Here is a 72,089-nt window from a genome sequence, read left to right as displayed (position 1 = left end):
TTCTTGCCTTTGTTTGAAATCTACTGACTTTCCAGGTCCTTATGAGCTCCATCCCACAAAGGAAGCACACTTTTCAGTTTCTCCTCTCCATATTCTAAACTTACATATGACTGTGAGTTTTGGGGACTCTCAGCACGTAGGGCTTTGAGTAGCTGCTCCCCTAGTCACTTCTGGGCAGATCCATGCCCTACGTCCCCAGTGAGGAAAAGGGAGCATGACAGAGAGCAGGGCCGCCTCTGAGGAAGGACCAGACTTTAGGCAAGGGTGCTAGCCCAGGAGCATTCTAAGTACTTTGTATGTCTTTTTTGATTGTGGGGGAGCAGTGGGCTCTGAAGAGCAAAGCTGGAACTGTTTCTGTTGACTGCCCTTCCTTTCATCCTGGATTTGATTCTCCATGATGGACTTGTGGGGTAGCCCAGTCCCAGCCCAAGAGCCCCAGATTCAGGTATCATAAGGGTATGCCATGAAATGTAACCAGTTGACTGTCCAGTTGCTGGGCAGTCAAGCTTTTATGGGGGAGCCACTAGGTATTTCGAACTTTTGATGCTTTGAATTTCATTTGATACTGCAGCTTTCCCCTGTCCCAACTCAAGAGTACCTCAGGCAGGAAAGCCCGCAGCTCAGGGTGGGGGACTCTGGTGGTCTTCTCTGTTTCCCATCTACACTGTTTGTCCTTCCCCAATACCTGCCTTTAGCCTGCTCTAGATCATCTAGGGGTTTGTGGGGGAGAGTTAGGGAGTGAGAAAGGTACTGCTTGATGGGGCCTGTCATGATCCAATATTGTTGCCGTCTGGGTTTGGTGGACGCTTGTTACTCATACTGAGTGTCAACTGCTTCCCTTAACAAGGTTGCTGCCTCTTCAAATTGGCTACTTACGACTCTGGATATCAATGTCCAGCCTTTCTTGGGGTTGTCTTGCTATGCGGTTCCCACAAGGACTTCCTGGGCAGAGCTTTTCATACCGTGATATATTCTGGTATCTTTCTACAGGGTCCATATGGAACCAGGGGAAACCCAAAACCCAGGCATCTCTCCTGCTTCTACTCTCAGGGTCACTGGCCCTTCACTGCCTCTCTCGTGAGTTTCTCCAGGCTTGGAACCAGTCCCAGTCTCTGGCCTTTAGACAACCGATCGAGCTCTCCAACCTGTCATTCTAAAGCCCCCCACAGGTAAAGGGATGCATCTCCTTTCCTTCCTTCATGGAATGTGTGTAGGGATGGTGGTAATGCTTAGCATTCTTGCCAAAGACATCCTTTCTTCAAGGTCTCTACAACCCCAAAGTTTCTCACAGTAGATGTTGGACTAAGGATTGCAAATATGATTTCTGAAACATTTCCTTTGCAAATCCTGCACCAGTGGGCTATCATTTCATTTTATAATGTGTTATTTCAGCAGGATCCCGTTTTAACTCCTGTTACCCTTCCATTTGAGATGCAGGCAAATCACATTGGAACTTGCCTCGTATGCCTTGCAGGATAGAGGTAGATTTCAAAAGGGGTCATGGAAGGAAAGAGGCTTCTCAAACTCTAACATCCTCTTGAATTGTTGGGCATTATTCTTAACATCATCCTTTTTAATGTAAGTCAGAAAATCTGCATGTAGAAATAAATCATAGTTCTATCCTTTAAAATACATTTACTGTATTTTTAGTGCTGTATCTTTATCATTGAGGCAATTCATTAGCAAATGGTCATTTCCAAGATCGACCAGGTTCAAATCACACGTGTCTTTCTCTTTAAAATGTTCTCTTTCTGCTTTTATTAATGCCTGCTTGTCTTCTTGTCAGTGGAGTGGTGGCCTTCAGTTGCCCATAGGCACAGACCAAAGACTTTGGTGTAAACTGTGAGTACCCTACAAAGAGGAAATCTGTTTTTGCTGTTTGCAAAGGAATTCAAGACCTTTATAGTCACCAAGAACTCATAAAACCAATGAGCCATATATATGAAAATGATCCCTGGGTCTAGTCTTCAACAAGCCAGTGTTTGCGAATCAGTTTGGGAAATAAATATGAGCAACTAGGGCTTTGGGTTTGAGAGTGTGTAGTGTCTGTTTGTGAGTGGGATTTCTTCTGAAGTCATCTTGCTGTTCTGTATGGAAAAATCGGGAGAGTTTAAACAGGGTTGTCTTATGTTTTAATATGCTAAACAACAGCAGCAGCAACAACAACAACAACAAAGTTAACAAAAAATAGGTAGAGCACAAGCAGAGAATTTTTTTAAAAATGTTTTAATTGTTATGTTAATCACCATACATTACATCATTAGTTTTTGATGGAGTGTTCCATGATTCATTGTGTGTGCATAACACCCAGTGCTCCATGCAGAACGTGCCCTCCTCAATACCCATCACCAGGCTAACCCATCCTCCTACCCCCCTCCCCTCTAGAACCCTCAGTTTGTTTTTCAGAGTCCATCGTCTCTCATGGTTCGTCTCCCCCTCCGATTCTCCCCTTCATTCTTCCCCTCCTGCTATCTTCTTCTTCTTTTTTTTTTCTTAACATATGTTGTATTATTTGTTTCAGAGGTACAGATCTGAGATTCAACAGTCTTGCACAATTCACAGCGCTTACCAGAGCACATACCCTCCCCAGTGTCTATCACCCAGTCACCCCATCCGTCCCACCCCAACCCCACTCCAGCAACCCTCAGTTTGTTTCCTGCGATTAAGAATTCCTCATATCAGTGAGGTCATATGATACATGTCTTTCTCTGTTTGACTTATTTCGCTCAGCATAATACCCTCCAGTTCCATCCACGTCATTGCAAATGGCAAGATCTCATTCCTTTTGATGGCTGCATAATATTCCATTGTATATATATATACCACATCTTCTTTATCCATTCATCTGTCGATGGACATCTTGGCTCTTTTCACAGTTTGGCTATTGTGGACATTGCTGCTATAAACATCGGGGTGCACATACCCCCTTCGGATCCCTACATTTGTATCTTTGGGGTAAATACCCAGTAGACAAGCAGAGAATTTAATGTAGGTTTCCAATCCCCAATTTTTAAAGTTTATTTGAAGTTTTAAATTGTAACCAAAGGATGCTTCATAGAACTGTGTACTTTTACTTTTACCTACTCCGGATATGTAATCTCTTAGGATGTGTGGCTACCAGAATGCGAATGTTGGGTTTTTCCTGACCTTTTTAAATTGTAATAATGCTGTATCTTTTATTTTGTTTTCTTTGCATGTAACAGCCTAAATTAGCTGATCATGTGTGTGTATAAGAATATGTATATGGATGCATGTTTTGAGAGGAGGGGAGAGAGTGGGGCAAGGGGGTTGATTATGCTCAAAGCAGGCACACAGGATTTATTATGTGTCCCCCGATGTGGTTAAGTCTGACATTTAGTCTTTCAACAAATATTTATAGTCTCCCATGTTCCAGGAACCTTCATATTTTGGGGGGCAATGCGGTTAATTAAGCCCTGGTCCCTCAAGGTGCTTACATTGGAGTTGGATCTCTTTCACCGTTGTAAATGGAGCACAGAGCTTGAAAATTATTTGCTCTGATACACATTTATTCTTTATTTGGTACCCAAACAATGAGACAATCCTTGCTTAAGTATTTTTTTTTTGAGAACTTTCATTTAAAAGTACTTTTTCCAATAAAACATTCCTATGTGTAGAGATCTTAGTTTTATGAGGAGTGGGAATTTTTCTTATGCAGATTTTCTTTATAAATGTGGAGTCACTGATGAAGTGGCAAGGGTGGGAGATTTAGAGGGTGGCAGGAAGATATACACAACATCTTTGGAAGTTGCCAAAATCAACACTAATAAGGTATTCACTATCATAGTTTTCAGAATGTGGATCCATAAAAGTATTGTGGTTATGTCTAGGACCAAGAGGCATTGATTTTTATTTTACTATGGTATTGCAGACTGTGCCATTGGCAACAGAACTTATCATACCATTCTTTTGGCAAGTTAAACTAAGTCTGGTTCTACTTCATTCTGCAGTTGGGTTGTCCATGGATCTGGGGTAGATTAACTCAGTTGGTGGGAGTCTAGGGCCAATAAAACTTAGTTGCAGATCTGATTCCCAATTAGACATCAGTCACTTTCACATGGAAGAAAAGGAGATTCTTCTTTGCCTCTGGTTGCCACATAATGGTGGCTGCCATAGCTAAATCATATGGTCATCAGAAGACATGGATAGAGAGGGTGTGAAGACTTGGTTTCTCCAGTCACTTCTCCCAAGGGAATAATTCAACATACTTTATACAATGACTTTATCAGTCAAGTTGCCAAAGTTTTTGTGAAGCAAACCTTGGAAGCATCACAGAGTAATACCTACCAAAATGGAGCCCAGGTCCACTGGCAACTTCCATCAACAAAGGTGAGCAAGTCTGGCCCCAGGACCTAATTCTGCCTTGACTTTTGCTGAGATAAGGAGCCCAGGGCTCATACTGTCAGAAGTAGTTCACTCTTCAGTAGGATAGGGTGCTAGTTAGTGCTTGATTCTCTCATCCTACATATCCTGGGTGAATTAGACCCCTATATATGGAGGACAGAATGGAAGTCTGCCTAAGAAGTAGGCCTTTCATGTCTGCTTTCCCAAACGTTACCCAGGGTTGTGGACATGCCCTCAGGCATCATTTTTCTCAAGACCTCACAGTTTCTGCAGTTGTCTTGGGTTGAGAAAATGACATTACTCAGCCACAACCAGTTTCTTGACATGATCTTCCATAAAATGAATAATAAAGCCGGATTTTAAAGATGAAACATGTTTATTTGGTCTCTCGTGTTGATGGAGTAGTCACTGAAGTTTCAATTTTCCCAGGAAGATAGACAAGAGGTTGGTGGTCTAACGGCTGCCCTGAATGGAGACAGATGGAAAGCGTGAATAGATCTAGATGTTTGAGGTTTGCAGAAGGATGCAGGTGGTTGACACTGGAGACAAGAATAGGAGACAGATGAGGAGTTGCTGGGGCGTGTGTATCCAGTCAGTACAATTCTACAGTCCAGGTCTGGGCGCCCTGGAGAAAGAGGCTGGAGAGTGGCTCTTGGCAATGGAATGCCCACTGATTAGCATGGGCTAAGTTTTCTAGGGTTACAGTAGAGGATGGACTCTTTTCAATCATGCTTCTCTGAACACACACACACATACATAAAACCTTTCCTCATTTTCCCAAACTAAACCATATGCTGTGCACTAAGGACAGAGTAAAGGTCCCTAACTTAGACCTTTCCAGAATGAATTACTTTGCAGTCATTCCTCTGTGACTGAGCATCAATTTTTATCATCTTCCAAAAACTAGCAATCATGCCCATATCCTTCTAAGACCAGGCTGCATCCAGGGGTATCCTCTACTATCCTCCAGCCTGGGCTGGATCCAAGGGTGCAGGCCACCTCCACAGTGGCACAGCCTAAGAATTCCATTTGTCACCTGGAAGATCCCTCACTCATAGGGCTCCCATTGCCTAGAATCTCCGCACAGAAGGCAGAAGAGAACTCCAAGTGGTGTCTCTGACTTGAGATTATGGGTTCTCAGAAGCAGTAGAAGCTTGCAGTGGCCCACTGATTCCTTTGGGGGAATCCCCTGAGGCCTTGGGCCTATTCTTTCTGGTCAGACCTCATAGTATCACGAGTATCACCTCTATGAATTCACTGCCTTCTCTTCCCCATCTGCCCCACGGACAGACCCATAAATCACACACTTTCAGAATGGAGGCTATCAGGATTTGCCTATACTAGATGTATATTTGTTTCTACTTTTGCTCTTGCTCTTTTGGTGTCTGTATGAGTGTGAGTATGAGTGTGTGAGTGTGTGTGTGTGTGTTTGTTAAGTAGCTTATGACGTGACTTAGCTGAGGTCACAGAAGGAAAGAATTTTATGAGGAAGTGGAGATAATGCATTGTCTAGAAGGGTGTGGGCTCACAGTCAAGGCAAACCCAATTTGTCTCCCGGGCATCGATGCACATACTCATGCATGATGTTGTCAGTCTGTACTCTTGTGGCATCCATCTCTAGGTGCCCCAACAACAAAGTCTGAAAGTTTCTTGTCACCCTGAGGGCAAATTTTGCCTTGAGTTTTAAGTGCCCATGAATCTGTCTCACTAGTACAGTTATGTTCACGTGGGGTCCAATGGGCCACTTAGCTCCTCAGGTGAGACTCAACAGGCAGTCCTAGCTAGACAGGAAATCTCTGAAAAAGCATGGCTGAACCAGGGTGATGCATCCTTGCCCAGAGGATATGGCTCTGAGTGCACATCCCAAAGACAATGGGAAGGGTAGGGTTATCTTACTATCAGGAGGCCTGGGCTTCTTGAATTTATGTCCATGGTCCTTTGTTACTCCACCTGGGAGAGTGAGAAGGGACCAGTGGCTACTAGTCCACTAGTCCATTCTTCTATCCTGACCCTGCCTGTGATCTTCTTGGGCACATTACCTGGGAAGACTGAGGAAGGTGAAGCAGAAAGTCTGGGCTTCGGGTTTAACTACAGCCCAGGGACGTCTTCATTCTGGTTTTGCTATCACTAGAGACTGCCAGAGGCCCAGTGTTTAGCTCACACTTCATTTTTGGAAAGAATCTTTATGCAAATATATCAGGGAACACCTCTCAGAGTGTGGTTGACTCATTTATCGTTCAATTGTTCCTTCCCTGGTGAACAGACACTGCCTGAAATACAGGCCAAGCTTCAGGATGGAGACTGCCAAATCATAGGACAATTTCTTCTTTGAACAAAGCTGGACTTAGGAGAAGCACCATCCTTCCCCGTGTTCTACCCAGGCAGCTGTGGGAAGAAAAGGGGCCCAGTTCTCTTGGGGCCCAAACCAGCCTTATCCATCCCAAAGCTGGGTCTACAGTATGCCCTGGATGGAAGGGTAGTCAAGAGGGAAGGCTGTGGCCCATCTCAGTTTTATCTCACATACACACACACACACACACACACACACGATACTTCTGGGGACTCCTGTTCCAATAACTGGGCCCTTCCTCACTCTTTACTCAGGAGTTTTGTGAAAGTGCTTCTCCACTTCCAGCTGGTGCCTCCTTAGAATAGTACGTGTGGATGCAGAAAGAGCCCTATCCGGACAGTTGATCTCATGATTGGAGTCGCTGGTGTTGTGTGGGGACCACTCAGAGCTGTGGATGTGTAGGCGTGGAGGAACAATCCATCGACCTCAGTTATTAAGCACCCACAGTGCACAGAGCAGTGTGGGAAACACTGTGGGGAGTGCACAGGTATGGGGCATGGGCCTGGCTTCCAATGGATCATTGTGGAAGAGAGACAAGTGAAACCACAGTACACGCGGAAAGGACAGGATGGATCAATGGGGACCGCAGCTGCAGATTTCAGGGAAAAATTGGGACTGGGGGTGACAAAGTTACAGAAAAAGAGAGGAGGGTCCTGACTTCTTATGTGGACAAGTGGTGATGGGACATGGTGTGCTGGGATGCTCACCCAAAATCCCCACAGGCACCCACGTTTTCCAGGGAGTGTGTTCACCTGAAGGTTGCCTTCCCTGCAGTGGGAGGAGAATGGCTTTTAAAATAAAGGTCAGCTGCAGCAGCCTCAATGGGCTAGAGAATGTCAGACATCTGGTTAGGCTAGGCCTCTGGTTGGCTTACCCTCCATTGCTGCTTTTTGAGCTCTGCAGGTTTTTCTCTGACCATTTAAATGACAAAGGGGAACTTCTTGCAGGGGTCATGGGGAGAATACTTTTAGAACGAAGGACCTTTTTTAAAAATAAGACAATTACTGCAATATTTTGAAATCTGACAAGCAGACATTTTCCATCGCCATCAGGAAACTGCCCAATTTCTCGGACCTTTAAATACCACAGATAAGCTCCAGTATCTGGCTAGCGGCGAAAGGGGCTCAAGCAGAGCTCTATGCGGGGGCTGCCAGCGAGTCTGGCGTTTCGGACCCAGCTCCCCCTCTGTTACCCCCATTAGCTGGACGCTACTCCTCTAAGGATTTGGCTTCTGAACACCCAGTTGTAAATTCCGGCTCCAACCTGTAACTAGCTGTGTGACCTTAGGTAAGTGAGTTCACCTCTCTGAGCCGTTGCTTCCTCCTTTGTAAAATCAGGATACATACCATTCTGAACTCACACGGTCTGGGGAGGATGATTTGGTTTGGTGCAGTGTGTTTCGGGCCCAGAGCAGTGAGAGGAAGAGGGCCTTGCAGCTTCCGCGGAAGACAGGTGATCAGAGCAATCACCTAGTACAATGGACGCAGTGCCACAGGTGACTGCATGGATGTGAACGTGGGCCGGCCTCCGCGAAGGCTGAGACGAGCGCGCAGTCAGGCTAGGTGAGGTGTGGAGGCAGCCACGGGCTCACAGAGCCGCGTGACTGAGTGTGACCCGCATGCGGTGTGCCCGGGCAGGGGCTGGGTGACGGGGCAGAGTGCCGACGGGCTTCTCATCGCGGGCGGAGGCACGACGTGGGGCCGGTGACAGGTTTCTTCCCTGTGGCTTCTCTCATGACCTGCTTTCCTGAGGTAGCCCCGTTCTCCTGCCCTCAGGCACCCACAGGCCCATTCCTCTGCTTGCTTTCCTTCAGAGCCGTTCTCACTAGCTGAAATTATTTGTCCACCTTAAGTATAACTCTTTTTTTTTATTCTTATGTTAATCCCCATACATTACATCATTAGTTTTAGATGAAGTGTTCCATGATTCATTGTTTGTGCACAACACCCAGTGCTCCATGCAGAATGTGCCCTCCTCAATACCCATCACCAGGCTAACCCATCCTCCCACCCTCCTCCCCTCTAGAACCCTGTTTGTTTTTCAGAGTCCATCGTCTCTCATGGTTCGTCTACCCCTCCGATTTCCCCCGCTTCATTCTTCCCCTCCTGCTACCTTCTTCTTTTTTTTTTTCCTTAACATATATTGCATTATTTGTTTCAGAGGTACAGATCTGAGATTCAACAGTCTTGCACAATTCACAGCGCTTACCAGAGCACATACCCTCCCCAGTGTCTATCATCCAGTCAGCCCATCCCTCCCCGCCCCCCACTCCAACAACACTCAGTTTGTTTCCTTAAGTGTAACTCTTAATGTAAGTTAAATGTCTTAATTACTGTCTCCTCGGTGTTTATGCATGTCGTTGGCGTGAAGTAGACACGATCAATATTTGTTCAGTGGATGAATAAACAGCAAGTGATTATACTCAGATGAAGACCACATTGTCAGCAGCCTGTATCACAGACTCTAAGAGATGCCCTAAGAGATGTGGTCAGCATCCCTGAGTCTGTGGAGGATGGGAAAGGAAGAGTTTGCCTTCTTTGCTATGAAGTCCTCTGAGGTTGGGAAAGCGGACATGTTTCCCATGTATTTGGGAATGAGGGAATGAATGTCTATGCCCTTCTGGTTTCTGCCAAGAGGGAGGCAGAAAGAGGTAGTGGTCAACTCAGAGAACCTCAAGGGTAGAAAGAAGGGGTGTATCCCCTCTATGTTTTTGCCACAGACCCAGAAGTCTTTGTGATCTTGGTGATAAGAGAGATGTCTGCTTGGAGCCCTGGTATGTTCCAAGGTTTGACACCCCTTGGTTCCTCGGCCACACGTGAACAACCACGATGTGTGGAGTTAATGCGGCTTCCTAAAATGCATCACAGTCACACTCGTTTCCATAATCGTTCACAGTAGCTGCTCCTGTCTCTTTTGTGTTTTGTTTGAGAGAAGATTTCCTGATGAACTCACAAGTTCATTTATGTTCTCTGACTCCTCCTAATTGCCAAGTAGTAATGGGTTAAGAGAGAAAGCATTTGGCATCTCAACTGCCCTTGGAAAATTGGTCGCACATTCTCTTGTTGAGAGCACTGGATTCAGACTCTACCTGCCTTTTGTAACAACCATCTTCCTACAAAACCTGTTAACTGAATCTTAGTTTCTCCACTGATTTTTACTCAAATGCTAGAGAAGCCTTTCTGGGGCTCTAATGACTCTTTAATGCAACTAGGGGAGCCTCGTGTTGACTCCACCTCAGCTGATGGCTTGTGTGGATCAGTCCCAGCAGAACTTATTTATTTATTTTTTATTTAAATTCAATTAGCCAAGGTGTAGTAACATCATTAGTTTTTGGTATAATGTTCAATAATTCATCAGCTGAATATAACATCCAGTGCTCATCATATCACATGCCCTCCCTAATTCCTATCACCCAGTTACCTCATCCCCCCACTCACCTCCCTTCCTGCAACCCTCAGTTCATTTCCTGGAGTCAAGAGTCTCATATGGTTTGTCTCCGTCTCTGATTTCTTCCCATTCATTAAGCTTCTGCACAGCAAAGGAAACAATCAACAAAACTAAAAGGCAACCTACAGAATGGGAGAAGATGTTTGCAAATGATATTACAGACAAAGGGCTGGTATCCAAGATCTTTATTTTTATTTTTTAAAGATTTTATTTATTTATTAGAGGGAGAGAGACAGAGTGCATGAGCAGGGGGAAGGGCAGAGGGAAAAGGACAAGCAGACTCCTTGCTGAGCAGGAAGCCTGATGCGGGGCTCGATCCCAGGATCCCGGGATCATGACCTGAGTCGAAGGCAGATGCTTAATGGACTGAGTCCCCCAGGCGTCCCCCAGCAGAGAGTTTAATGAAGAAGTTGTAGTCAGAGCAGGGGCAAGGTGAAGGGAACTGACGGGGACCAGTCACCTAGGGACCAACAACCATGGGGAGCCATTAGGCCTGAGGGGCAAGGCGAGGGTCCAGGAGTGGTTACCCATGCTGTCCTCACAGGCATTGAGGCTTTCCTCTGCCTGTACCCTTCTCTGTGACTACTCAAGAAGAACGGAAATTTTCTGTCGTACAGTTTAAAATTGGTGTTGGGGAAATGGAATATTTTTAAACTCTGAAACTGTCAACCGTGTGCAGAAGTTGTGAAGGAGGGCTTGAGATTCATGTCTAGTGAGTCAAGCTGCAGGATTTATAAACTCTGCCACCAACCCAGCACTTTTTGCCTGTAGTCATGGGATAAGAGCTGACAGTGGGTATTTACCATGCATTAGTCCTTGTTTTAAGCAATTTACATTATTAACTAATTTAGTTTTTAGGAACACCCCATGAGAGACTATTTTTACTCCAATTTTAGAGATGATAAACCTGAGCTCAGAGGTCATGTGACCTGACCATGACCACACAGTTAATAAGTAGCCATGTTAGAGTCCGCAACTCAGTGTTTTGGCGGCTCTGCCCAAGTTCTTGATCAGGGAGCCCAGTGTCTCTCTTTTGTTTTATTGTCACTGCTGTATCAGTGAGATGTAGTTTGTCTTCTGAGGACCCTTGAGTGCACAGCCACCGATATTTCTGCCCGCTTCAGAAACCCTCAGGGATAAGTTTTTGAGTTATCTGTCGCTGAGATTCTCTCTGCCACAGTTGTCTGCACCTAAAAAGATATAGCTTCAAATCCAGTCTGCAGCTGGTCTATACAGGCTTTCCTTGGCCCTTTCAATGGCCAGCTTAGTGCAGTGTACAATTTGTATGTCTGAACAGCCCAGTTCAAGTGTTCTGGTGAGTGGCACAAGTCAAGCTTACTCTGTGTCCTTAGGTTTCCAAGAATCTTCCCATGAGTTTTTAGGAAGAACATTATTGAGTTATTATTAAAGTTTTGAAAACCATATGCAATAATGATATAAAGTTTCTTCTTATACAATGTTTATACAAGGAAGAACATTATTTATTATTAAAGTTTTGAAAACCATATGTAATAATTATACAAGTTTTTTCTTGTATAATGTTGTAAAACCACAATATTATTACTTCCATTTTACTGCGGGAGAAACTGAGACCCAGGCTCATGATATAGAATGATATGGACAGCAATGGACTGTGAACCCTGAGGTCATTTTCTGGCTCTTCCTTCAACCAGATGTGTGACTTTGGACATGCTTTCTCTCTCTCTCTCTCTCTCTCTCTTTCTCTCTGGGTCTCTGTCTTACCACTTACAACATTTGAGTCTCAATTTGATTTCTGAGCTCTTTTCCAGCTCTGCAATTCTATGACTTACTAGGATCAAAGCAAGTTGCTTGTTAACTGATGTGTTTTATAGATGACATGGTTCAAAAAAGGATTTGAGGTGGCTTATAGGATTAAAATGCACTTAAGTCAAGATGGTTAGAAATAACAACAGAATTGAAAATAATAAAACACAATGCGAAAGAGATGCTTCAAGCACGGAGACTGAATGGTCACTGATGGCCAATAGTATGTCTAGAGTCCCAGAATCCCAGGATGTTGCAGCTGAAATTAGCCAGAGCTATCATGGCTTATCCACATACATCCCAGGCTCTTAAGCTTCTCCTCTGGAGTATTCTGCTAGTAAGAGTATGTTATTTCTGGGTGAAGCCATCTTGGAAATGTATCTTTCTGACCCACAGGATCTGTGAGTCTAGAGCATCTTGGCTGTTACGACATGAAGAGATTTAGCAGCTCAGCCATGAGTGGATCCCAGGTCTCCTGACTTTTTCCCAGTGCTTTGTCCATGGAAGCATGCCACCTCCTATAATGACAGTGACTTTTCACCATATAGTATACAGGCAAGGATTTGTGGTTCTACAGTCTTTCCGTAAATAGCATCTCTCTGATTCTCTTAACCTCCTGAAGGTAGGCAGGAGAAGTGCTATTATTCCCATAGTATCTCTGAGTGAACAGGCTCAGAAATGTTGAGAATTTTCCCAAAAGCACGCTGCTAGTTAATGGAGAACTGTACCTGGAACCCGGTTCATTGACTCTGGAGTGTTCAGTGCTTGCCTAGGCCATCACTGTGTCCCTGCATTCCACTGTGTCAACAGTCCACTTCTCAGGAGGTGAAGCCAAAGCAGCTGGTCTGAGACAGCCTGACCCACACATGGCCCAGTGCCTACCAGAGAGAACCTTGGGAAGCTGAGTGTTGGTAGACTCCCTGGCATTGAACCTTTGCCCCAGATGCCAGGCTTTGAGCTTGAACTCTGTCCTCTCAGACTGCGTTTAAGCTCTGTGAGTCTATAAAAGTTCCTGCTATGTATTGCACGGATCTTGAGACTGAGACTGATGATATTGAGGGAAAGCCAGAGTTTGAAGCAGGTTAAATATCTCTGAGCACAGCAGGGGCTTTTCATCAAATTCAGCTGTGGGAAACCCTTGAACTGGACCACATTGCTACTGAACGTGTCATCAATCAATCAACAAGTATTTCTTGAGACAGCAGTGTGGGAATTCAGTGAGATCACCTAAGTGACAAGTTAGGAAGGCATTGTGGTACAGAGCAAAGACATGGGCTTTAGAGGTATTCGGAAGTAGATTCGAAGGCTGGTCCTATTACTTATGAGCTGTATAAGCCCAACCAGACCACCTAATCTCACTAAGCCTCAGTCTATCTATCTATGGAATGGGGGAAAATATCTCTCCTTTGTCCAACATTTAAAAACTTATAAAGTAATATATCATTGATAGTTGTCAGTTAATTATTCCTATGTTCTTGATGTTGCACAAGACAATGGCAACGAAAAGGAAGGGGAAGACATGATCCCCTTTCTCCTTATAAAGACAAGACCATCCAACAAACAAGGCAGAATGTGGGGGAAAGGGAGGTGACTGAGAGTTTCTGGGCTAAGCAAGATATTCCTGGAAGAAACAGAGATGGGTCTTGTTGGGTGGATGGGGGCATGCAATAATGCCAGAGACGGGTCCCAGGTGAGAGGGCCAGTAAAAGTAATGATAAACAATGCTCTCTGGGTGAGGCAGAAAGAGGAGTCTTCAAAGGTGGGTTTATGCTTTTAGATTCATTACACTCCCTGGTACAGAATGCATTAAGCTTTTTCAGTAGAAGAGTGATAAGGCCGGGGGCTAGAACTGTGTCTTCTTTTGTGTATCAAATTTCCATAAAATTTGTAGCTTGATGTTTAAGGATGCTTAGTAGTTATGTATGAAGTAATAACCAGGTGTTTCTACAGAGCCAGTCTGGCGATGGTATGTGTGATGTTGACACCCTTCTGAATATAGAGCCTCACACCAGGTACCAAATGACTAAACTCAGCCAATGGAAGCAATGAATGAGGTCAAGCTGGAGGTGGGTTTCCATGTGGATTCAGGCTCACTGCAGATGACTCTGATTATTTCATTTAGATTCCTGACTTAAGAATACAAGAAGTGTACATGCTTTTTGGAAAATTACTAACACTGTAGAAAGTCCCCATTCCCAATCTCCTCTCCTAGGCTTCTGCCACTTTTAAACGTTTGTTTTATTTCCTTACAGACCATTTTGTAGGCCCCAAAATACATAGTAACATCCACTAACATATATACATATTTTCCTTTTGATAAACTTTATTGAGGTATAATTTCCATAAAATAGAATGCACCAATTTTAAATTTAGCGTCTCATGAATTTTAACAAATATATACCCCTATGTCCTATCGAGTTTTAAAATATGGGAATGAGGTCACACTGTATGTACTATTCTGCAACTGGTTTAGGCATTCGATGTCATGGACATTTTTTTTTTCATGACACTGACCTCCTTTTAAATTATTGCATAGTTCCTTGGTATGGATACCAGTAATGTATTGAACTATTTCCTTATAGACGGTTGTTTAGAATCCCTATACATTTCAGGGTGCCTGGGTGGCTCAGTTGGTTAAACGACTGCCTTCGGCTCAGGTCATGATCCTGGAGTCCCGGGATCAAGTCCCGCATCGGGCTCCCTGCTCAGCGGGGAGTCTGCTTCTCCCTCTCCCGCTCCCCCCTCTTGTGCACACTCTCTCTCTCTCATTCTTTCTCTCAAATAAATAAATAAAATCTTTAAAAAAAAAAGAGAGTCCTTATACATTTCACAATTCAAATTGAGTAATGGAGATCCTTTTCTACTTTGACATTTTAACAGGTATTTCAATAGATTAGAGTCCTAGAAGTGGAATTTTTTGGTCAAAATTTTTAAAATTAAAAAAAGAGATTATAGCCATTTAAGCTCCCACTCATAAGAAAATGCCCTTTTCCTAAAGTATTTTCTATTTGAAATTATTAGACTTTACAAGATTTCCCAATCTGATAAGGTGAAAAGCGGTATCATGTTGTCGCTTTAGTTTGTATTTCCCAAACTGCTGGAGAGGATGAACACTTTATGTTTATGTTTATTTTCTATTTACATTTCTTCTGTGAATAAACTGTTCTTATATTTTGTCAATTTCTATCTGTTTTCCTTTCTTTTTGTTTTTAAGATTTTATTTTTATGTAATCTCTACACCCAATGTGGGTCTCAAACCTACAACCCTGAGATCAAGAGTTGCAAGCTCTACTGACTGAGCCAGCCAGGTGCCCCTATCTGTTTTTCTTATTGATTTGTAGGAACTCTTTTTATATTAGGTCATTTTTTCCTCTACTAACCATCCAAGTCAATGCTGCTCAAACTTTAATGTGCTTTCATATCACTTGGGTATCTTGTTTAAACAGAGAATCTGATTTATTGGGTGAGGGAATGGGCCTGAGAATATGCATTTCTAACAATCTCCCAGGGGCTTCCAATGCTACCGGTCCACAAACCATACTCTGGGCAACAAAGTCTTAGGGTTTATGGGTTTTATCTGGCAGAATGCCATCATATTCCAGGGACAATGTGTGGTAGATGTTTCTTTTGTTAAATAAAAGCATTAGGAATGATCTGGAAAAATAATCTGTGTGGAAAAAAGAAGCCATCTGTAATTGTTGAAATGACAGCAAGTGGGTGCTGGTCTGAGTTTTGAGTTTTGTCCCACCTCTACTTACTTTTAGATCACTAGGCTTTCTGTTTCCACCTTGAGAATTTTTAAAACGAAGACAGTAATTTCTGCTCTATTTTACAAAGTTTTGTTGAAGATCAAAGGAGAATTACTGGTATGCTTTGTGACCTGTAAGAAGCTGGAGCACAATGGGTATTGTCCCTGTCCATGCAAAGCCCCCAGGAGTCTGAACTGCAGGCCAGGAGCCCATGAGCATCCAGTCTGGCCAGCGTCTCCAGTGAAGGCAAAGTGCTTGGAAAATTTTTGTATCAATCCCCAGATTCTTACTTAGACAAACTCTCTGCCTCAGAGTTTGGATTATCCTAAGTATATCTGAATCACTTTGGACTTCAATTTCATAGTAGGGAACCGCCTCAGGATTCCCTGGGTATTTATCTGTGGCAAGTATCAGGTGTTGAACTCTGCATGATTCTGGAGCTAGGTCATTATAGTCCAGTTATCTGGGTAACACACAGACACCGACACACCCTGAACCAAAATGTGATTCCTAAATTACCATGGTAATAACAAAGTCAGTACTCTAAAGTATGGCTTATTAGAGTATGGATGATTCCAGTTGGCTGTCTGTGGCGGACAGTGGCTAGCTTTTTGTTAAATATGTTTCCTCTTCTGGAACACACAGCTAGACAATACGCCTCAGCTTTCTCTGCAGTTAGGTGATTGATGGGTTGTGGGTGGGAGTCATGTGTGTCATTCTGGGCTGAGGTTTTTAAGAAGTTGATTGCAGTCTTCCAATCTCTGATCCCCTGTCTGCTGGCAGAACACAGAGGACTCCACGGTCCTAGCAGAGAACTGAGAATATGATGGAAAGATCATGGGTCCCGAACCTCATGTGAAATCAGCCTGCCACCAATCTGTACCACCTATTTTGGACTTCATGGGAACAAGTTATTTATGCTTATTGAGTTTGACACATTATATATTTTGGGGCTTGTTCATTATAGTAGTTAGAGTTACCTTTACTAGTGCATTCTAATATGCATAGATCATTGAGATACTTTTTAATTGATATCTGGCATAAACATTACAGTTCCCTGAGTAATCTATTGAATGATGACACAGGACAGATGAGTAAAAAAGAAAAGGTGGATATGATAACCTGATGGATGTGGTTGGAGAGTCTTTGAGAGGTGGAGCATTTAACATATGGGGAAACTTCTGATTGTCCTTTATTTCAAAACCTCAACTTTTTAGGAATAATTGTCGCGAAGCTCAGAAATCAGACAGTGAGAAACAGTTAAATGCCCCATGTGACTACTGCACACCCCATCTCCCTTTAATTCCTTTCTTACTGCTCAGGCCTGGAACAAGCTGGCTATTCTTTGGAGAGTGAAAAGCGAGCAAAAGTCCTGTAATGTTTCTGTTTGATGTTTTTGGCAGTGGCGATGAAAATTCTAGACTGAAATGATATTGTATGAAGTCTGGACCAATTGCCTTGTTAAAGTCGAATGGATTTCCTCTCTTTTAGCTGTCTGGATCAATTCTTGGAGGAGTTAGTCAGAGAATTTGCTTTCTCAGTTGAAGCAACGTATTGTACTGATAACACGTGAAACTACAGTCTGATTGGACTCCCCAGGCCTTTCCAACCCACTGCTCATGTGAGCATTAGGAGGGCTTTTGCAAAATAAATAGAGCTCGCTGAGGTCTGTTAAGAAGGGTTCCAGATTCCGTTGACCAAAAGTGGAATGTTTAATACTCCACACTTAAAAAAAAAAAAAAAAAAAAGAAAACGAAAAAGAAAAAAAAAAAGAACCATGGAATTCTGAGTCCCACCTGTTAAATTATTTGTCCTTCTAATAGAAGCAGGAATGAAAGGCGTATGTTCAACATCATTTTGGACCCATTTTCTGTGGCGGGAAACCAAGGTAAACACATTTTTTCTGATGTAATTGTTGATATTAGTTCAGCTCATATGATGCAGGCATAGCTGTGTGAACCATTTTACTTGGACCTGTCCTCGGCTGGAGTTGGACATGCTAGTGGGAAAGCCTGGAGCCTCCAGAGCCAGCAGTCTGGGGGCCCCAGATCTTTTAGGGAGCACCCGGGCCCAGATGTTGCTGCTGTAAAGGTACCCTTTGGTTCCTGGCCTTGGGGCTCATTCTTTTGCTTGTGTGCCTGGCGGACATTCACCTCATCTCCTCTCTTGGGTTGTCCTCATTACTTACTTGGTTTGTCTCAGAGAATTAGCATTCCCCTTTCCTAATTTTACTTAGATACATATAGGTGCTTCTACTATAAATCCTGGAGTTTTTTCCTTTCAATTCTCTCTTTTCATCTGTGGTTCTCGCTCTCTTTCTTCTCTCCGCCCCTCACCCTTGGCCGCCCCCAGCTATGTTAACCCAGAGCGTTTTCTTTCCCACGTTTCCGCACGCTCTTGTATTTATGTGCAAACACAAATGTGCATATCTATTTTCACTTTTTTTGTGTCATTTTTAACAAGAGTTCCCGGGGGAGCATTGGTTCTCAGGCTAGCCTCCCCAAACACAGTTAGCCCATGATATGGTTGCTTCGTCATTCGTTTTTCCCACTAATATCTGTTTTGGGTAGCTTTGTGTCAAGTCCTGTGCTAGGGATTGTGGGTACCAAGATGAATTGGATACAGACTCCGATCTCAGGGAGTTAAAAGAGTGCGTGCTTAGTGTAATGAGGGAGAGGGCTCCCAGGAGCGCAGACAAGGGGTATCTAGACCAGGCTGCAAGGGAGCAGACCTGGCTAATACCATGGGGCCCATCGCTTCTTGGAAGAACATGTTCCTAGTCCCATTTTGGGATGATTCTAAACCCACATGCTACTACAGGTTTGGGGTGGGAAGGGGCTTTGGCATGGAGGCAGGAGGAGCGGGGCTCTGCTGCAGGGGTGGGGCAATGGTGGGGGACCCTGCCCCAGGGGCCCTGGACAACTGCGATTGTGGCAGAGGTCAGATGGGCAACACTGCTGAGTGTGAATTGTCCACGAATCTGTCTTCATGCACAAGGCCCCAGCAACGAGGATGTCTGTCTTGCATTGCTTATATAGTTATTTCCCACGTGTGACCAGGCCTTCTGACCAGGCTGTAAATGTGTGGAGGGTAGGACCATGTCTCACGTTCTTTGTGCACACAACACAAGGCTGGTCATAGCGGCATTCATTTAAATGCAGTGCTGGTGACCGAAAGAATAAAAATAAAATTGTGACCGAACATTTACACATGAAGCTACATGTCCGATGAACTTTTAAAATGTTTTAACGTCCTGGCTTCTAGTAACAGAAATGCCTCCATTTGCTCAGTATTTATAGTTCACAAAACGTTGTCCTGTACTTCACTGGATCTTCACAGTGAACTTTGGGGCAGGCATCTTTGTTAGTGTCATAGTTTTGCATTAGTGCAGACAAACCTGAAACTTGGGTTTTTTTAATTCCCCAAGAGAGCAGAGCTGTCCCTGGGAAGACCCAGGACTCAAGCTGTGACTTTGCTACCTAACACAGGAGCGACCCAGAGAATGAGGCAACTGTCATGGCCCTGATTTGGTACAGGGCTCCTTAAACGTATAGCAAGTCAGCCTGTGGTCTCAGGGGAGCTAGCCTTCACTGCAGTTTGAGTGGACATTCACAAATGTGGGTGATGAAGGGCACCCACTAGGGCTTCAGAAGGGTCTGGAAGGAACTGCCGTGTCACCAAACATGAGTTTAGGATCACGGTGCCAGAAATCCCACTGTTGGTAAAGCCATCTATTTGATTAAACATTGCCTCCCTCAGTCTTCTGTCTAAACCAGAGATGTCTGTAGGAGAAGAAGACCTAAGATAGAAGCCACCAATTAATATCACTGCAATGTCAGTTGAGTTATCCATTGCTCAGGTTATCAATTATTTGAGTTACCAGTTACTTGGGAAAGAGCCCTAAGGTGAAGTAAATTTGTTTTGTTTGTTTGTTTTAGGAAAACTTTGGAGCTTCTATGTGAAACCAGTGGGCTACATTGGGAGGAGGTAGTACAGGGGGTGCTGGGGAGAACACAGAGATCCTCAGGTTGCCTCAAGATCCTTGTGCTCCTGGCCCAGAGACTTTGAGTTTCATCTGATCTTGGACAACTGCTCCTCAGAAATCACCTCCACATTTCTGAGGCTGTCCTGGAAGGAAGCAAAGCACAATGAAGGCTTCCTTCCTGTTGACCTTTCTGGGAAGGCAGAGTGGTGTATCAGGCAGGCAGGAGAGAGCATCCAGCCAAGGCTTGTTCTGAGAGAAAAAGAAGCTGGTCTGTGTGATGTGTGGTTACTTTGGGGGAAGCGATCCCGGGGCTCTTGATTTGAGAAATAGGGCAGCCTCCTGTGCTAAAGTGATGGACTCTGGCCCCAGCAAGGTCAGCCCAGAGCCAGCATGGGGGGTATATCTATTGGGTCAGGGGTCAGCAGTGATCCTCAGCCTGTGATAGACCCTACAGATACTCACAGGCTGCTTTTTTATTACTTGCATGAGAAACAGTCATCAGTGCTGAAGTTCAAAGCCATGGTTTCCGTGTGTTCCTTAACATGATACAGGTGGGCCTTCATTGGAAACACCTTCTGCTCCTCCAGCTCAGTTCTCTTGAAAACAAACATCAGTGCCCTTTGCTCAAGTCGGAAGACATGGCTGTGAAATCCCCATGAGCTTCCCGTGCACGCCACCTCTTCAATCAGGTCCTTCTGTCGGGGTGAGGACCCGCACACCCATCCCAGAGCTGGCCACATTATCCAGCGTGGCAGAGTCCCACAGACGGCGTGCTTGCACATGGCTCCTGCATAGCCACGCTGAGGTGGGGTGAGGGGTCGGGGTCCCTCAGCTCAGGCCAAAGTGCAGCTACAGCTGGGAGGTCTCCTGTCTTTGCTCAGAAAACACTCTTCACAACCTAGGCTTTGAATTATTCCCTCCTTCCCTTTCATAATACGACTGCTTTTCAGATGTGAGAGCCTTGCAGACAATGGAAGAAACAAATCTGGAGCCTGACTCCTGGCATATGAAAGCAAGGTCATGTGACTTTGTGCAAGTCACTAAGCTGTTCTGCATTTTGGCATCAGTGAAATGCAGGTCGCACTAGTGCGTACCTTCTAGGGCTCTTTTGAGGATTAGACAAATCGGTGCATGTAAATAAATAAAACCACTATAAATCTAGATCATGAATAAAGCCAAATTTACCTCCATCAACTCAGAGTGTCCAATATATATCAGAATTTATACTCAATTTTCAACTCCTGACTCTTTCACAAATGTCCAATGTGGATTTCTGTGGTCTCCAGGATTTCCAGCTGTTGGCCTGTCCTTCACTCAGAGGGCACCTTGCCAATCACATCTCCTCTGCTTTTGTTTGTGCCCTTAATGCCAACAGCTGGCTTAAAAGCTTCACCATAGCTTGTCCCTAAATCTTTACTGAGGTTTTTCATGCTTTTCCCCATGACCTCAAGTTTCAGAAAAGACAAACAAAACAAAACACTAGTTTTGTTTGCAATATAATGATTGCAATATAATGTTGCAGAAGAGTTACACAAGAATTTCTAAAGCATAAAAACCATGTGCAATTGAAAAGGTGGTAAGATAGCTAAAGGTATGAAGTAGCCAGTATTGATAGAAATTACTTTAAATTTAGGAAAAAGTCCAAATTACTGAAGGAGTGAGTAGAACTGCTAGAAATTTATGACAAAACTGGCACTTTAATCTTGATTGTACACAGTCACAGGTTTAAAGAATGTGAAGTGGTGATTGCAAACATTCATTTTTGACAAATTTGTTTCAGATGATTCATTTTGAGAGGGAAGCTAAGCAAGAAGAACAAGAAAAAAAGAGGAAAACTTGGAAAATACTTGGAAAATGAAAGGAAAAAAGTAGGACAGATCTCATCACCCCAAACCAAGAATTCCATAAAATATATAATACTGAATTAAAAAGCTAGAATTTTGAGAAATTGCCCATGATTCACCAAAATTTCCAAGAAGAGAAAAATGAGTGATCAGATTTTCATTTTCCTAAGGAAATACTTCTTTTCGATTAAATTACAGTTACTCAACGGAGTAACAAAGACATTAGACCTTCTGAGCATCAGTCCTTGGGAAAATAGTGGTGAATTCCTTCTGCTCACATGTGATATGAGGCCAGCCTTACTCAGTGGACTCCTACCAGCTTCTACTTTACTTGCTTTGAATTTGGGTGAGTCTCTTCCTCTTTGTGAGCTTTAATGCATCCAATGAAGGGTTTGGACCACATGTTATGTGAGAACCCTTGTAATTCTTATCCTTTCTGACTTCAAACAATACTATGCACTGTTAATCCCCCAAACACTCACCCAAGACCTAACTTTGTTGGTCATGTTCTTTTTGCTCCTTTCTACTAGCGAAGGATCATTTTAACCATGAAACCACTAATGCCAAAGCCACCAAAAGTGACAGTCAGGATTCTGGGCAGGACTTCTGATGGTGAGAAAAAGAGGTGGCCCTATAATTAAGGTACTAGAAATAACAAAAATTCTATCTCTGCAAGAATCCTATAAACTCTAACTCCCATTACACACCATAAAGTTTGAGTTGCTCCATTCTCTTCCACACCCAGCCTCCAGATTGCCATTTTCTGATGATTTACCTTCCAAGGTTGTCCTTAATATGTATTGTAATTGATTTTGACCTACTAATAACAATTTACCATTGTGTGTGTGCCTGTGTGTGTATGCGTGTCCTACTATCTGTACATCTCTTTTCTTAGGTAGTGTTAAATTGCATTTTTTCAACTATATCAGCATTTCCATCTTGATGGTTTGATTTAGAAAGCACAGTATGCTTGCTATCCATGGACTGACCCACTTTTCCCCCTCTCTCAAAATATGCTAGGCATATTGGGTACATGGATAACGATCACCTTTAATTTTTCTTTCTCTTCTCTTAATGACAGTATCTTAGTGACATTTGCCTGTCATTTTATGTCATGCTTGTGCCTGAGGAAAGGAGAAAGGGGAACTGAGGACTGGCAGTAGAAATGACCAGTGGGGTGCCCATTTTTGCAAAGAAGACATTGCACTTGCTTTCCTTGCATTGCATATTGAGTTGCTGTTTCCCATTTATTTTTATAACAATTTTGTAAAGTGAGTAGAGATTATTATCCCTATTGAACAGATGAGAAAACAGAGGCCAAGAGGGTAACATTAACACATCAGGGTCTCTTCTGAAGATCTGTGTATGTAGGCATGAGCCCACACAGAATAATTTGTCCTGAAGCACCCCTTTCTCAAGGAAGTCCTTCCTAATGTGATATATCCTGAAGGGTAGCCCCTAGGCTAAAGTAACTTGATAGTAGATGGCAGTCTTCCAAGGAGTTGCTGGTTTCCCTAGGTCTAAGATTCCTTGCTTGTGTGAATATTAAGGCAAATTGAGTGGGATATTGCAACACTGGGTTATCACTCACATGGTAACTTGCATGGGAAAATGTCTTCCCTGCACAGATTAATTAAGAACCAATCCTTTGGAATTCTGTGCCTTGGAGTGAATTACCACCTTGGTGGTAGTTTCTGTGAAGTTAAAGGGACGGAGACTGTTTTTTTGTGGTTGCTAACTAGAAACTGTAGAGGAGTATAAGTGGGCGTTCAGTGTATTTGTAAAAATGCAGGTTGTTTTTAATTAATGCCACATGACTCATCCAACCACAGCATTTTCCCCCAGTTCGATGATGTCTGTAGGCATTGTAGCCTAGAATTCTCCAAATTGCTCCCATGTTGTGCTAGATTCAGCAATGATTGAGTATCATTTGCTGGGGGCACTTGGGATGATAGGAACCTCATCAGTCAGCTGAGGAGGTGTGGACAGCAGATTGGGGTAAAAAGGTAAAATCTGATCCCAGGCTGGTTCCGGAGCCAGTTATGTTCCACCTGGCAATAACCAGGGAGTCAGAATTGACCCTTTGCAACTCAGCTAACTAGTCCTCATGGCTTGGGCAAAGGGAGATGCTTCTAAGTTCACAGGGCCAGGCAGTGCTGGAGCCTAGGCACAAGAGCACCAATCATCATTTTCCTTTTCATAGACGAGGAGCCCACAGATAGCACGGGGTCACTCCAGTTTTCCAAGGCTTTGTGACTCAACATTCTGAAGCTGTTGCTCTTGCCTCTAGGAAGACATCCCAGTGTTGCAGTGATAGTTTGACATGAATTTAAAGTAGAAAATAGTAGTTGGTTTTGATGTCATGCAGAGGAGGCTCACTTTGCATTGATCACTGAGAAGTAGGGGGTCAAAGGAAGAGGAAGAGTTGAGTAATCAATATACACAGTAGAACCTCACTGGCTGGAATCAGTGGACGGGATTGATCTGATTATAAAATATTTAATGAGAAATGTATTTTGATAAAGTTAAGATGCATTCAGGGTTAGATATGTATAGGAAAAGCATATATATATATATGCAGGAAAAATATATGCCATGCTAGCTGCTTCACAGTATTAATTTACTTTTCAAGTAGCTAGTGCAATGATAAAATCTAGCCTGGCTTCTAGCTAAATTACCAAAAATTCCAATTAGGGGAATTTGGATCAGGTACAAAATGGTACATGAAGAACAAAGGGTTTCATTTGAGTGGGTCCAGACCTAGGACTCTGGAATCAAGATAGGCATATGAGATTCAATTTATAAATATTTTTTTTTTAATTTTTTTTAAGATTTTATTTATTTATTTGCGAGAGAGACAATGAGAGACAGAGAGCATGAGAGGGGATAGGGTCAGAGGGAGAAGCAGGCTCCCCGCTGAGCCGGGAGCCCGATGCGGGACTCGATCCCAGGACTCCAGGATCATGACCTGAGCCGAAGGCAGTCGCTTAACCGACTGAGCCACCCAGGCGCCCTCAATTTATAAATATTTAAGGATACCTACTCTAGGCTAAGCACAGTGAAAGGCTATGAGGGGGATAGAATGAAGTGAACAGCGACTGTGCCTTCCTGGAGAATGTATGTAAGACATCTGTGGTTAGTGTGCATAGTAACAATGGGAGATGATCTGGCCAGCCTTGGATGCTAGACTGGGGGGGATAGTGAGGAACCATAGAACGTTTTTGAGCAGGGGGAATATCATGACCAGAGCTATGTTTTAAGAGCAGCCACATGTGATAATTGAGGAGTAATTCAAAAACTGTTGCATACTTTGAGTGAGGAGCATGGTCCAAGAATGATAAACTATGGCAGTTAATGGGATGTGAAGAATCAAGGTCTCCAAAGGGTTCTCTGAGACTTCCAGCCTGGGAGATGTAGCATGACATTAATAGGGTCAGTCTGGTGTGGGAGGACTAGTTAGAAGCGGAGTTTTAGACAATGGTTTTGGACATTTGATTGTGAGTCCTGCTGGATTATGCAGTTGGAGATGTTGAATTGGTATATGGTCTTGAACTTGATGAAGCAGGATTTCAATTACAAAATTAAGAGTCAACTGAATCGAGGTAAGATCAGAGTGTGGGGACTGGAAAGAGGAAGAGAGTAGATAGAAGTGAAGAAATAGGGTCTGGATCTTGGGTAAGGAATCCTGTGGTTAGGAAGTGGCCCATGTGGTCTGTGTCCTCTTTGCCTCCAGTTCCAGGGAGGATAAGCCCCCACTGAAGTGACCGAGGATAAAGATGGGACAACTGAGTTTTCTTGTAAAGAATTACATCATTACACCATGCAGCCAAGGACTAGATTTCTGCCATGCTGGCAGACTATCTTTAAATTACAATAGAAAGATCCTATTGGTCATTCTCAGTCTTTCTTTCCTTTCCTTTGACTTTGTCATAAATGCAATTTCGGCTCTTGATTTACTGTTAGAAATTTCCTGTGCAGTTTGGGGCTGAGAGTTACGAGGTCAGGTTTTGGGATTTGAAACCCAAACAAATGTTTCACTGCCTTCCTATAGTACACTTAAATTAATTCAGGGGTCAGAGGATATCCTGTGAAAATATCAAGAACAACCTAGTCTTTTACTTCTATGTGGATCCAAAATGGAAACACATTTGAACAGCATGAAGCTCATTCCAGAGGAGCCAAGTTGTGCTATTGAGAACATCAATGTACCCATCTCAAAATTGACTTCTGAGATAAATATTTGAAAAGATAAGCATGTTTAATTTTGTAGAAGTTACTGAATATGAGATACAGTACAGCAAAACCGAAACTCAGATCTAATATTAAAACATCAACAAAATAAGAAAATTTTACTGGCGGCCAGTCCAATTCAACTAATGTTTACCAAGTGCCTATTAAAGGAAAGCATAAAGCATGACCAGGATGTGGATGAGTATTCTAAAAAGATTCAGTCATGATTTCTATTTTCAAGGAGAGTGGACACCAATGGGTGAGCTTATATATAAAAATAATAACAACAGTAGCAATGATAACAATAAACTGACTTTAATGCAAAGTAAAATAAATCTGTGATGAGCTGAGATAAAGAAGCACTGAGTATGAGGAGGTGGTCCACTTAATTCTGACTAGAGGATTAGGAAAGTTTTCTCAGAAAAGGTTGTGTTTGAACTATATCTTTGAGGATAATTGTGAGCATGATGGTGGATGGTTGTGATGGTGATGATGATGATGGTGATGAAGAAGAAGAAGGAGGGGAGGGAGGAGAAGGAGGAGAAGAAGAGAAAAGGAGAAGAGAGGAAGAGGAAGAAGAAGGGGGAGAGAACAGTTGCCAATCATTGAATACCCATGATTTACTGGCTCTGTATTATTTGCCTAACAGATTCAATGCTAGTGTCTTTTTTTTTTTTTAAGATTTTATTTATTTATTTGACACAGAGAGAGATACAGTGAGAGAGGGAATACAAGCAGGGGGAATGGGAGAGGGAGAAGCAGGCCTCCTGCAGAGCAGGGAGCCCGATGCGGGGCTTGATCCCAGGACCCCGGGATCATGACCTGAGCTGAAGGCAGATGCCCAACGACTGAGCCACCCAGGCACCCCTCAGCGGTAGGGTCTTGATAGGTAAAGCAGACAAGGAGGATTTCAGATGACAAATGAGCATGAGAAGAAACATTTTGTGTGTTGGTGTATGTAGAATAGTCATTGGTGTGTTCAAGGGCCAGGGTAATGGAGTGTTGTAGTACTAGATAAGGTTGAAGAGGAACCAGGACCAGAATATCCAAGAGCTCCAAATACTCCATGAACTATGTGAGTCATACCTAGAGCTTTCTGGATACTTTTGTGGGAACTGCCCCCATTAGGCTTATCAAGACAGGCTTTTGGTGTATGAAGCGGTCCTCCAACTCCCTGGAAAATGCTCTCTGGAGTTGCATGGTCTGTAGCAAAACTTTCACCTGGGGATTATGAAGGAGAAACCTTGAACCCAGTCATTTGATGGCTCCAGAAAAGATGGATTTGGTGAGGACCTAGCAGACATCATTAACAAAGGAGGGGCCAATAAATGTATTATGGACATTGGAAGAGGTGAGTGATGCTTTCTCAGAAGATGTGGTATTCTTTTCCATTTCAATCCACATGCTTCTTAAAGTATCCAGGCTTTCTCTATTTTTAAATAGCAATTCCACATATGCCTGAAATAACTTACAAGCACCTCAGTGTTTTGTTAACAAAGAATACCTTTTATTATTTAAAAAAATGACTATGCAGTCTATAACAGTGAAAAAGCTGAAGGTGTCTTTATGGGGAAAAAATTCAGAGAATTCTGATAGCTCTGAAAGAGGCAGAGGAACAGAAAAATAATGACCTCAGGAAAGCATATTATATTTTTTAAACAAGTTGAAATATCTTAGAGATATCAGTTGTGGTCTTTTTTTCTTTAAAGTATGTGGTCATTTGGGGAATGAGGAGGGAACGCATGTGTGTGGCGGGAGGGTGTAATCAGCTTGATAAAGCTCACTACTTTCGTCCAGTTGGGCTGAGTCCAGTTGAGATTAGGAAGGAACAGAAAGGTTTTCTGTAGAACAATTAGTGGGTTGTAAGGAATATTCAGTTCTGGTTTTTAGTTTTGGTAAATTTTCAACAAAATAATGAAATAACAATGACAAAATAAGCACAACAAAACCTTAGAAGACCCATATCTGTGTTTTTACTAGCTTTTAGAGCCAGCAACATCAGATACTTGGGACTCACTTGTCTGGACTGTGATTCGAAGAATACTTGCTCTCAAATGTTGATTTCTGACTTCTTCCTGGTGTCCCTGGGCATTCTGGGAGTAGACACACATTCAGCTGCAGGGACCAGACCAGTTTCCTGAGTTTTCAGGCGTCCATGAGGTTTGGTTTTTAGTAAAAAAAGTTATCTTAAAAATTCCAGAGATTTCTAGGCAAGCTGTTAACATGAGAACTGATGCTGAACTATTCTCTCTCAAATTCAGCTCAAAACAATCAACAGAATATGCCAAAAAGGGAAAAGAAATCTTTATTGATCTGAGTGAACAGTGAAGGGTGTCATCCTCATGTCTAGAGACATTTGGGGAGTTTTGTTAGAGACAATGTCCATGGAACCAAATGCAACCAGTATACAGTGGCATGACCAAACAATTGTGAAAATGTTGAAGTGCATTTATATGGATTGGTAGATGGCCACTTCCCGGAGCCTCTTGCTGTCCTTGTCATCAGGTGGTTCCCTCCTCTGACAGTCCTTCCCCACAATCCAGCAAATAACAGGATAATGCTTGGCACAACAGGGACATCTCCAGAATTTGACTTCAGTGGCCATCGTGATTGCCCAAGCTGTATGTGCTTGTTAGATGGTTTCAATGTCAGCACTGTTGATTTGTCAGCTGAGATGGTGTGTGAGGGGGAGGTATTGCTGTCATTGAGTGTTTATCTTCTCAAAACAGGAGCTCCTTCTTTGAGGGGACTGCTTCTTCCCTACATCGAACATGCAGTTCTGATGGAGGATGACAAACAGCTCCCCGTTACACTGGCTGTAGTGCTTGGTTCACGGAGGAATAGGTAACTCAAGCCAGGTCACGCAGATAATTTGTTTTTAATGGGAGCTGCCTCTTAGGTTACAGAGTAGAGAATCGTGCAGCTCTCCACAACCATGCCCCTGCCACATGGGGGAGCTTGTCTAAGAGAAAAAATTTCCACGAGGGGAAGTGGAGGTAGAGATTCTACAGAAGTTCTTAGGATGTTGAGTCCCTAGTCTAGTTGTTGATGGAGCTCCCAATCTAGCCCATCCTCTCTGCTCTTTACTATCCCCTTGATAGACTGTGATTTTGATTATTGTTACTTCCAACCAAAGAGTCTTGACAGGAAATGAGTGAGAGCTGATCCTTGCTGAGCCCAGTAAATATTCCAGGTGGGCGAGGGCACTGGCAGTAAAGCCCTCCTTGAAGAAGGGAGTGTTGGTTCCCCATTAACAAGAGAAAGAGGCACTGAACTTGCTTAGTTCCCAGTGGAAGTGGTCACACCTACCAGAGGCCTGGCCAGGGGATCCTGTCTTCCCCTCTGTGCTGAGATGTAGCTCCCAGTTGTTACTCAGGAGTGACTGTTTTCTGACTCCATCTGTCTAGGATATTAGTTCTATGAATTGGTAATCTGTCATTGAGTTGGGTTTTCCCTCCATTTCGGTTTCTTTAATCTGTTTAGAGTTTCTCCTGTTAAAGTTTCTACCAGGACGGTACAGACCAGGTTCTCACAAATCCCTCCCTGAATATGAGCCAATGGTAGGTGACATTATGACACTTATTATGTACTAGGAATTGTAATATGCTTACATTGCCTTACTTCATGCATGCAACAATTTTATGAGGTTGGTACTGGCTTTCTGACTATTTTATAGATGGAGAAAGTGAGGTGAGCAGTCACGGTGCTCACATACGGGGAGACATAATCTGAACCCAAGCACTCTGACTCTTGACTGCATACGTACACTGTGAATAAGGGACTAGATCATGGTCCTGAGAGAACCCTAAGATTCTAGAGCTTAGTTACCACTGAAACTTCCATTCTAGCCTCATCCACTCTTCTGCATTCCCCATGACACACCTCATCCTCATTTGACCCTGATTTTTTTGGCCGCTTTCCACTTTCAACCAAGAACTCCTGACTAAAGAGTAGGTAGGAGGAGACCCTGGAAGGCCTTAGTGAATAGTTGAGGTGGGGAAGTGGGCACTCGCCACAAGGGGGAAAGGGGAGATTTCCTTTTGTGAGGGGACCAGACAGGACAACACTGCAGACATTTGAGAGCTTTCGGCGTATCAGGAGGTGGCTGCCACAGAACCTGACAAAGCACAACTGCTTGCTCTAAAATAACTTCACCATAAGAAAACAAGAACATTTGAGAAAGTATTTGACGAGTATTCTTAAACTCAGTAGGGAGCAGGGGACATGCAGAATATCATTAAAAGGGAGAAAATCAAGGTGAGCAGTTAACCTCATCTGGATGAAGTACTTTATTAAAAAACTTAAAATTATTTTTGCAACAGGGAATGGCTGATGTGATACTATAGAAAACAGTGAAGAGACAAGAGCTTGAAAAAGTCCTCTAGAGTGCTAAGGACAAATTAAGAAGGAAATGAGAGATTGCTGAAGAAATTTTGGAACTAGACCTTGGAGACCAAACTATGCACAGTAAGAATTCCTGAAAGAGAAAACAGTAAAGCTGTAACAAGGATGAAAATAAATAAATAATAGCAGAACCTCCCTGGTTGACAGAGATAGCAAGAAAATGGGGGCAGGGTGGGGGGCTGTGGGGAGGGGAGGTATAAAATAAGATGACAGAAACAAGAACAAATAGAACAGATTTATATAACAAGGAAAAAATAACCCAATCAGATTAGTTTAAGTTAAATTGAATGTTAGTAAGAGATCAGTCAAGGAAAATAACAGAAAAGGATTAAAAATAAAATTATGAGCAATAACGTGTGAGGGAAACCAAAAGAAATCAGCTAGCTGACATTGGTATCAGATAAAGTAGAAATGAAGACAAATAGCATTTAGGGGGCCCCAAAAGGTCACACTCCATGGGTCCAAGAGTCAATTCATAATGAACACTTTTGTTACAAATACATAGCATCCACATAGGTACTGCTAAAACTTAGAAATCTGAGGGAAAATCAACAGTCCCATTGTGCTAGGTGTCAACATAGCACGTCAGTGTGTAATAGTTTAAGTAGGCAATAGAAAACCTGAAAGAGATAAACACCGTAAGAACCAAGGGGTCTGGGGGAAATAACAAGGTTGAATTTCTACATTATCGATCTACTTTATGTCCTTACAGATAAGGTTCCTTACAGATAAGTGTTCTTAGGACACTTATAATGTTGAATTATTCCTTTTCTCTGCCACAAAGAACATCTCAATAAAAAATGCCTCCCGGGCTCCAAACAGAAAGTATTCTGGCCAAAAAGCTTTAATAAAAAAATAATGAATACAGCATCCATCGTTGGATGAAGCCCTCTGTGAACGCCTCACCTCTCTGTTCAGGCCATCGCAGCCTTGCCTTTGCATTTTGCACTCTGTGCTGTTAGAATTTTCACAAGGGGAACAACATGAAGTGATACACCCCAGCAGGGAGTGAATAGAAATTTACTGCAGGCAACTTCGTGTTCGTTTTTAGAAAGAGAGAAATATAGGAAAAGATTTAAAAAAGAAGTTCGGAGTTAGGAAGGTTCTTAAGACATCATTCTGTCCCACCATCTCATCTTACAGAGGAGGGAGTGAAGACCAGAGAGGGGAAGGGCTTTGTCCCCAGTTGGTACAGCAAACAAAATCTGGCTGGTGCCCGAGTCTCCTGGTGGGTTCTCAGTTCTGTGTGTTTGTCCTGCTCTGCAGGTTTATCCCGAAGCAAGAAGTGGGGCCTCCGGCACACACTGAGATCGTGGGCTCAGCGGCAGATCCGAGTGACTGTGGCATGCTCATTTGCCTCTCAGAGCAGAGGCTGCTCCTGGGGGACTCCCTGGTGGCTGGGCTCTGCCTGTCTTGTGAGCAGAGCTGAGCAATGTGGTTGCTATTCCTCAGACCCCAGCCTCTCCACCTCTGCCAAGTAACCTGTGAAATAACCTCTGACATCATTAAATGCTGGAATCATGAAATGTACACGTGTGCTGGGGGATGTTTTCTGGAATGCCCTTATGACCTCTTTTTTGTCAAGGCTCATTTTGTTTTTATTTTTTCCCAGGATCTGACTGTCTCCCCCTTTCTTTCCTTTATTCCGGGCACCCGGGATGGCTCGCACCCTCCGCCTCCTCTCTTTGGGTGGCATTTCTAAGTCACACCCGGCGGGCAGCTGCTTTTCCATATTACCGGGCCACGTTTTGTGTTTTTGTGTTTTCTCAGTTGTCTGCCTGGGCTGTGGTTACAAACCAGGTCTTCCTCACAGAGAGGAGAAAGCAGAGATGTAAACGTTGGGCTGACTTTTTCAAGACTGCTGAACTCAGTGCTCCAGAGGGGACCTTGTTTCCAGCCATGAACTTATGAACTGGGGATTTTATGAAATTCAATCCTCATTGTTATTATAGCATAATCCTTGTTCAGTTATCCACCCAATTTTCCTGTAACAGTTTTATTTCTCTCTTCCTTTCCCTGTCAGGGGCTCTGGGCATTGAGGCTTGGGATACCCATCTCCTGACCCCCTTTTCTCGCTAAGATGCCAGGGGCCAAAGCTTGGTGGAAAGTGGCTCAGCCTTTGAACTCCATCATGGCTAGGTGTGAGAACTGCAGAGCCCCTCTGAGGTGGAGGTAAGCAGATGTCTCTTTCTCTTGAAATAATGTCCTCTCAACTAATCACATCTTAGTTTGGGCACTTTCAGATGAGTACTTTGTTTTGAAATGAAAAGCAAAGGATTTTAGAACAAGAAGGGATTTTAGCCATCACTCATGCCAGACTTCCTGTTTCAATTTTCTGTTACTACATAACAAATCACCCCAAAATGTAATGGCTAATCAACCCCCATCATTTATTTGCTCATGATTCTTCAGGGTGGGTGGGGCTTGGTGGAGTTGTCTCTTTCTGTACCAGGTAGTTTGGGCTGGGCACCTTGCTTGTCCTCCAGGCTGCCATTTTTTCTCCATGTGGTCTCTCACCATTCACCTGTCAGCCTGAGCATCCTCACATGGAGGCTGGCCTCTGAGAGACACAAGGTGGAAGCTGCCTGGCCTCCTAAGGGATGGGCCAAAGCAAGTCACAGGGCAGCCTGGCATTTAGAGGAGAGGAAGCAGATTGCCCTTCTTGGTGGGAGGACCGGTGTGAGCTTGCAGGACTGCGAAGGGAGGGGCTTGTTAGGCACCATCTTTGCGGACAGTCCACCACATTCCATGTGCTTCGGAGAGCTGCAGTTGGCTCCCTGCAATGCTGCGTCACCAAATGCGTTGGTGACATGGCTGGGAGCTCCTGAGTCCCGGGAGGAAAGCACTCACTTTTCCTACCTTTGAGGAAAGAATTGAGGTTCCCTCTTAGACTAATCTGAAAATATTAAAAAGTGAGGGAGGAGCCATGATGGTAAGAAATTGCGGAGGTATGGGAACAGGATATGTATTTTGAACTCTGCCAACAACAACGCAGATCTATCAAATCAGCCAAAATCATGTTTCTATTTGGACTTTGCATAAAATCCCCAGGGCTACTTTGTATGTTTGTTGAATGATATTACGTCATCCCATGAAGTCTATTTTTGATCTGGAAATGTGTGGAATGAGCACAGGCAATGTGAAGCACTAGGCTTTTCTGTCCTATATTGAAAGGCAATGACATGATCCTGGTGCTTTAACTAGAAAGAGTGGTAGTGATAGGAGAGGGACTTCCACACATGCCTTCTCAGATCAGGCAGAATCCCTTGAGGAGGTGCTAAAGTCCTCTGGCCATTTCTCTTTCCTCTTTGTTCATTACAATGAAGTTCAGTAGAAAGTCAATGGGGTTGGTTTGAGAATGATATTTTGTGTTGTGTGTTGCATTTTACATACTTTTGCAAGCTGCTTGCTTCTGGTCCTGGAAAGAAAGGGCCTGGCTTGGCATAAGGAGGTGAGGTGGGGACCCTGACCCTGCTTACGGCTATGGGCATGGGTTCTCCCTGCTTACCCAGCCTGGGTATGAGCCTCCAGCTTGGGCCTGCTTTTCAGTCTTCTTGCACAGGAGTGATGCACTTTTGCAAGGGTAAGAAGTAGTTCTCCCAGATTGGATCAAACAGAGTTCAGGCCCCATTACACCTATTATACACAGAATTGATTCCAAGACCTTGAAGTCAATAGCTGGATGAGCTCTTTGGTCTAAATATTACTCGGTATGGTACCTTGAGGGATTATTTAACCTAGGGGCTTCCTAAAGTAAGTATAAGGATTTATTCAGTGTATGTTAAATATTTAACAAAGACCTTTTTGCTTTCTATTCATCACTTTCTTGTCTCAATCTTTGGGTAAATGCACATCTGGTATGAAACAATATTGGCAAAACTCTTGACGTGGTATGCCCACAGTAAAAAAGTTGTATAATGGCCCCCCAGTTGGAAAATTGGGGAGGTGGTCATGGTGAAGAAGACAGATGAAGTAATAATGACACCTGTTGACCTCACCGTGCTGGTTTTACCATTTGTACTAGTTTCCTGTCATTGCTGTGACAGATTACCACGACCATAGTGGCTTAGAACAACACAGATGTATTCTCCTATGGCTCTAGAGGTCTAGATGGTCTAAGGTGGGTCAGCAGGGCTGTGTTCCTTTGGCGGCCCTAGAGAAGAATCCGTTCCTGGGACTTTTCCAGCGGGTAGGTCCGCCCGCGTCCCTTGGTCTGTGGCCCCACACCACTCCAACAGCAGCTACTGTCATCACATCTGACTCTGTTTCCCTGCCTGCCTCCCTCTTGGAAGGACCCTGTGTTTATGTTACACCCAGCTAGATAATCCAAGAAAATCTTCCCATTTTTTTCAAATTTTTATTTAAATTCTGGTTAGTGAACATATAGTGCAATATTGGTCTCTGGAGTAGAATTCAGTGGTTCATCATTTACGTACAACATCCGGTGCTCATACAAGTGCCCTCCTTAATCCCCATCTCCCATCTGGCCATCCCCCACCCACATCCCTCCATCTTGAGATCCCTGATCAAGTCTGCCAAGTCAACTCCCTTTTGCTGCTTAAGGGACATTATTCTGTCCACCACAAGACTCATACTTGAAACCTTCATATCGTAGTAGTTGCAAATATCTCATATGCTCCATTCTGCTACAACATGTTTCTTTCAATAGGCTAAGCAGCATCAGTATAATGGTGATTTGTAACAAAATGTTTTAATGTTCGAACAAAGGAAAGCAAGCTTGTTCTCAAGTAAAGAGAATGCCTTTGTGATATATAAAGACCTTAAAAAAGAAGCTGAAAATCCTGCACAATGCTCTACTTTAGAGCAAGAAGTGACTGATATGATGACCAGTACACTTTCTTCTGTTTTAAACTTTTTGGGGAAGGTCTCCATGCATATGAGGAAGCTGCAAATACATTTCCCCTAGTGTTAAAAAAAAATCAACGGATGAGGAGGGTTTATACCTTGGATCATATATTGCACTTTGGTGAAACTGATCTCTCATAGATATAAATACCCTCCAGGACCTATGTCTCAAAGGCAGAAATTGAAGGAATTCAACTAAAAATTAAAGGAATTAAAGATGCAAAGGGCGGAGTGGCTTTGATGCTGGGAGCAAATGCCAGTGATTTCACTGTTCTATTATTTGTGTTACTAATTGTCATTATGTTTGTTAGTGTTCTGGTTAAAATTTCAAATGTTTTGAGTGGTCTGCCCTTAACCATTTCCCCCCAAGCCCTGCTGCTTTTAATGTGTGGTTTTACAAAATGTGAGGTTTATCAGGAACAAAAATATGACATTATTACAGAATTGACTTCATTTGAATTTCAAAGTCACAGTTAATTCCTCCCAAAGTAATAGACAGATACCATCTGAGCAAAAATTGCTAATTTTGTTTTTCCTGAAAACCCCCATCAAAGGAGAACACTTGCCCCAAGCAGAATGGAAGAGAGCATTTGGGAAATGTGGGGAGATTTGCAAAAGTTTAGGTGTAGATTAACATTTGAGCTAATTGTAAAGTATTGTGAACAGGCATTACTCGGGTAAGAAAAGGTGAGAAGAAGATCCAGAAAGAGGGTCAAACGTTAAACATTAAACATTAAACAAATACATGCTGCATTCATGGGAGGCATTCGAGATCTTGAGGATGACAGCAGTTCTGTTTCCTTGGGGAAATTATGCACCAGGATTCTCACTAGGTCAGTGTTTCCCCATCCCCACCTGGCTGTCTGGCACTCACCTGCTAGGTGATCAGAACTGATTTAGAAAAAGCCACCTTCAACACAAATGAGGTAAATCATTGGCCTGTCTGCGTGAGACAAGCCCTGGCAAAGAATTTAGGCTCTTTCCATTTGTGCGAGAGTAGTTTCCTTTTAAGTTCAGAATACTTTATGAATAAATTGATTGACAGAGAGACAGAGACAGAGAGAGAGGGAGAGAGAGAGGGAAGAGAGAAAGAGAAAGAGGAGAGAGAGGAACTTGGGTTCTACTCAAGATCCTTGGGATTTATTTGGGGCGAGGTTAGCATGAAGGACTTTTTTTTTTTTTTTTTTTTTTTTTTTTTTTTTTTTTTGGCGGTGGGGGATCAGCAGACCAGGGTAGGGGGACATGATGCGGGGCACACAGAACCCTGCACCTCAAGGTGAGAGTGGGCATTGCCACAGCTCCTCCTGTCTGCCTGAGTTTTGAAATGAGGAGGTAAGAGGGCAAGAGGAGGTGAACTTTTGCTATGCAGAGAGACAAGTCAGACAATGTGAGTTTTAATTGAAATCATATCCTGAGCATTTTACTTTTCAGAAGTTGTTAGCATGATCGAGGTTGCATTTTCTTGTGACTACTATTATTACTGTCACACTGACTGCTCTGGGCAGAGGCTGGAGGTTACATGTGGGCTGGGAACGCAGGGCTGCGTGGGAGGGGTGGACAGATGGAGCCCCAGGCCCGGAATGCTGCTCTGGAGCCAGCTTCTGACCGCCTTGCCTCTGGCTCTATGCCTGCTCTCTCTGGACTCCGAGAATCGAGAATTGTCCTCTCAGGCATAGGGCGATGCTGTTGTTCTCCTTCTCCACTCAGACCTCTTGGATCATCAGTGTGTTTCTCTGTGATGGGGAGCTAGACTGAGTGGTGCATGATGCGCCCAACTCACTCTGCTTTGAGACCTTCTCTGCCAGAGATAGTGACATCTCAAAGCTCTGCAGGGGTTGTGTTCCAAGAACAGGGGGTTATGCCTTAACTAGCCTCCCTAGTCTTACACGCATTTGAATCTCTTGAAGATCTTGCTAAAATGCAGGTGCTTTCCCAGTGGGTTGAGGAATGGGGCTTTGGATTCTGTATTTTTAACAAGCTCCCAGGTGATGGCAGTGCTGCTGGCCCCTGGGCCACACTTTGGCTAGCAGGGGCTTGGGATACAGCTGGAAACCAAGTTAACTGTGGCCTCTAAGCTCTGTGTGTGTGTGTGTGTGTGTATTTTTTTTTTTTTTGAAAGAAAATCCAAGGAGAGTAAATGCTAAGGAACTCTCTCTCCTTGCTGAGTGCCTGGACCTGGGGTGCCGTGTGGAACATAAGCTGATGGGGGTGAGAAACATGATGCCACTCTCTGCCCTGAGGCAGCTTGCGTCCAGTTGGAAGGACAGGACGCACACATGTGCAGAGATCAATCCCATGCCCTGTTTTATTGCTGCTGAAGAGCCAGCCGAGGGGTCTGGGCTCTGAGTTCTGTGTGCTCTGCTGGGGCAAGTGGCAGGCTGTCGGAGGGGCTTTGGAAATCTTGGTTCAAGGGGAGGTCTGTTCCAAGGCGAGGGTGGGTAACTCAAGGGAGGCCGTGTGTAAAGGATACACCCCTTTTTTGCCTCCTTCCCCAGGACACTGGCTACTCTCTTATGTCCTGGCCACTTGTGTTTCTGGTGGTGTTTTTTTTTTTTTTTTTTTTAATGCAGATGAAGCAACCAGGAGGAGGGAAGGATGCCCAGGACGGTGCATCGTGGGAAGTGACCCTTGACCCGGGAATTCATCCAGCGGCCATCTCCTGAGGGCACCCTGTATTTCAGGCCTGGTCCCCAGAGGTCCTGAGGACACAGACACGGGGAGATACTGTCCTTATCCTTTAAGATAACACAGTTAGATAACATGACTGCTCTGCTTGTAGAGAAATTTGTTTCTTGTGAGAAACATGGAACTAAGGGCTTTCTGTGAATGGTTTATTTAATGCTTTTCATAGGCAGCCATAGAACTTCCTCAAAACTGGCTCAAAAGCGAAAATGAACAACTACTTCTCAATCAAGGCCAGTGTTGAGTTGTTTCTGACCGACTCTCAAAAAGAGCTCCCCTCCAAAGTCTTCTTGCTTTCCTTCGGGGGTGGCTGTGTTGGGAAAAAGGAGTCGGTGTATTCCAAGCGTTCCTGGTTTTAGGCTTGAGCTCAGGATCTTTGGGAACACCGGGGCTCTTTGGTCTCCAAACATCTACGTTATTTGGAAGCGTATGTGGTAGAATGCGTATGTGGGATGGGATTATTTTCCCATTTCAGGCATCCGCGGGCATGCTGGAGATGATCCGTAAGAAGGCGCCTCTGACCTCCTCTGCAGCGCAAGGGATCGTCCTGAGTCATCATGCTCATTGGATTCTATTTGGCGGGGGAAGGTTTTGCTGTAACTGTCCCTGGAAGAAAAATCCTGTTTTGTCATACATTTCTTATAAATATTTTAGTACTAAAATGACTTTGAATATAATTACTAAGAAGTTCAAGATGTTTAATGGGCTCTGTGGCAGTCCAGTTAAAATGCCTGTCACTTTGTCTCTCTAATGTGCACTGAACATTCCTGCCTGGAGTAAGAGCTGTGAATGTTATGTTTTTGGCTTGGATCTTGGCAGGTGTGTAACCTGACTCCTGATAGCAGGACAGCAGATTACATTCGGCTATAAAACCATTTCTAAGGCTCTTGGCACCCACACTGTTATTGCGCGTCTGCAGGTGTTTAGTAATTGGATTAATGCAGAGCCGAAGGAATGTCTGCTCCCCGGCTCTGAGAAATGTTGAGGAAAGACAAATTCATTTCGGAGAGTGACCTGGAATGCACGATGACAGGCCTGCGCTCACACATGAAGCCAGATCTAAGCCTGCACGTTTCAAATGAACTGCTGTGAGCAATCACCTTCCATAGGAAAGTTTATCCAAAGCTAAATATAATAACAATGGCCCTGTGAGTTAGGCAGGAAGGAGCTTCAGCTTGGGTTTTGATCCTCTTCCAAAAGCAACTTAGACAACTTGAGCTTAAGCCTTCCTATCATGCAGCTCATGAACCCCACAATCCTAGGTGTTTAATAATAATAATAATTTTTAAAAGACCTTGGTAAACAGGAGAGGATGATAAGCCTCCCAGTGGAAGTGCTGAGATCACAATGGTATCCTGGATCATCATGCTCTTGCCAATTAATTCCCACCTTGATTGTAAAGGCAGTCTCATAGTGTCACTGACCTCCTCCAATCCGCTCATAACACAATGAGCAGGGGTCACACCTCACTGCAGCTATGGCCAATGCATAGAAGAAGTTGCTGCTTTTGGGGTAATTTTGTCATTCGGGCTAATTGAGACTTATTATACCCTCCGAGAGCTAGAAACCAAACTCCCCGAGGCTCCCATCTGAGTAGATAAAACCTAATGATTTGACTTTATAAACCTAACCTCTTTCTCAGCTTTATAACTCAGAAGGGAGGCGGACCATTTGGAGAGAGTCCAACTAGAAGGAAGATAATGGTCAAAAGGCAAGTTTTGTGAAGGAAGGCAAAAGATTTGGGATTGCTTAGTTTAAATCCTAGAGGGGTAACTTGTAGTTCACAAATACTATTACAGTAGGTGGTGAGAATAGGGCAGGGAGGAGGCGGACGAGAAGCCGGTCATGGCATGCAGGGCATGAGTTTGAAGGGCTGGTGAGCTGAAGGGAATGAGAAATCTGTGTGGAGGAAGGAGCATGGCCCATATGGCTCCTCATTCATTCATTCGTTCAACAAAGTTTGCTGCGCACAGCTGTGTGCCAGTCCCTGGTGCATGGGCACTGCCACATGATGGCAATATCTTTTCGGCTTTCTGAGAGCTATAGTTTAGAAGCATGGTATGTACTCGTCCCACTGAATTTGGTAGTGTGTGTGGCTGTGAGCACTCCCTGGAGCATTTCAGTGGTCTGGGGTAGGAGCAGGGCAGGTGTGAATGGGCAGGTGTTGTGCCCCAGGCTAGGCTGAGAGGGTTCTAGCTGACTGTCCAGTTGACTTTCTGGCTCTCATTTAGAAAGAAATTTATTGGGGAGGGAAGAGGCAGATACAATTCACATATGGTTGTCTGGTTGTAGGTGAGTGGAAAGCAAAGGCCTGGAAAGCCCCTGTGGTCATCTCGGCATGAAGGTTGTGGAGAGGAAAGGGGAAGAGGCCTGTGTACAGGAGACAAGCAGAAACAAATAGCAACAACAACAAAACTTTCAAATGAAAGGCAGCGGTCTTGAGGGGATTGAGGGGATGGGGCAGCAGGGCCTGTTCAGGAGGCCAAGTGCTGGGCGCTTCCTCACTCAGATGTCCGTGTGGCCAGCAGGGCAGGTGGGGCTGCACTAGAGAAGGTCAGGGGAGGACGGAGGGGCAGAGGGCTTGGGCGGCGGGAGGTGGTTCTACCTACTGGGCCAAGGGGGAGGGACATCTGTGTGAATCCCTGCAGAAGGGCTGAGCAGGTCCTTAGTAGATCCCAGGATAACACTGAGCACAGTATTTGACATTTTTCCTGGGGCAGAAAGGAGCTTGGATAATCAAGATAAAGACAAACCACAAAGACTAATGAGACCAAAAAAGCTTAATTTCCTTCCTTCAAAGGTTGAAAATGAAATTATGAAGCTACCGCCTGGGGAACTAACTGAATGACTCTTTGAAAAGTCATGTGTCACATAAACCTGTCAGGTAACACTGGAAAAGGTTCTTACAGACTAGAAGCCCAACCCCGTTAGTTTACGCTGAGGGAACTGAGAGGCAATGGCTCCAACCACACAACTGACCAGAGATGCAGGGATCCCTGGGCTCTAGAAGGCCGGTGGGAGGGGCATACATATGGAGAGGAGCAGGAAGGAGGAGTAGCTTCTCTGTGTGTATTTACTATACCAAAATGACTCAGTCAACCAGAAAGCCAGAACTAAGTGCCAGCTTTGTGAAAGATGAAGTGCTTGCTTAAGAGCTTTCACTCTTTCGAGAAGAATCTCTGGCAGAGAGAATAATGAGTTCCTGGGGAATTCAGCTGACGGAGAGACCACTGTGGTGGGCATGGTCTAGGAAGGTTTTGAAGAGGAGCTGGGACAACACAAACCTGTGTGTGTGTGTGTGTGTGTGTGTGAGTGTGTAGGGGGTGGGAGGAGGAGAGGAGAGAACAGTCCACCAGGCACTCAGAGGCTAGTTATTTGGAAAACCGTGGTAGGACTTCTATCTGTGATGCGTGAAGATGCGTGATTGATTTTGATGCTATGTGCAGATGTTTTCTCTGTAAACATGTAGGGCCAGGCCAGAGGAAGCAGAGTGGAGTAACATGATTCCTTCAGCTGAGGTGGTAGAAAACATAAGTTTTCACCATCTGGTACGATTAACTTTCTGTTGGTCTCTTCAGGGAACTGGGGTGTCTTATCAGGCAGATGTTTCTGTTTCAGCCAACTGTAATGGTGTAGCCCAGGTAACATCTGGAGAGTCTTCCAGCTCTGAGGCCAGACTTGTTTGGTAAAGGGAGTCAGGGTGCCCACAGATGGTTGTCAGAGTTCCGTGGTCCATGAAGGGGAAGGGCCCTCATCAGACTCCCTCGGCTCCTTGTCAACTTCTTCCTTCAGCACCGCCTTGCCCCTGGAAGCCCCCGAAAGCAACGTCACTCTGCACTCGAAATCTCTCCTTGTTTACAAGATATTTGGGCACAGATGGAATTATTGCATCACGAGCCAATTTCTTCACCTCTTTTAAAAAATTTTATCACATAAAGCAGCATGCTGAAAGATCTCCATGCTACCGAAGATTGCAAAACCAAAGTGGAGATTCATCTGCTCTTGGAATTCTGTCCAAAGACCTTTCCGTCTACATTCCATCCCCTTTCACAGCCCACGGCGTGCCCACCCCTGACACCCAGAGAGCCAGGCAGCTTCACCACGTTTCTCAGGCCAAGGTTGGTCCTGACAAATAATTCTCTGGCAGGCCCTTCCCACAAGAACTTTCCCCAGGTAAAAACCCTGGTGATACCTCAAAGACGCCAATAGTCTCTGACAAGAGGAAAACTGAACTCGGAATTGTCAAAACTAAAAAAACCCAGGAAAGCCAGTTATATACCCAAACTAGACCAATAAATGCTTCCTGATTAGTAGAGGGCCTTATGGGATATGTTTTAATAAGGAGATTGAATTGGATCACAATTAACATTACTTATGTATACGATCAATATAAATAGTTTTTTCATTAAATCAGACAGAAATCCTACTTTATCATCCTGTTTGTTTTGCTGATATTAGTTAATCAAAACCCTTTTTATTCAAAGATGTGGCATAGGTAAATTTTAATCCAGACATTCAATTATCCAAATCACTGCCATTTTCCTGTTCTCAGAAAAATGCTCCAGGAACACAGGCTGCTTGTTCCCCTCCTACCTTGGCTGGCAGAGAACTACAGGGTAAAACATAGAAAACTGGCAAAACTCCATTTTCAATCCATGTTGAAAACTGGGATCCATCTTGCTTCTCTTTCTCCCTAAAATAGAAAGAAGAAATACAAGAAGCCCTTCTTTATATAAAATTGGATCTTAGCATTCTCCAAAGGGTGGCAACCCCTGGATCGCAGATGAAAAGGGCCCAGTTTTCCCAGTGAATAATCTGGGACAGGGACGTGGAGGTGAATGGCTTCCTGGAACTGTAAGAAATCTCCCCAGCCACCTCCCAGGGGACAGAGGGAATCCTCTGGGGTCAAGGATCTGAGTCAGCAAGAAGCAGGGAGACAAGAGAGTCGGAGGGAGGCTGGGAGTGGGAGCTGACACCACACAGCCCCTCTGACCTCCTACCTAATCTGGGGCTCAGCAAGACTCCCTGGCGTTCTTTCTATCTTCTCCAAATGCCAAGAACAGGTTGAAAGAGGAAGCACTAGGTAAGAAGATTGTGAAGAACTCCAAACTTGGAAGTATTTATCGATTGATTCGTTCATTTATCATTCAGGAAGTATTAAGTATCCACTGTGCATTAAACCAAGGCCAAGGTTGGAGGTACAGAGAGAAATGATTCCCAACTGCTGTCTCCAAGAAGCTTCCAGACTAAGGGCCCAAGAAGAAGCTGCATCTCACCAAGAGTCTTGGAATTGTGGCTGCCTTTGTGTTCGGGGTTCCTTACTCATTGTTAATTTACTGTGCCAACCTTTTCCAATGTATAGGGAACACCAGTATCTTTTATTTTTTATTTTAGAGATTTTATTTATTTGACAGAGAAAGAGACAGCGAGAGCAGGAACACAAGCAGGGGGAATGGGAGAGGGAGAAGCAGGCCTCCCGCCGAGCAGGGAGCCCGATGTGGGACTCGATCCCAGGACCCTGGGATCATGACCTGAGCCGAAGGCAGACGCTTAACGACTGAGCCACCCAGGCGCCCGGAACACCAGTATCTTACAAGATGATGGAAAGCAATATAACCGGCATAACCAGGAGAATTTAGGTAGCGGCTGGGCCTCAGGGCAGGGCTTAGGGTGTGGCAAGCGAGATGCCCAGGGCACAACATCTGTGGAGGAGTCACAGGGTCATGCTGTGCTGGGTCTGCCTAATGCTGATGGGTAGAGAGATGTCGTACAAGTCATTAAACTCTCTGAACTTCAGTTGCCCGTCTGTAAAACAGGGACATGCTTACCTCATAGATTTGCTGAAGCAAGTGATAATATAATATTTACAAAATGACATAAACATGTTAGTTTTATCAAAAGTAAGAATTGTTTTTGACCTTTTTCATGAAGCACAATGATGTCATTAATAACCACAACCAAAACATGCTTTGTGGTAGATGCAACACATTGTATTGGGAATGGACTATAGAAATCAAATGATCTGATCCTATGCTTTAAAGAAGCAAGAGTTAAATATAGTTAAACATAATATAGTAGTTAAATATAGCAAGATCTTGAGCAATGGACTCAGACTTGGATTTTTTTTTTTAAAGATTTATTTATTTGAGAGAGAAAGAAAGAGAGAGAAACAGAAACAGAGACAGATCTGAAGCAGACCTCCTGCTGAGTACGGACCTTGATCTCATGACCCTGAGATCATGACCTGAGCGGAAACCAAGAGTCGGATGCTTAACTGACTGAGCCACCCAGGCGCCTCGAGACTTGGATTTTAATCCAGCTCTGTCACCTACAAATACTTAAGCTAGCCTCTAAAGTCTCCCATTTCCTCACTTGTGGAAAGGGAATCATAATAATGGCCCATAGGGTTGCTACTGAGGACTCCGCGAGACTATGTGTGTAGCACTCAGACTGCAGGGCCTTGGAGGGCTCTCAGTAGACGCAAGCTGTGCAGCTGTGCAGGCTGCAGCCAAGCCAGTCCGTGCTGGACCAGAATGGCTCCTGACATACCTCATGTTTTCCAGTTCCCGTGGCTGAGCTCATTTTACACCACTCTACATCACAAGGACGTTCTTCCTATGGGCTTGGTTTTAGGAATAATTATACTAAGTGTTGTGTCTTTCTTTCCTAAGTTTCTCCAGAATTCTAGCTGTGGTATGAGTGCCCAAAATGAAAGCTTTGAACTTTTCCCTTAAAAATAGGAACAAGGAACTACATTAACGGAATCATGTTCTTATCTTATTAATTTAGTGAGTTCAGTATTTACCTTAAATATTATTTTAAGTTGGCAATTTCAATATTTATTTAAGTTTTTTTTAGGGCAGAGGGAGAGGAAGAGGGAGAATCTTAAGCAGGCTCTACACCAAGCGTGGAGCCCAACGTAGGGCTTGATTTCATGACCCTGAGATCATGACCTGAGCTGAAATCAAGAGTCCGACACTTAACTGACTGGGCCACCCAGGTGCCCCTATTTCAATATTGATTTTAAAACTCAATTGTGAAGCTGAAAGTGAAAAAGAAAGACACACTGTGCTGCCTTTCTCCTGCTTCTAGCTGGAAGCTGGAGGCATGAGCTGGGCTGGTGCACAGAGAGACACATGGGGCTCTGACAGTCGGGCTTGGAAAAGAAATATTGTCCTCGCCCCAGAAGGAGGAGCAAGTTTGGACTAAGAGAAGGCTACGATCCAGGCTCCAGAAGGGGTCAGACAGTACATCCATGGGTTTAGGGAAAGACCTAGTGGCTCGGAGAGGATGTGAACCCCTTCTCTCAGCAGTACTTACTGAACACTCAGTGGCACCATCAAAACCGCAGGTAGCCTGGACATGACCTAGACCCCGACCCTAACAAGCTTCTGTCTGGTGTGAAGGCAACAGTATTACACACAGGATAGAGGAACTCACTCCCACAACCCCAGCATACAGAGATTCACAGGTAAAAATGGTTACAGCTCATCAATTTGTTTTTTTCTGGTCATATCTCATTCTCTCATCTTTAATCTATCAGTTCCTGTTGGCCATCGCCTTAATCCAACTTCTGGCCTAGAATAGCCCTTAAGAAAAAGTTGTGAATGGATGAATGGATGAATAGATGGGCGCTTGAGGCATGTCTTAGCCCTGATATCCTAGGAAAGGGATTTTTTTTTTTTTCCAAATCATTTATTTTACAGTTGTCTGGTCAGATTCAGTTAATAAATGAATCTTCATATTTCATGACTGATTTTTCTCACATTTGCATATAAAACAGGGCCTAATTTACACAAATCTTTTATTTTTTAATTTTTAAAAATTTTAAAATTTAAATTCAACTTAGTTAACAAATAGTGTATTATTATTAGTTTCAGAGGTAGAATTGAGTGATTCATCAGTTGCATATAACACCCAGTGCTCATTCCATCAAGTGCCCTCCTTCATGCCCATCACCCAGTTACCCCATCCCCCAACCCACCTCCCCTCCAGCAACCCTCACTTTGTTTCCTATAGTTAAGAGTCTCTCATGGTTTGTCTCCCTCTCTGATTTCATCCTATTTTATTTTTAGGAGAGGGATTTTTAATGAGGATGAGCCACAGGATTCTTCTTCACCAGGGAGAATTTTGGGCACTGTAAATTTCCAGTTATTCTTGAAATGTAGTTAATCAGATCATTGGAGGGATATCCTCTCAGTTTCATAGAATGCATTTCTATGCTCAAAAGATATCAAAGCTGAAGACTGGGATGTATGCTGTCAAGATCCATGTGATAATTTTTTCCTTGAATTTAAGTTTAGAAATAAATGTGTCTCTGAAGATGGATTTAAATGTTTTGGATTTGTAGTTAATAACTATTATTAAACAAATGTGCTTCCCTTTTGTTTTTTGCCATCAGTGTGCTTAAAATGGAGAGCCCAGTTGTGCTAAACCTACCTCAGTGCCTGATAATGCCAGGATAGGACCCATAAAAAGTCACTTCTAGCCAATGATAGCCCACAGACTGCATTCCTCAATAGTTCACACTTTCCCACGATTTCCCGTAAGACCTTTGGCAGGTCAAACATCACAAATCCTTCCATGCTAAAAGTTCTGTGGGAACTGCCATTGACTTTCCTGTTTCCCTGTATTGCTTTGGAGAGCTATATAATACTGGTGAAGGAGGTCATTAGAAGAAGCCGGAGTGTAAGGACTGATAATGGAAATTCACAAATAGGGCTGGTTTCCACCTCTCTCTGGCTTGTCTTCTCACATTGCAAAGCTGCACGGAGAGTGTGGCTAGTTGATTTCTAAGGTACTTTCTATAACTCCCTTTGACTCCTGATCACTGTTTCACTTCTGGATACTCAGCAAATTCTGATACAGTAAATTTTTCTCTTATCTTGATATTACACAACCCCAAGTCTTCAGCTTTGATCACAATCACAAGATAAGGCAATCATCATAAACTGCAAATCTGGGCAGGGTTTGGGATGGTTGTGCTTAGTAGGTAGTTACAGCACCAACAATAAGTCTAAGAGGAAATTAAAAGAGATGAAGTCATTTCCCCAAGGTCACAAAATAACAAGAGAAGCAGAGATCCAAACCCAGGCCTTCCCAAATCCATGCTCTGAAACACTTTGCAAGACTATGAAATGGGGAAGAACATTTGAGAAGGTCAGTTATGAGATAAGGGGCTGCCTTGGGTAATGACATCACACATTAATTAAACACCACTTCTTCATGACAGCAACTGGACTCCAAGACTACCCTGAGGTGGTGCCATCGGAACCCAGGACACAGAGTCACTTCCAGTCTCCAGGAAGCCAAGGGTGTTAACTGAGCAATCCTAAGTGGATTTGCCAATTTAAAATTAGAATATGTAATAAAAATCTTGAAAATAAGAAATGCAAACACTTTGTTTCCATGGTTGTGTTTTAAAATTTTAAGGATATAATCAGAGATGTAGGCAAAGTCGTACATACAAGATGTTCATTTCAGTGTTATTTATAATATAAAAATGATAGAACTAAACTGATGGTCAACAAGAAGTCTGAGTAAATTATGGCATGTATGCACAGTGGGTCTTAGCCCCTGTTTTGGAAGAATATAGACTGACAGGGGAAAGGTTTCTTGCAATGTTACTAAAGGAAAGGATAGGTTACAAAACAGTATTTTTATTTCTGAAAAGTATATTGACAGTCTAGAAGAAAGATTTGGGTAAACAAAACACAATGCCCAGAGTGGTGGAATTATGGTTGACTTTTGTTTTCCTCGTCATGCTTCTCCATGTTCTCCAATTTTTCTGTAATGGGCATACACTACTTTTGTAATCAGAAAAAAATGTCAAATAAATGTCATTTATTAAGGATACAAAGCCAAATCCTGCCCTCCAGCACTCAGCTGAGGACACCCATGAATTATGCTGCTTGATGCCCTCCGTCTCGTATAGGAGCTCTGGCCACACAGCTATTGAAGAGACCCACGCCCTCTGTCCTCCTGAGGACTCAGGACTGGCCCAGAGAGAGCCGGGCTGGAAGACAATTTGAGTGTCACCTTCCCTACAAGGCCATGCACATGATTTCGTGCACCAGACCCATTCCTCCCGAAGAAATTCCTTCTCCTACCCAGTGTGTTGCCTCACGGAGGGGGCTCTCTTGTTCCCCCTGCCTGAAGGCTTCTCACGCTGCAGGATGTGGTGATGGTCAGCACTGGCTTTTCCAGGGGGTTCCCGAGGACCTCCTGCAGAGGAGGCTCGTGGCAGGCCAGGACATGCTTGGGCTTGCCGAATTTGCACAGGGTAACACCCAGGCTCTGCTGTGCTGTATTTTCATGAATAAATAACAGGTAATCCTTTTGGAAGGAGGTAGGATTTAAATCACACGTTAATGGCCATATACCCAGAGTAAGCTATTGGCCATACCCACTCCTCTACGTCCTCCCTTGCTCAAGATATTAAAGGTAGTTGGTTAGACAGGCTCAGAGTTGTAACCGGCAGGCTATGTATGGGCTGAATGCTTTTGAAGGGCAGCTGAGTTTCAGCTTTTAGAAATGCTGTCATTTGCTAGGAAATGGCAGGTGCTACGCCTCCAGTTGAGCTCTCTCTTGCCTGCTGGTGTCACGGAGAAGATGCCCAGCCCCAGGAGCACGGGCTCAAGCGGGGGCCGGGTTTGCAGCCCAAATAGGAGCTGAGGAGAAGGGTGGGCACTCGGAACAGGAAGAAGCTGGAGAGCAGCTCTTTTCACAGTGCTGTGACTGGGGAAGGAAAAGTCTGGGATGGACCAAAGACCAACTGCTTTTGCTCTTCTGAACTTGTGACCTGAACTTAGCCAAGTGCCTCTGTGAGAGCTCAGAGGGCAACGTTCAAAGTTCCACTGTGCTTGTGTTCCCTTGGTTTCCTTGCCTTTCTTCTCCCCTCTTTGAAATGAAAAATAAAGCCACCTGTCAAACCTGGTGATGTGTTCAGACCTGTAACCCACACAGATTCAGGAAGACTTCAAAGTAGAAACTCCTCGGATCAGATTTCATTTCACTGCAGATGGTAAATTTATGCCCTGAGCTCCCACCTTTGCTCTCACTTCTGTTCTTTAAGCTGCTGAAGAGAATATACAGTGGTGTTAGGTGCAGACTAATGAGTTAAATGCCACTTACTCTCTCAAACTTTATAGACTATCTGGATTTCAACAGAGAGGAGGTGAGACTTAGCTTTTTTTTTTTTTTTTTTTAATAGACTCTGGGGGTCCTTGAAAGCATTTGCTGTTAGAAGATAAAACACCCTTTGAGACTCCACCTTCCCTACTAGGGTGTCTGTCAACCTTCATAGTACTTGGACTTATAACGGTGGGGACAAAAATAGTGTAAACTCATAGGGCGGTTGTGAGCTAATTTAGTTTTTTTTTTTTTTAAGATTTTATTGATTTATTAGAGAGAGAGAGAGAGAACATGAGCACAAGATGGGGGAGTGGCAGAGGGAGAAGCAGACTCCCCGCTGAGTGAGGAGCCCGACATGGGACTCAATCCCAGGACCCTGAGATCGTGAGCTGAAGGCAGACACTTACCCGACTGAGCTACCCAGGCAACCCTGATTGAGTTATTTTAGGCAAAGCAGTAAGAATACTGCCTGAGACAAATATGTGTGAACTATTGTTTCCCTGAGGAACCAGATATGGAGGAGGCTGGTAAAAGGAAGGTGAGTCCATATGCTGACTATTCATTCAAAGCTATCTTTGCCCATTATCTAGCATAAACTCCTCTGAGAGCTGTGATCTGGCCCCAGCTTAGAAAAGGGAGACAGTCATATGTACAGTGGTTTTCTTCCTTGGCTATTTTGTTCTGGAAAGGACAGAAGATCCACCCAATCTTTGCTCTGTCTGTTATCTCCGAAATTCTATAATGCATGTATTCCGGGCCATGCAGTCTCATCCGGTGATTGCACTGACTATAAAGCTGGTGTATTTTTCACTTATCCCATAAGGCTCCCTTTACTGCTACCCACATGGCTTCTTTGTTGTTGTACACATCTGTCAACCTCTGGTTTTCATTCATTATCTCAGCTAAGAAGCATTTGTAAAGAAAGGAGGAGCCATGGCTTGGAAGAGATGTTGAGTTCATTCTGAAGCTTCTCCCCCATACTTGGGACAGTGCTCTCCAGGTAAGTAGATCAGACAAGCTCTCAGGGGAGAGCTTGTTGGGAAGAGTGACTACATGTATACTGCTGAGGTGACACTCAGATTGTCTTCCAGCCCCGCTCCCTCTGGCAAGGGAGGGTCCGCTGTCTCATGTGGAAAGAGCGCTCATTTGCTTTCCAGATCAGTGACAGCTGACCCAGTAGGAGAGCATATTCCCCCATGGTCCAAGGATGCTGCTTTGTGGACTGTAAGGTTCAGGCAGAAGTCAGGTACTCTCAGGGCACAGGGCTCTTGGGTAGGGTACTCATGATGCCTTGCCTCTTGTTCATGATCTGGTCCTGTCTGGTCCCTCCTCTGGAGGACAAAGGATTCAGATGGAGTCTGGTTTGATACTGAGTAGGTCACCATGGTCAGTTGGCTATGGGTTAAGAAGTGTCCCCAGAATGAGCATTCCCAGAGTGCCCTCTTCGACTAACTAAAGAGGTGTAAGGGAATGCTTTCATTTGCACCCCAAGTGGACTTTAGGACTCCCATTCTTCTCACCTTCTTTTCCTCTTTCCATGTGGCATTTTCTGCATGGATGAGAACCTTGTAAGTAAACACCTTCTTTTGACAATCACCACCACCACTGGACTTTCAGCCAAGAATAAGACCATTCAACAGACATTCCCAGGCTACAACTCTGTCCACAATCTTGGGGAAACACAGAGAAAATAGCTCCTGTTCTCAGGGAGCTCACAGTTCTGTGTGGTGGGTAGATGCGTAGAGAGAGAATTGCCAGGAGCCCAGAGACTGTTGCAGTGGAGGGATGCATGAGGCATGGCTGGAGGGCTGTGTTCTTGACCGGCTACTTTGTGTAGGAGTGGGGAGTTCCTTTCTCGTGGGAAAGGACATTCCCTTAGGGACTCTAATCTTCATCAGATGTAGAACATCTCCTCCTTTGGGGACTGATACCGATGTTAGCCACAGCCTTCCTTCACACTTTCAGAGAGTTTCAGAGAGGCCTGGAGTCTCCACACAGAAACTGAGCCTGGTTCTCAGTTTCTTAGAGCCATTTCTTCTGGCCTCATCACCTCATGCTCAAGCTTGTCAGCTGCACCTGGTTCACTTAGAGATCAGATGCTCCTGAGTTCCTTTCTCCTAGACTCCCTACCTTCTTATGCTCAGGTTCATCCTGGGGGGAGTCTTCATAGCCTACCCATCCATTCTCAACCCTTTCTTGAATTTCAGGAGTCACTACCCATCCCCTTCATGTGACAATTGCTGCTTATGTCCCAGGTCTGTCTTTGGTCTCAGGGTCTCATATTGCTGGCACTTTAGAATGCAGCTGAAATTTTCAACACTTTGGCACATAGATTCTGCCCCCCCCTTTTGGTTGCCCCATACAAAGCCTAGAATACTGGATTATACACAGTAGTGACTCAAAAGCTTCTGTTTCATAATAATTTTATGCCTTTTATTTTCCCATCTGTCAATAAATACTACTTGACTGTATTGCTCTTCCAAAATGAAGACAAACTTCTCACACGCTTACACAGGTGATCATTAGACTAGCTCCTCTTTGTTGAGTATGTGCCAGGCTATAGATGACTCGCACACATCCTTTTATTTTAGCACATATGATAACTTGCAAAGTAAGTGTTGTTATACTTCTGTTAGAGGTGAGGAAAGTCTAGGGGCGGTTGTAAGAGTCTGGATGGAGCTGGATGCTGACCATTCATTCAGTTGTGGTCTACACCCATCGTGTAAGCACCCCTGCCAGGGGAGCGGTGGGCTGGAGATCGGGGGATGGTGTGTGAAAGGAGAGTTATTTTAGGACCGATGAGTTCCCTTCAACTTCAGAATCATCTTCCCCCCCACCCATCTTTGGCCGTGTTAAGCTTTAGACAGAACTGACTTCAAATAAATTGATGACAAAAGGAGGGTCACTTGGACTTTTGTACTCATCATGTGACTCAGGTACTCAATATGGATTTAGCACAGCTGTGTTTTTAATAATCTAAGCCAGATTAAAGGAATCCATGTTTGAAAGGTGTGTTTTATTTAACAATGTGTTACTTGTAGCACTTCAGATACACGTGGGTTTCTGAGGTTCTATTGAGGAAGCTGCCCAAATGTTCAGTGTGCTAGGGTTTTCACAAGATTTGTCTCCTCCAAATCTTATAAAAAATAAGCTTTAGTAGCTCCCATGTCCCTCAAATAAATGAACACTAATCAACTCACACAGTTCAGTTCATTTAATTTTTAAAATAGCTCCATGCTATTTTACTTTTAAAATCTTAAAGAGATTTCCTGAATAGATCATTACCACCAAGTTGGTACTGACTTGTGGAGGCCATAAAACAAATAAAGTCATTAAAAATAATTTGAACAAAAGGAGTAACTTGATATTATGCCATCTACATTTGGTTAAAATGACGTTTTAAAGTTCTCTTTCATCTTACTAAACAGATCTCTAAAAGAAAAAAAATGTGATTAATAATTATCCTCCATAAATCTTATGATAACTATTATAGTCTTTGGAGAATTATGAATCCACATCTGGAAAAAGTATTTTATATGCTACTGCCTGTAAAACAGCATGCCATGCATTTTACAAGTGCACGTTAGTAAGTAAAAATACGGTATGTTTTTTGTGTTCATCATTTTCCCCTCCAAAAGAAGTGTAAGCCTAGTTTATTTCATTATAAAGAGTGCTAATAAAGTTTATATGATGCTTGTTTTCCTCCCTTACTTTGGTGCTGATGCAGTTTTCCTCGGTTATTTGAAATGAGCTTTCTATCAGAACTCAGGGAAGCCTTCATTATAAGCCGGTCGTTGGTCCCCTCAGAATCAATGCATGGGCAGAAGCCAGCTGGTCAAGGGGTGGCAGAAACATCACAGGAGTGAGCTAACGCTGTAGAAGCCACAGACTTCACTCTTTTTTTTTTTATTTTTTTGGCTCTTGAATTTGATTCCTTTTATATTATTTGAAATGTACAGGTCTCATGAGCTAGTGATTCAAAATGCAACATCGGCTCATTTTTGGAATTAGAAATTTGATTAAACTTAAACATTTGTTAAATAAAATGAGTAAAGTACTTTGAAAGCCAACAATGTCCCTTGGAAATAGAAAATGTTTTTTCGTTTCCAAGCAGCTGTTTGCAATAAGAAGTGGCTGGTGAGTGAAAGGGAAGGACGCCATTAAGTGAAGGTAACCCCTCCAGAGTTTTATGGAGCTCTGCAGTCATGTGAGCGCCATCAGTGATAAATATCACAATAGAGGTTGCAATGTGCCTGGTTTTGTTTTCATGTGGATCCTTGAATACACTTTAACTCAAGTCACAGAATACATTTAATGACTGACCATGGAAAACCACGATCCTAGTGTGCACAAAAACAACCTTAGTGAAAAAAGATGTAGAAATCTTATTTCTAGAAGAAAAACCTACAATAACCCATAACAATAACACCTGTAAACCAAATTTTCTTTTGTTTGGATTTCGGAAAAGCAGATACCAGGTTTTCTGTCTCCGGAGAGTTTTAATGCATTTATCTTTTGGGCCTCATTTCCAAGCCTTGAGTGACCAGATTAAGGGCTTGAGATGCTGTTGGAATGGTGAGGGCCATAAAGTTCAGCATCCAGCCCCCTTACCTCACAGATGAGGAATCTGAATGGCTGAGTGGGAAAGGAACTTGCTCCAGCACCATGACAAGCACAGATAGGACTAGGACCCATGTTCATTAGAATGGGGTCTTCCAGCTCCTAGCGACTCTGGTAGACTGACAAGCATTGAAAATCTTTCTAACTTAAAATGGGGGCAGCTTGGCCTATGAGGAGTGGGGTTTCTGTTCCTTTCATCGGATCATCAAAACACATCTCCTGGAGCCTCATTTATTGATGGTGCCACGCAGAGTGTCAGAAAAACACCACTTAATGACCAATAGATAGACAAAGGTAATCTTAGTGCACTTAGGGCATGTGGAGAAATAGTTCTATTGTTTGAGGTTTCGAGACTTATTTCCACCAATAATTAGATGTGTGAGCTTGCATAATTCTCACGACAGTGTGCATCTAAACCTCTTCTACTTTAAAATTTAAAGATCAGAAAAGATGATTGCAAAATGACCTTTTATGTATATGTTAAGGAATTATTCCAAGATTGGCTTCGGAGTTCTGATGAGTGACACGATTTTCTAATATCTGTTCCAATTTCTATCTAATGCTTATAAATGTGCCTGTATCACTTAGGCCTCTTCCAGTGGAACAGACCTGCCCAAAACTTAGAGGCTTAAAGCAATAGCCATGGATTTAACTGGTGATCCTGTGGGCTGGTGATTTGGGCTGGGCTCACTCCTATGGGTGCAGGATGATTCAGCTTCTGGGGTTAACTGGCCGTCGGTTGTTGGGGTGAGGGAGGCATCTGGGCACATGGTTTCTCTTCTCCTGTAGGCTAGCCTGGGCTTGTTCATATGGTGGTTGCAGGTTCTAAGAGACAAAGTAGAAGTAATCAAGGTCTCTTGAGGCCTAAACTGGAAACTGGCACACCAGTTATTTCCATAGCATTGTATGGCCAAGTCATAAGACCCAGCAGATTCATGGGAGAGGGGAAATAACCTCTATCCTCCATTGGTAGGAATTACCGAGTCACGGTGTAAAGTCAAAGTGATGTGGATACAGAGATGGATAGAGGATTTTAGCTATATTTGCAGCCTATCATCATTCTTAACTCTTATTATTTAGAACACCATGTGCTCCTTGAATCTGCAGTGCTAAGACTTTTAGATTTCATGAACTGGTAAATAAAGCAAAATAATAAAATAAATAAAATAAAAAGCAGTATAAGGAATCCACATAAGTATTTAAAAACTGACAAAATTTGGTTTTAAGGAGTAAGAACACTTAAAACCAAATGCCAATCACCCTCTATCCCCATTATACATATAATATCAAAGACTTCATGAATCTCTAATTCTAGTGGCATAACACTGAGGCTCGGTGCCCTGGCTTTAGTCTTACCTGGACAGCTGGTAGGAGGAATTGGCCCTCAGAGAATTTGCTTCCTACCTCAGTACTGCAGTCAGCAGCTGGGAATCCTTGATTAAACCATTTACTTGGCTGAACTTGAGTTTTCTCATCTGTAAAATGAGACAGTCACAACACTTTTTTCATTGTGTTTTTGTGAGTATTAAATGAAATAACATATGTAAAATGTTTGACCCTCTGCCAGGCTCATAGTAACTGCTCAACATAAGACAGTTGATTATTGGATGGTTGATTTGGTTTTTAAAAAATGTTACTGATTTTTACATACACACCCTTCCCGTTTCTGGGTCGAGTAGGAAACGTCACAGATTTCTTTTTTGTTTTAACTCTGATTGGATTGTATTAGGAAAAGCACAATAATAAAATAGATATGAAATTCTACCCACATTTCTTTTTTTTTTTTTTAAGACTTTATTTATTTGACAGAGAGAGACACAGCGAGAGAGGGAACACAAGCAGGGGGAGTGGGAGAGGGAGAAGCAGGCTTCCCGCCGAGTAGGGAGCCCGATGCGGGGCTCGATCCCAGGACCCTGGGATCATGACCTGAGCTGAAGGCAGATGCCTAATGACTGAGCCACCCAGGCGCCCCGAAATTCTACCCACATTTCATGAAAATGCAAACAAATAGCTATAATGGCATACCTTTCTCACAGATATTCAACTAATATCAGCACCTCCATAATTTAATCCTCACTCTGTGGATAGCACTTCCCAATCGTGTGTGTTTTCTCTCAGGGGAAATAGTTTCCCAGGGTTTGTCTGATACCCTACGAAGTTTTGCGGGAAGTGATTTACTAGTCTTTCTTTTGCTACCAGCTTTTGTGACCACTAACTACCCCAATAACTAATATGTAAAGAACCACTTATAACTTCTCGAAGAAAAGACTCCCATTTACCCCTTTCAGTATACTGATCTTATGCTTACAATTCTCTCAGGAAAAAGATATGAAGAAACATAACAGAATCATGTGATGACCTCAGTTTGTGTGAAGCCACTGTTGAAGGGAAGGAGTAGGAAACGGTTTTGTGTAATCCTTCCTACCAGCTGTTTCTGAAGCTACACCATTTTTATTCATAATTTTCATTGAACGGTCCCTTAGCAGCTATTATTAAGACGAGATTACATGCAGAACTGCTTCTTGGTTGCACATTGGAGTTATAAAAATTTCAATATGCTAGAACTAACCAGGCTTTAAGACTAAGACAAAATGATTTTCAACAAGTCTATTTACATCATAGCCTGTCACCAACATTTTTTCCCACTGCTCTTCCTATCCAGTTGGCTTTCCCAGTCTATATCTGAGTGGTTTCCATTTTAGGTAGAGAGAAAACAATGAATGTCACTGCTTGTCCCTGCAGCACTTGGTCATCATTGGGCTTTATTTACACTGGTGACTTAACATGGTGCCTTTCTCCACACTGGTAGGATTGGTGTCCTCACCTCTGCAGTACCCTGCCCCCCTACCCCCTTTCTTAATCCTGTGTTGTGCCAAATGGGTCCACAACTCAAAGAAGTTTTCTGAAGCAACTGAAGAGTTAATTCTTTCTGTAGCTATCTTATTGTTTTCTTAGCATCCCTAAAGATGTAATTCTTGCCAAAAAAATAATCTCAAACTTTGCTCAAGCCAAAGAAACTGCCTCAGCAGCTTTCTTAATTCTGTCAGTGTTCATGAATCCTTCTCACTCCTCCATGCATACCTTTATACCTTCGTGTTGAAAAATGCCTTGGGGGCATCTGTGCACACGTATGTCCCTGCATTCTTATTTTCTTTTGAGGTCTAGTGTCCAAGGTAGTTATTCAAAGTGATTGCTAATGCGATTTCTGTACCCCCATTCATCTGGAAAGATGACACAAAAGATGACCCCCATTGATAAACCTGAGAAAAACAAAGGGAAGGATGTTATGAATAATAGCAATAAAATTAACTTCTCTACATTAAACTGTTAATTCCCTGAACTTCATTTTAAAAGCCTTAGATTGGGAACTTGAAAATTTACCACACAGTGTCTCTCTCTCTCTCTTTCTCTCTCTCTCTATTGGATTGAGAGAAACCTGTGGATTATAGCAATCATATATGTCTGACCCTTCATTTGGATTTTAAGCTTTCTTTGGCAAGCATAATTTGGTACCATTTTATTTTTTCACTTTACTCAGAAAGATAAATACCTTTGTGATGAGGTGGCATGCAAATCCCTTGCCATACAGCAAACCAACCTTAAATACTATTCTCTTTGAAATGGAACCGACCTCCATAGAATAGAAAGGAGGCAATAAGAAAACAAAAATGTCTCCCTGAAACAGAACCCAGAATCTAAAACCAGTCATTCTCTTGAGGGTTGAAAATGTTTCCCTTCAAATGAAATTAGACTTGTGTTTCTACCATTATGGTTTTAGCAATGGACATTTGATAAGGATGGCTATTTTTCTGTTTCCAGATGGTCCAGAAGTTCTGGATGCTTCCCCAGCAAACTGCCCACATTGCTGAGTGGCAATTGTCTAGTAAAGTTAGGTACATTTCTTCTGGTGACACTAATGATGTCACACTGAACCTACACATCCCCTGAGGTTCAATAGCACAACTCTAGATAGGTACAGAGTATGTTTTAAAGTCAATGTGTTTACATGTATGAGATAAGTGACAACTTTTGAAATACATATCCAGAGTTGTGAGTACAATTTGCTAGGAAGAAACGATGAAGAGCTCTGTGGGTAGAACAACAGGCTGGCAAAGGTGCAGGTTATGTTGAGTGCCAGTTGAGAGTTCTCAAGGCTGCACTGAGCGTTCATGTAGAAAAACAGAGAAAGAGGAGGTCGGGTGGATGCAGTAGACAGCTTCAGCATGGCTCCCAGTATTTGTGTGCCCTGCCTCCCGGTATTTGTGTGCCCTGTCCTTGAAGCTAGGCTGGACCTGGTGACTTGCTTTTAACAAATAGAATATGGCAAAAGTGGTGGGATGTCGTGCTCATGATTAGGTTATGAAGACTGTGACTTGCTTCTTGTTAGCCCTCTCTCTCTGGCTCCTTTTGTAATCTTGCTCTGATGAAACCAGCTGCCATGTCATGACCTGTCCTATGGAAGGGACCATATGGCTGGGAAGTGAGGGCAACCTCTGGCCAACAGCCAACAAATAACTTTGAGTCCCTCATTGCAGGAATGACAAGAAACTGAATTCTACCAACAACCATGCAAAGGAGCTGGGAAGCAGATTCCTCCTCAGGCAGACCTTTGGATGAGACTACAGTCTTGGCAGAGACCTTGATAGCAGCCTGTGAGAGACTCTGAAGCAGGGGACCCTGTACACACTGGGCCCAGGTTTCTGGCCCACAGGAGCTATGTGAGAGTAATTGTAGTTTAAGCCTTTGAATTTTGGCATAATTTACTACGTAGCAATGGATGTTATATCAGTCAGGGTTCTCCAGAGAAACCCTATAGGGGATACACACACACACACACACACACACACGTTTGTATATATTTTCATGGAGAAAGAGTGAACGAAAGGGGGGGGGGGAGAGGTGGAGGGGGAGAGAGAGAGATATCATCAAGAATTGGCCTGTGAGGTTATGGAAACTGATAGTCCATCTTCAGTGTGGACCAGCCGGAGGAGACCCAAGAGAACCATTGATGTGGAAGAAGTCCAAAGGCAGTTTGCTGGAAAATTCCCTCTTGTTTGGGGAAGCTGATCTGTTTGTTCTGTTCATGCATTCCTATGATTGGATGAGGCCCACCAATATGACAGAGAATAATCTGCTAACTAGAAGTTTACTGACTTAAGTGATAATTTCATTCAAAAACACCCTCTAAGTTGACATAAAATTAACTATTACAGATGTGAAGTCACACCTTAAAGATGCCTTCCAGAGAAGCTGGAACTCAGTAATATCCTGAGCAAGGGAGAGCCCATTTCAGCTCTTCAGCAGGCTGTAGTATGCAAGAAACAGCATTTTGGGAAGATAAATCTGACAGTGTTGGGTGACACTTATAAAGTTAGTTATATCTCATGCCATGGTAGATGATTTTGAGGACTTGGGAGCAGGTACATGTACATTTTAACCAACTGTTAGAGAGCAAATACCCACGTGGTGCCACGAAGATTATAAAAGAGCACAATACTAGTATCCCTGAAATCCCCATGTGGCCCCACCTGATCAGAACTCCCTATCTTCCATGAGTTTTTATAATATATTCCATAATCAAAGACATTTGAAAATGTAACTAAACTTATAATTGCGAATATCAGTGGAACACAGAATGTATACTGGTTGTTTTAGGTGTATTAAGATTTCCCTTCTCAACTAGATATATTCTCCTAAGAGCAAGGGTCTTGTCTCATGTTCCTCGTGGGGACTTGGAGCTTTCAAGCACAGGCATGGCCGCCTTGTGGGTGCCATGTTGGTATTCACTTTTGGTTATTTGACAACTGGGTTATGAGAGCAGTCTCTCAAATCTCAGATTGAATTGTCAGGAGGTAAGATGTTTTAGTGAGAACACACAGGTACTGCTGAGCCCAAACATCCCCCCAAACCTTTAGTCTTTAGGAAAAATTTATCTGTCTGTAAAGAAAGAGCTGAGTGTAGCCAGCCTAAGCTATGTTTTGTGTAGACAGAGTTGAAATGATTGGGATTCTGAGCCTTTTAGAACTGTTTAAAGATAACCGCTGGTTTTCAATGCTCAAAACTCAGGGTCTAGGTTTGTGGCTATGTTATGAAGATTAACAGGCATCTTTCTCGGAGTTTAATTAGTTGTGTGTGTATGTGTGTGTGTGTGTAGGTGGGAAGGGAGGGAGAGAGAGAAAGACAGAGACTCAAAGATCAGAGCCAGTTCTGAAGGTCCCACAAGCGCAGTGGAAGCCCACTGTCCTGCCTGCAGTATTTTACCAGGTGACGAAACTTCTAGGCTCTGTGGAAAATATATTCTGAATTTCTTCTATAAATTTTAAGTGTTCGTTTCATTGTGGCCTGCTGGCACTAGGATTTGGTCTGTCAAGGGTATAATAAAAATGGACATAATGCTTTGAAATGCCAAGAAAAACAAATGCTAAACAGGAGCCCATGGAGGCTCAAATATGCAAACAAGCCAAGGGCTCTTACCCAGCAGCAGGATGGGGAGTTTGGGGTGTGCAGGAAAGGGGGAGCACTGTGGTGTGGAGTGAACCATAGGATTGCGGCATGCATGGGGAGAACACTTGCACACCAGGCACTTGATGCATGTGTCCAGTTGCAGCTTTAGTTGAGATTAATGTGCTTTGATGACCAGTCCTATCCTAAAGTTTCCAAGAGGAATCAGATTCTGATGCCAAGTTGCCTCAAAACAGATGGGCAAGACTTTTCCATGGGGAAAGAGCACCAAGGTGAAATGCCACATGTCAGGAGAAGGTATTTCAAACTTAATTTGCAACAGGCAGAAATGATATAGAAGAATAAACTGGCCTTCAGAAAATTCTGGGGTGAACACTGAGAAGGACCCCAAAACTTCATTTTTAGAAAAATTGTCCTCTCCCACTGTCCTCTTAGATTTCCAAAGTTCACCTGTTGTGAAATGCTTGCATTTGTTGCTGAAAAGGACACCAAATGATATTTTCATCCTCTGCAAAAAATCTCTGTTTTCATGAATTCAGTGTGAGACCAAATATGTCATCACTTTTGCTCAGTGTTACAAAAGGGGGAATTTTTCAGCTGTCTTTATTGGAACAGAGCATGTTTTCACACTACTTTATGTCAGTGTCTCCCATTTTAAGCTCTTGTTTTTATTGGACACTTTGGATTTTTTCAGCCCAAATTGCACATATCCAAAACCCACTAGATTGTAGGCCAGATGATTGGGCCAGAGAATAGCCACTTATTCCCAGATTCATGTCAAAACTGATTGAAGTAGAGATCCAAATATTACACCTGCATGGTCTCGTCTTAACTCCCCGGAAACTGCTCTTTCCCAAGATGGTATGTGTTGGTTATAACTATAGGCTCTATTTTGACTAAGTCCAAATTTGTGTTATTTAGAACTTAAAAAAACTTTGTATCTCACAGAACCCCTAATATGTGTGGGTTACCACCACTGAGACTGCACATATGTCCTGTAGGCTGCAAGTGGGAGAAGGAAAGAGTAGGGGTCATACCTTCGGGGGGGGGGGGGTTGCAAAATAGATGGAAAGCATTAAAGGTATCTTTCTATAGATGTTTGGAAAGAAACAATGTCAGAAATGTTGCTAGGACAAATGAGTAACTGGCAAAATACAAAATAGAAACAAATTCCATATTTAGTCTAAGCACTAAAATTGCAGATATATTAATGAATTAGATGTCATACATAAATCATATAAGTCTTCTCTACTATGGGATTCACAACTCATAAGTATTCATAATTAATAACTATTATTTTGAATTCCTAGGTATTATTATACACTTGTTAAAGGTAAGTGTGGTACAATGAAAAGAACACTGGTCTTAACTTCAGAAAATATGGATTTTAATCTAATTTTATTATTAGCTCTGTGACCTTGGGCAAGTGACTTCTCTGTGTTTCAGTTTCCTTTGTAGTACAATGGAGATAACAATAGTCATCTTACAGTCATTTAACAACTGCTAAATGATACAAAATATGAGGAGCATTTAGTGCTATGCCAGGCACACAGAAGGTACTTAATAAATAATTATTATAAGAAGGAACAAAAACTTGGCATTTGTATAGGCGGCCCAAATGTGCTATGTACACACAAATGGGAAAATAATAGATCTGAAAGAGGCGTGTTAGAGCTGGGAATGTAGGTGCAATGATGACTAAGGGTAAACAGGGTGCTGGGCTTCTCAGAATGACTATAGCTTTTGACAGTAGAGATTATTCACTGCCCTATGTGTCTTCTTGTCCTTATGAGCTGTTTGTCCATCCCAATCCCCATTGTGATAACAGATTAATCACCTACCACTTTGGACAGGAGTCTTCCAGTGCCAACACAAAACTGAGTTCAAGCAAAATGACTTTTTAACTGGGTCAGAGTCCGTTGTTTTGAAAGCATTCCTAAGGGAATACCTGGACCTAGGCTAAGGGAAGGTGGAAGGTGGTACGGAAGTGATGGTCAGCCACGGTAACTTCTGTTTGCCTCCATTAGCAACCTTCCTAACCCGCTGTGGACAGGGCAGTGTCAGGAGCACCTTTGTCCTGTAGGACTGAGGTTCAGGAGGTCGGAGGAGAGTCACAACCACTCTACATTGCATTATGAGCGCAGGCTGGTATTTAAGAGCGGAGGCTCTGCCTAATGAGATACTTTTCCATTGTCAGCAAGCGCTTCTCTTAGATCTGCCCTACACACGTTTTCCATTTGGGGGGGTTCGATACTTTCTCATTTTGCTTTGGTTCTCTAGGGTTTATTCAACAGATATTTACTGAGCACCTGCCATGTGCAAGATCCACTGTTGTAACTGAGGGAAATCCACCGATGGCTCATTTCTGCAACCAATTCTCACTCCTTCCACCGACCATTTTACCACTTTCTTTAAAGGTGAATTACACTTACCAATCTTTATGAAGTGACTAGCTTGTGGACCGCTCTGCTATGAGCATGGTAGATGATAAAGGAGAGGCACAGAATGGACCTCATGGTTTCATTCCAGATTTTTGGACCCTTCCTGAGCCAGCTTGGTGGAAAAGCTTTCCACGAGGCAGTGTGCTGGCAGAATGACTGCCAAGGAGAGACGGGGAGAAGAACAAGAGAGTAGGCAGAGGCACGACCAGGCAAAGGATGCTGGCCATTATTTCAGACATGTAAGCAAGAGTAAGATTCAGGGTCAGGAGTTTGAAGCAGGAAGGAGATGAGCTGGAAATCCCTTTTACATAACATTTGATGTACGCTCCAGGAGGACGTTAGGTGGCTGAATGGCAGAACATAATATATTCTACCTATAAAATGTTAACTAACCTTATTTTAAGATAGTAATAGATACATTGTCCAGAAGTTATTTTTTTACACTCATAATTACTAGATGATTTACACAGACTAAAATGCTTATAGAAATTTCATTTCATTTATTTTTATTTCAATTTTTTTTTATTTCAATTCTAGTTAGTTAACCTATATGGTAAAATTGGTTTCAGGAGTAGAATTCACTGATTCATCACTTACATACAACACCCACTGCTCATCACAACAAGTGCCCTCCTTAATCCCCATCTCCCATTAACCCATCCCCTGCCCACCTCCCTCCATCAACTCTCAGTTTGTTCTCTGCAGTTAAGAGTTTAGTATGGTTTAATTTTTAGAAAAGGGGTAGATTCCTCATTTTTCCAGACTTGAGGGAAAACTTTCTGGGGGAAGATTCAATTAGGGCTTGGTCTTGAGAAAGAGTGAATCTTGGGGAATCAGAGCAAGGCAGAGGAAGCTGACCGAGAGGCAGCCCACCATCCCTCAGCACACTAGGCCCCTCTTTATTCACCTCTGCTTAAAGCTCCTTTGATCAGCACCCCAGAGACTACCACTAAACACCTTCTGGGGCCCAGGGATGTGCTCTTCCCATCACTCCTACCAATCTAGTTCCTTTACAACAAGTAACACCTAAATCCTTCCCTACACCCCAGATCCTTCTCCTGCAGCCCCAACATACACCTGCTGCTTTCAATGGACTTTGTTCTTCCAGATAGCCTACCAAATTGTAAACATCATCTAGTAAGCCTCTTCAACCCACAATTCCTAATTTTTCGTTCAGAAAGCACAGGCATGATTTTGTCATTGGGTACCGAAAGTTTGCCTCAGTCTGCCCTGGCACTGTACCACAGGTCCACAGGTGCATGGATGCCCAAATCACATGCTTACATTCGATCTCTACAAGAGCATCCAGATGCTAATAGACAGGGCAAGTGTTATGAGTGACATTTTAGAAAAGGGAGGAGTGGGTTGTAGGAAGCCTTGCATGAGTCACACAGCACTTTGCCTGCTTAGGGCAAAACTAGGACAAAACACAGATCTCCTGATTCATGGTTTGGTACTTCTTCTCTGCCATGTGGTCCTGCCACCATTATCCCTCTTATAGGCAAGCCTGACTGAAGGGGCGGATCCTGCTATTGTGCTCATATTTCAGATGAATTAAAGATTGGAGAATTGACATAACTTGCTCAAAGTTAAGTAAGTGGCAGAGGCGGGGCTTGAGCTCAGGACAGAATGAGTGCAAAACCTATTCTGATTACCATCACGTAATCCAGCCATGGTTAAAAGAAGGGATTTGTTCCTTGTGACTTTAAGGCAGAATATACACTCATTGATGGGAAACAGAATCTTGTGCTTTGTGTCAGTGGAAGGAGGAACTTGGTCACAGAGGAGTGTTGAATAAAGAAATGAACAACCTTGTGAAGCAGTGAGTGCCCTATTAACGGAGTGTCTATGTCGTTGGAGATGCTGCAGAATAGAGCCCTGCATTATGAAGAAAGTTGGAATAAGTCTTTCTAAGGAGTCTTCTAGTCTTGGCAGTCTTAACTTCTGTGAAGTCAGTGCCTACCATGGAATTTGCCGTAAGTGAAAAAGCCATGTTTAGACTTCCCTTCAAGTATCCTTGAGCTGAGAGATAGAAAAGTGGTCTTCACTTTCAGGGCATTTCCTTAAAGGTTGAACGAGTTGTGGCAAGTCTTACAAATGCCATTTGTGTCACTGATGATACCCAGTGAGTCCCCTACTCCTGCTCTCTGTCCTCCCTTTCTTCTTCCCTTGGAGTCCCATCTAAGACTCAATCAAAACTGACACTTTCCTTCTGAGTTTTGTAAAAAACTCTTTTAAAAAGGAATAGAAAAGGAGCAAATTTGACTCTGTGTTGTGTCCTTAAGATTGGGCTACCTGAGCGATTGCTCATTTTCGTGTTTGCTTTAGGGTCTGATCCAAGGTGATTCTTAATCTCTGTATCGCAGGAACGTAGTTTCTAATATGTCAGCTCCATCCTGCTGAGTGTTCCATCAACACTCTTACCCCAGTTATCTGCAAGGACTTTGACCCCAGACGGGGAGTCCCAGATGGAAGCCAGGACATTTCTTCAGGACGAGCTATGAAAAATGCATGTAAGATAGAAAAATGTGAATTATGTGTGAAACAAACAAAAGCACCAGGCAACATGGAATTTATGTCAACAAAAAGCTTGCTGCAAGCTGTTGCTTGCTTCTAAGGGGGAAGTAGACTCTGGCGCCCAGGGAACGGTAGCAGAGGAGGACTTTTGCACAAGACTCGAAGAAACAAAAGTGGTGAATTGTTTTGGCTGTAATTGCTTTCAAGTTCTTAAGCTCTCCTCTCTCTTGCAACTGCCTCCCCCAGCATTTGTTATGCAGCTGGGGAAGTTACTGATTATTGAGTCTGCCTGAGCCATGAGAATGGGAATAACTGACATTTCTAACATTTTGACATACTCAAGAGAAGAGAAAAACAGTCCAAAGGGTGGGACCTCCAGTTGACTTTCTTCTTGACTATAAACCAACTCCATGACTGGATTACTTGGGTGAATAAGGGGATGGCAAGTTTCTCAGGGAGATTCATGCACTGGAATGTCTAGCTCACGTTCCAATTAAAATATTAAATCTGGTGATATTAAACTACATAGACTTTTGCTGCCACCAACTGAAAATGTTATAAGTACTAGTTTCCAAGCTAGCTACAGAAATCCAAAATTATCATTCCCTCACTGAGAGATATTTCTAGACAAGAGACAACCAATATGCACATTTTTTTTTAAAGCAAATTATCTTCAGTTATTTGAAATGATTACCCCGTTCCTCTCTGGATCCCTGCTGGAGACCCAGGCATCCAAGTGCCATAGACTGCTATGTCAAATATAATAAGTAACATTCCAATTATGTTCTCGGGGGGCCTGCACACAGCTCGAAGTTGGCTCACAGCCACCCTTACTACCACCAGAACTGCCTTCCGAAGGTGTTCTGGGAGAAAAGAGCCCTGTGCAGTCCAACTGGCAAGACTTTTGCATAAATACATCTCCCTTTACAAGGCTGATGAGATTTTGCGGCCTACAGGCCATAGCCTCAACCCAAATCCATGACCACCGCACACATTCATTCATGTGGGAGGTATCATTTCTCGCTCTCACTTCTCCAAATGGCTCCTGGGGCTCATTGCAGCCTTTTAAAGAGAGACTGAGGGCAGCACTCTGCCAGGTCCGGCAAAATGAGGCACCCTAAAATAGAATTTGATGTCCTGGATAGAGACTATTCAGTTTAATTCCAGTCCATTTAATTCAATACGTATTTACTGAGTGCCAGTTTACTGTGGACCTGCTTGGGCTCATTTCTACCTTTTCTCATCCCCCTAAGTCTTGGTTTCTTCATTTATTAAATTGTTATAGATGGTAATATAGTTCCCTCTGGATTCCTGCAAGCTTAAATGAAAATGTGTGTGTAGTGTGTGCCCAGCCCACCCCCTGGTCCAAAGTGGGCATGTAGTGAACAGCAATGTCTCTTATCCTCCTCCCCTCTCTGCAAATGCTCAGAAACAGAAATCCATCAAGCCCCAGGAATCACTCCAGGCAGGGGCAGGAGATCTGTAGAGAGTGTCTCTGATGAAAATCTCCTTCTCAGGACTGTATTCCTACATTGAAGCTGTTGGGTTATACTGTCAACCTCATAGGGCTCTACGGGAATTGGATGAGACACTATCTGCAAAATGCTCAGCCCCTATTTAGTGACTCACGTATTTCTTGCAAAGTTGTTACTATTATCTATCTTTATATCAATTTTGTCACTACTGTTTATTTTCTTGGCTTGAAACCTCTTGGATTCTGGAGGTCCAGTGGACCCTCTTTCCCTCTGTTGTGGCTTCCTGGCTCCCTAGAGTTTGGGTATTCCTTCATTCATTCCACAAACATTTACTGAACACCTGCCAATTGCCAGATGCTTTGCTAAGCCCATGGGTCACAAGGACAGATGGCTTCACCAAAACTTGTCATACAAGCAGGATCCCTGACCCCTAACAGCTTTTAGTTGGTTGAGGAAGCCAGAGAAGCAAACACATCGTTTCAATACGATGTAATAAATGCAGGGGCAGAGGTCACTATGGGATGATGTGGGAGCACAGAGTAGGGACATGCACCCTGCTGTGGGGCTGGTGGAAGGGGTAACCAGAGACAATTTCTGGCAGAGACAGCTCCAGTAACTGCATATTGAAGGACAAATGTTTCTCCATTCTCAAGACCTTAAAAGTACGACTTACACTTGTGTCCTTGAAGCATCATGAGCCATAACTAGTGACCCCACAGTCTAATTTCTGCCACCAGAATATGCTTGAAAGACAGCACAGCAGGCTGGGAATTCTGGGGGAATTTCATTTCAAAGGAAGAAACAGAACCACCTTCCTCCCCTTGGCCCCAGAGCAGCATTTTCTGAGCTCTTATGCCTGTACTCCAGGTTCTCCTCAGGTTTTTCCACAGTAGGCCTCCCCTGTAGGATACCCCACACAGCTGTGTCCCCAGGGTGGCCTTGAAGAAAGCCTAGCCGGAACAGGGACCAGGAAGCACACCCATAAATATAGAGACAAAGCTCCCAGGAAGACTAGGAAGGGAAAGACTAGGAAACCAAGACTTAGGGGGATGAGAAAAGGTAGAAATGAGCCCAAGACTGCCTACCTCCCTAATGTCCCTGTGCTGCCACTTTCACCCATGGAGGGACAGTAGGGCAAGGCTCATGCCATGGTGATGAGGACAAGAAAGTTTGTGACGCACTGGATAGCAAGTGATAATCAAAGATCTAGAAAGTCATGTAGAAAATAATGCTCTGCGATACCAGGGTTGGCTTCTTCGTTAATGCCTTTGACCACAGGAAATCTTCCTCATCATTCCAGAAACATTTTTAAGAACCCTGACTGAGAAGCCTTATGCTTCCATCTCGGTCTGGGGCTGAGCTCGGATCTGGGCATGCCCTGTGTTGGATTTCTCCTGGCCATTTCTTCCCACTGTGTTTTTCTTCAGTCCTTAACATCCCTGTTCATTTCCTGTCCCATCTCACTCTCCCCCAGGAAGCCTTGAAAGTGGTCCCAAATTTCATAAAAAGTCAAACTGCTAGCTCAGCTTCCAGGATTTCTGAAGAAGCAAATATTAGTTTCTTTTATGAGGCACATGTTCATTTTTTTAAAAGACTTCATTTTTTTAGAGCAGTTTTAAGGGTATGGCAAAATTGAGGGAAAGGTACAGAGATTTCCCACAGCTGCCTGGGCATAGTCTGCACACATGCACCACCCCACCCTGTGCCCCCCACTGTGGTCAACATCCCACAACACAGTGGTCCATTTGTTACAACTGATGAACCTACACTGACACATAAGCACCCAAAGTCCTTAGTCCACATTACAGTTCACTCTTAGTGTTATACAATCTGTGGATTTGGACAAATCTATAATGACTGCATCCACCTCGCTAGTATCATACAGAGTGTTTTCACTGCCCTGAAAATCCTCTGGGTTCTGCCTAGTCATTCCTCCCCCACAATCCCTGGCAACCGCTGATCTTTTTACTGTCTCCATAGCTTTGCCTTTTCCAGAATGTCATATGGTTGGAATCATACAGTGTGGAGCCCCTTCAGATTGGCTTCCTTCACTGAGCAATATGCATTTAAGTTTCTTCTTAATGCTTTCTTATGTTTTCTCATGGCACATTCAGTTTTTAAACTTTCATGCATACGATGTTAGATCCCAGGAAGCTGGTCTCTGTCCACTTCGAGACATCAGGGACTCCTGAGGTTACGAGAACACCTGGATCTGACCGGTGGGTCAGTACATGGGGGTGGATGCGTGGGCAGTGGTTGGCTCAATCTCCGTTTCACAGCTGAGGGATCTCCTCTCCTCACTCTACTCTGTGCTGAAACTGGGTGCGAGAAGAGAATAAATGAAACTAATTCCTCCTGGAGGAGATTACTGAGCAATTGAAAAGGGCTATTCAGAAGGGTCCTCCTTCCAGTTTCCATTATTCATCGTCATAAACAAAGGAGTAATAATGGAACTAGCAAAAGCACAGCAAATATAGGGCCAGTTTATTTGTGTACTGTGTTGAAAAATTGAAATAGACCTTTAACGTCCAGCTTCTCATTTGGTTCCACAAGAATGATGGTATATATGGCAGGAATGAGACCAGCGTTTGCATTTTTCAGGTAAGGAGCCCAAGTCTTTCTGTGGCTGTGGGGCAGAGTGAGGGCAAGACAGTTGGTGAGCCTAGCAGAGCCAGTATTCCAATTCAGGTCTCTGACACCAAGCCCATTAAGGTTTCTAGTGTGTCATCGACCCAACTCACCTTTATTGAGCAACTACCGTGCTATGCACCCTGGGCTGGGATGTGAGAGAGGGTCCCCCAGGGGGATGGTAGAAGCACAAGTCCCTCAGACACAGAGTGCCATGCCTGCTAGTCCAGCTGTGGGGCTCAGAGGCAGCAGGGACCCCCTTAGACTGGGGCTCAGGGGAGGCCTCAAAGGAGAGGTATCCCTTGACCTAGGCCCTGAGGATGGTCAGGCGTTAGGCAGAGATTTGGGGAGTGGTTACTACCTGGCAGGATTGGAGGCAGGCTCAGTACCACAGGGGAATCTATCACGTGATGCTGCGCAATGTGCAGGTGGATGCAAACAGGCTGGAGAGAGAGCTGGGTCACCAGGATCTTATGTGAGTCCCACCAGCACCCCTCCCTAACCTTCTGCTCAGGCCCTGGCCTGCTCTGTCTCCAGCTTGGGGGGGCCCTGTGCCCCAGACATGGCACACTTTCCACATCAGAGAAGGTGGCCACAAGCATGATGGGGAACTGCTCCTTGCAGGCTCCCAGCAGGAGCCTCTCTCTCTTCAGCCCCTCAGGAGGGGTTCACGCACCAGCTCCTGGGCCTCAGCGAGGCTGTGGTGGGGAGACCCAGCTCCTCAGCAGTCGCACAGGCCTCTCAGCCAGCTGCTCCACATGTGAAAGGATACAGAACAGAGATTTTCGGAAGGCTCGGCTTGGGGGGAGGGGGGAAGGGGGACTTGAAATTCAAAGCCAAGGCCCTCATATGCTCTGCACCGTGGCATCTCATCAGTCCTTCCTCTTCTCAGCAGCGTGCAGGCTCTTGCCGACTGCAGCCTGGGAGGCATCTGTTAGTCATGAGTAAAGACGGGGGCGGGGGGGGGCGAGGTGGGGCTGGAGGAGGGCAGGAGGAAGGTCTACTGAAACAAAGTGTGTTTGCTCACACACAGAAAACCACAGGCCTCCTGGAAGCAGGCACCTCACGAGGACGCCCTCCGTCTTGAACTGGTAATCAGGAGCATGTGATTGAAGGATTTAAGACTTGACTTCTCCTCGGTGGGCCTCAGGGTCCTCATTTCTGCCATAGGAGAGGCTCAGGTAAGCAGAAATATCAGGGCCTTTCAGGGGCTGATACCCTGTGTCCAGCAGGGAGAGGCTCGCCAGGCTAACTCTGAGAGCGCGCTAGTTCTCACACAGGGCAGGGAGTGCTGTAGAAGTCTCCAGTGTCCCTGGCCCATGAGGAAGGAGGGTGGGTCCTCTCTGGTCTCCTGAAGGGTGAAGCAGGCATTTCAGAAAGGCTCCCTCCTGCCCATCGGGTAACATCCAGCTCTTAACCTTTGTACCTAAGGCCTCCAGGACCTGATAATCAGCTTTCCCATGATTCCCATCAAACTGTAGTACATTCTTTCAAGGTCACAACCTCCAAGGAAACAAGGAGGTAAGAAAAGTGCCAGGGAGGCCTCAAAGCCAGAACTCAGAGTGACTAGAGTATTTCTGGAAGGCTGGACAGATGCAGGTGATCTTGTATAGAGAAAGAAAAACAGTTCTAATTTTTCTTTTTAGCGAGTAATCCTCTTAGGTAGTTATTGGGAGCGGGCAAGGAGCTGAAGGCTCCTTGAAAGTCCCTTAAGAACAGGAAATGGGAAAATAAAGTGTTTTCTCCCATTCCTTCTTCCTTCTATGGGCCTGAGAGGTAAGGGTCCTCTTGTGGCAGGGCTTATGGCCAGTGCTGAGGCCCTGCACCGGGTTCCCACCAATGAGGAGAATCAATAAACCACCTTGCCTTGGACTCCCTGTGCTCTCAGGCTCCTGTGACTAAGTTATGAGAGATTCTAGTCAGATTCTATTTTTAAGACCCTCCATTGGCTTGGAGCGATAGGTAGGTGGGAGATAGGAGGAAAAGGAAGAGGAGCAGAAGGTTTTGTGGTCTGGAAGTCTTCTATGCCTGTCTCAGAATAAGGGGCTATATCCACCAGAGGTAGATTATACTCAGGGAGGGGCTCAAATAGGACACAGGGTAGGTGTCCCTGATATAGAGGGAGGCCCCATGAGGGCTGCAAGGGGCTATGTCCACAACCCATTTGTATCTGGGGCCAACCTCAACTGTGCATTCTAGGTACAGCTAAGGGGTCATCTTTGGTGAGCAAGTCAGGTGTTTTGTACCCCTGTTACAAACTCTGTGACCTGGGCCATCACTGACCCACGGTGTGACCCTGGGAATTAGCCTGTGAGTCCCCAAGTTTTTTGCATATCTGTAAATTGGGAATTCCACTGCCCAGACCCCTCAGCAGCCTTGGGGATTAATGAAAGCCTTGTTCACAAATGTCTTGGAATCCATAAAGGTTTAGATCGATAATTAACAAGAAAGAGAAGGCATAAACATTTCAAATATATATCAACTCCCAGATCTATAACAGCCAATAAGTCTAAAAACTGAGTGGCCACAATTTCCCTCAGTGACAAGCAGCCCATGCACTTTCAAAAGTAATTCTACAATAAGCATAAATTACCACTTGGGGAAACCTTCCCTGTATGCCATGGCTATAGATTTATTAAGTGAAAATGAAACTTTTAAATAAATATCTGGAACAAAAATGTATTTCCCAATCTAATCGGACCACAGAGGCAAGAGTTTTTAAAGTGCTCTGTAGCCTGGAGAGTATAAAGCTGAGTACATTTTCTCAGAAGTCACTTGGCTGAGTCAGTCACTGCCATGCAATCTCCCTCCCTCCCTGTCGAAACACCTGGATCCTCCCGACCTCAGCCAAGAGCAGCAAGGGCACAGGAGGCCCCAGGGATCTTTCATGACCCCTCAGGGAGACGGACAGATTCTGAGGCATCTTGATTCCCTGAGAAGGTCATGATGTGGAACTCCATTTGATTCTGAACCAGCAGACTTCATTTATTCACCCTCCCAACACCATGCTCTTGCCACGGTGTCCTCCCCTGAAGGGCAGAACAGTCCAGTGGACCCAAAATATAAGACGCAAGGGACACATCAAAAGGCTAGCCAGCGCTGTGAATTG

The sequence above is a fragment of the Mirounga leonina genome, unplaced genomic scaffold (assembly GCF_011800145.1).
Source record: "Mirounga leonina isolate KUSES-001 unplaced genomic scaffold, KU_Mleo_1.0 Mir_125, whole genome shotgun sequence".
NCBI lineage: Eukaryota > Metazoa > Chordata > Mammalia > Carnivora > Phocidae > Mirounga > Mirounga leonina.
The sequence above is the reverse complement of the archived record's forward strand: the minus strand, read 5'-3'. Positions refer to the sequence as shown.